This window comes from Camelina sativa, chromosome 17, assembly GCF_030686135.1.
Source record: "Camelina sativa cultivar CO46 ecotype springtype chromosome 17, ASM3068613v1".
Taxonomy (NCBI): Eukaryota; Viridiplantae; Streptophyta; class Magnoliopsida; order Brassicales; family Brassicaceae; genus Camelina; species Camelina sativa.
In genome coordinates, this window is record NC_141896.1 from 27,922,488 (window position 1) to 27,994,576 (window position 72,089).

General features: G+C 39.4%; 4 protein-coding genes and 1 pseudogene across 5 annotated transcripts; 2 read left to right on the forward strand and 3 right to left on the reverse strand.

Moving 5' to 3' along the window:
• Positions 1-19,650: 19,650 nt before the first annotated feature.
• LOC147924390 (uncharacterized) lies at positions 19,651-20,088 on the reverse strand. The gene has a single exon (XM_087496752.1). It carries the CDS (start codon positions 20,086-20,088, stop codon positions 19,651-19,653), a length of 438 nt encoding a protein of 145 aa, XP_087352878.1.
• Positions 20,089-24,368: 4,280 nt separating this feature from the next.
• LOC147924391 (uncharacterized) lies at positions 24,369-28,332 on the forward strand. 2 transcript variants are annotated; one of them, XM_087497282.1, is made up of 8 exons: positions 24,397-24,547; positions 24,676-24,792; positions 24,889-25,811; positions 25,892-26,631; positions 26,702-26,767; positions 26,840-27,423; positions 27,510-27,779; positions 27,869-28,332. In XM_087497282.1, exons 1-3 carry the CDS (start codon positions 24,478-24,480, stop codon positions 25,206-25,208), a joined length of 507 nt encoding a protein of 168 aa, XP_087353408.1. In that variant the 5' UTR covers positions 24,397-24,477; the 3' UTR covers positions 25,209-25,811; positions 25,892-26,631; positions 26,702-26,767; positions 26,840-27,423; positions 27,510-27,779; positions 27,869-28,332. The 2 variants fall into 2 exon arrangements, with proteins under 2 accessions (XP_087353407.1, XP_087353408.1); XM_087497281.1 differs by having other exon boundaries at positions 24,369-24,547; positions 25,892-26,767.
• A 5,703-nt stretch (positions 28,333-34,035) lies between these two features.
• Positions 34,036-36,973, reverse strand: LOC147924392 (uncharacterized; annotated as a pseudogene).
• A 596-nt stretch (positions 36,974-37,569) lies between these two features.
• On the forward strand, positions 37,570-39,975 carry LOC104757874 (uncharacterized). Its single transcript, XM_010480659.3, has 5 exons — positions 37,570-38,036; positions 38,306-38,379; positions 38,894-39,023; positions 39,140-39,424; positions 39,544-39,975. The coding sequence occupies exons 1-5, from the start codon at positions 37,923-37,925 to the stop codon at positions 39,787-39,789; spliced, it is 849 nt and encodes a 282-aa protein (XP_010478961.2). The 5' UTR covers positions 37,570-37,922; the 3' UTR covers positions 39,790-39,975.
• A 1,629-nt stretch (positions 39,976-41,604) lies between these two features.
• Positions 41,605-44,701, reverse strand: LOC147924393 (uncharacterized). Its single transcript, XM_087496753.1, has 4 exons — positions 44,669-44,701; positions 43,583-44,519; positions 41,744-43,473; positions 41,605-41,694 (listed from the first exon to the last, which is right to left on the reverse strand). The coding sequence occupies exons 1-4, from the start codon at positions 44,699-44,701 to the stop codon at positions 41,605-41,607; spliced, it is 2,790 nt and encodes a 929-aa protein (XP_087352879.1).
• Positions 44,702-72,089: the final 27,388 nt, after the last annotated feature.

Genomic DNA, 72,089 nt, shown 5'->3' on the forward strand with positions numbered 1-72,089 from the left:
AGTTTTAAGATTATTTTATTAAATTAATATTATAATAAAAATATATAGTACTAAATATATGTATAACTCTATTTATGTTAAAAGAAAAATATCAAATAAAATATAAAATTATAGTATTGACTTTAAAATGATGGTAAACACATAAAAACATAATAAATTATGGTAAACACATAAGAACATAATTTTAAAATAAAATTTTACGATTTTCATTAAAAGTTTGTACATTAGTGAAACAAACTGACCTATTTTTTGTTTTTGTTTTTAAGACAATATTGAACTAGTGATCCTATACTCACTAACATACTAACCCCAATAAAACATAACAAGGGATTTAAATCATCGTTAAACCAGAATATTTTAATGAAACCAATAACAACTAATCCAATAACAATAAACCAAACTATCCAGCAATTCTAAAAGAATAACATAAACCAAGGAAACATTCTAAAAACTCAACTCTAGCAACCTAACCGAAGCTAGACATCAACCAATCGAGCCACTAGAACATCATCCTCTTCATTGCCTTGATTCCACGATCACACCTTGCCTTTACCTGAATCACAAACAACAATTGAGACGCATGAGTATTATCACAAATACTCATTGAGGCAAGTGAGGCAATCCTCCCATCTACTGGGCTATACACACAAGCAATTGAGATCTCCAATCAACAAACAACAAATAACATAATCAAACCAGGCAACAAACAAAGTTTAGCCGCTACTGAAGGTTGGTGTCGACCAACACCCTCCTGGCATCGATCGACACTGACATCTGACAAAGGTTGGTGTCGACTGACACACTCCTTGTGTCGATCGACGCAAGCCACCTGATATCGACCGACACCCTCTTGGTGGCGTCCGACACCTGCTCGAAATTTCTTAAAAACCCTAATTCGTGTCGACCGACACCTCCACATGGTGTTGATCGACGCTCGTTAGGTTTCTCGCGTCGTCCTCGCATTAGTGTCGACCGGCATTAATGTCGAGCATCGTCTTCCTCAAAGTTCCAAGCCAGATCTTCTTTCCTAAGTGCACTAAGCCTAATCCAAGATCACACATGAGTCTCACAAAGTCTCAAGAACCACGAAAATCACCCAACAAACAAAGGAATTGAAACAACCCGACCGTTTAAAAAAAAAAAAAAATACAAAATATAATTAAGAATCCCATACTACTTAAATAAACCAACCAAACCACAATTCAACTATAAACCAACAACAACCAATATGTACAGCGGAAACATACCAACAATACAGAACCAACATATCATCAATGCACTAACATTCCTAACCATTCTATCCAACAACCTAACATAACTCTATCCAAGGTTCCATCAGCACAAACACTAAAAACCAACATCACAAAACCAAGACCCTAGATCATCCTCCTCCTTATTGCCATGATTCCACGCTACACATTCATTACCTGCACCACAAACAACAATTGAGATGCGTGAGTATTACCAGAAATACCCAGTGAGGCGATCCTCCCATCTACAAGCTATACACACAAGCAAATTGAGAGTACAACCACAAATAAAACATAACAAACCATTCATTGCACAAGTCACCCAATAACACATTCACCACACCTACATATCATCACACAAAACAAGTCATACAACCCAATCGCTCAGATAAGCTCATGGTCACGCACTCACCTTATCAAGCTGATTCTAACAACAAATACAACCAGGAGAAATTCTCCTTGCATCTGAAACAGTACAGAAACGTCCTACAACAAGTAACACAACAAAAAATAACCTTGAAGCAAACTGGACAAAAACATCATAAAAGAACAATCTTAAAGACGAAACCCTAAAATAAAAACCAACCGTTACCTATCAAATCCCTCCGGTGAAAAGCTAGTCCGAGACGTCACAAAGCTTTCCACAAAATATCATGCCGATCAGAAACCAGAAGAGACCACGATCTCAGTTACAATCCCCGATGGTCCCAATTCGCGTCTGAGAAAACGTGTCTCACGAAACTGCCAATAACTCATCGAGTTTAAATCCAAATCCACTTTTGTAAAAAAGAGAATGACGATGAAAGGCTTGGGAATAACTCTACTAAATTTCGTTACCTATGAGAACGATTTGATATATAGAAACTGTTTCTTCCCAAACCCTAACGATTCTGCTCCTTCTCCTTTAATCTCCTTCACACCACAACAGGCTCTCTCCTCTCTCTCTATCTCTTTCTTCCTCTCAACACAGGTATTGAATAACAGCCACGACCAAATAGAGAGAAAAGGCGTCCATATCATTATAAATACATCACTTAGGGTTTCCCAAAACCAGCTCTAAACTGGGTGAACTTAAACCAAATCGGGCAATTTCATGATTTCACATAAATTGATCGGTTCTTCCACTTTTCTTTGGGACACGGGCGTTACAGGAATCAACCACACAACACATAAACACGAAAATCAGAGAACTCAAGCTTAGATAAGCCATGGTCATGCACTCACCTCTTTCGAAGAAGATTATGACCATAAACTCACGAAAACAGCCTCTTGCAAGCTTCTACCATGTTCCCAACCTCAGATCTTGATATGATCATCAGACCATCCAAGAAGATCCTTGAGGCTTGTTCAACACAAACGAAGTCGAAGATCAATTCTTCCAGCCAAACAACTACTTGGGATACATTTTTACCTCATCTAGAGCATATCTCGAAGTGGAATCAGTCCAATCAGAGTTTGGATGAAGGAGTTATTCATTTTACAAATCAGGTGAAATCATGGCTACGCGATTTAGACCTACGAGCATTCAACGAAGGAGTCCGACCAAGTCAGAAGGATTCAAGGTATGAACCAAACTGTTCTGGAATATTGATCCATTCCACAACCACACAGATTTGGAATCACATTAAGATCAATTCATATGTGAAAGATATGGATATTTTCAAGTCAGCGGATCTATCACAGTCCCAGCTTCACGTCTGAGCCAAAGATCGTATTACACAGATCAACTCAGCATCTATTTCGACACAAAACCACTTGGAGGATGTTAATGGATTTCTTATGTCTCCAACAAGCTCAGAAACAGAAGATTTAGCCCACGGAATACAATGATACACTTCATTTGTCAAAGGAGGTCAATCTGGTTCTTCACCTAAAGAGCTCTAGATCCAATTGGTTTAGGTACTTCCAGAATTATTTTTGGCAACTACTAAGCCCAAAGGTGAAGAAATGGTGCAGCCCATGTTGTTTCTCATCAGCAAATTGGACCAAAGAGTCAATGAGAGAGAAAATCAATGAAACACTTAATGGGTCAATTCAAGAGCTTATGGCCCAAGAGAGCATGGGAAATTCAATTGGAGATGATGTTTGTAACAACCCGTCCCGTGACCCCACTAGCCTCCCGCTAGCTTACCCCCGTAGGCTCTAAGCTGGCAGATCAATTGGTGACAGCTTGTCATGTGGGAAGGTTGTTAAAGGGTGGGGACTAGGGTTCGAGGAACGGCTGGCGCACCAATAACCTACTGGTGAATTTGGATGTGAGTTCCTTTCCACGGTGAGGGGTTAGGATCGATGCCCTGCAGGGCCAGCTTAGGGCCTATGGGGGCAAGGTAGCAGGGGGCTAGTGGGGTCCACAGGACGGGTTGTTACAATGTCCAGCAAGTCCAGTCCATTTTGAGCCTAATACAAGCCCAAGAAAGCCAAAAACATTCACTTTATTTTGTGGTCAAAGAGGAGTGATGAAAATAGAAGTTCAACTTACTTTGGGAAGGAAATATGCACCAAGAGTTGGGTCTTCATTCAACTTACTATCTTTATTGTCTTTTTAGTTTCAAGAACAATTAATACTTGGCTTTGTTACCAAGTTTCTTATCTCTATATAAACACATGTAATCTCATTTGAGAAATCAGTCAATCAATCAATCAATCAATCAAATCTTTATCTTTAATTTGAGAGTGGTAAACTCCTTTGTTCCTTTTGGAACTTGTTCTTTCTCCTTGGTGGGTTACATCAAAGAGTTCTCCTTGGTGGGTTACATAAAAGAGTTCTTCTTAGTGGGCTACATCAAAGAGTTTTCGGTATATCAAGTGATTCCGCCGCACTTGACGTTGCCATTTGTTAGCTGAGGATTGAAGAGTCGTTATAAGAGAGTCTAGGGCAAAATAATTTTTGGGATTCGTCTCATGTCTTGTCATCTGTCTCTGCGAAGCTTCTATGTAAAGTTCCACCGCTTTGCTTTGTTTAGTTTGTTTTAAGAGAGTTAGGGGTATAAGGATTTTCGAGTTCATCACACGCCTTATCATCTAGCTTCGTGAGCCATAAGAATTCTAGGATTATCAGTCTACCTACCTTAGATCGTCGATTCCTTTGAAGAATCACATCAGATCTCTACTCCACAGGAATATCTCAAACAATGGCCAAGAAGTCTCAAAAACTCTTACAAAACTTTTCTCTCTTTTCTAAACCCTTTGGAACGATGGAAAGTGGCTAAAACTCCCTAAAATGTCAAGTTTTCCCCTTATATATCTGACCTTAGGATTTTTCTAATCAAACCACATCGAACTGACAGTCTAAAACTGAAATCGGCTAAGCCGCAGATGTTGGTGTCGATCGACACACCATCCCAAGAACACTCTTGGATCGTAGATGTTACAATTAGTTATTGTAAAACATCACAAACTTTTAATTTAAATATCTGTATAACAAAAAAAAAGATTTATATTTAGCTCCAAAAATAATCAGTATACAAAAATTTAAGCTAGAAGTAATTAGATTAGAAAGGTTATAATTAAACTACACAGACATAATTAGATAATCAATATTAAATAGGAATCCTACTATATTAATTGAGAAGTACAAATATGAAACTAACCTTCAAATGTGTAAAAAATTACATTCAATTGCCATTAGAAAAAATTAATTAAGCTTAATTAACTAATTTAATTAAATATAATTAAATTAAAAAAACACTTACATATCAAATATTAAAAAATTTAAAAAAATCTAAAAAATATTTTATCTCTCTAATAAATTATAGACGAAATTACTAATTAATTTTTTTAAAAATATATAAACCAATCAAAATTTTAAAAACTAAGATTTTATATCCAAGTAAACAATACTATTATTTTTAATAACTAAATTCGAAGATTTTGTTAAGATTTCAAATTATGATTCTCCTATCATCTTTATTTTATTTACAAATTGTTTAGAACTTTCATATAATACTTATAATTAATAAAATGTATATCTTTTTTCTGCATATGTTGTGATTTGAATTTTTTTTAAATGAAGATTTATTACTCAATGTATGAAAATGTGTGTTTTAATTTCTACATTGGCGGGTTGGTAAAACTAAATTTATATAGATGATAAATCTATAATTTTTATTTACTCACAATTATAATATTAAAATTATATTTATATTTCAAAAAATATGATGCAAATACAACAAATAAACAATATAAAACTGTACTAATATGTCAAAAATAAAATGCTATAATGTTCTAAAATTATTAGTATTCAAATAGACTAAAAGATTTACATAACAATTAAAAATAAATACTATCTCAAACAATACAATTTAAAAAAAAACAATAATTTTTATTATTATATTATAAAATTTTTAAAAATATTTACCCGTGCTTTAAGTACGGGATATATCCTAATTAGTCATTAATTGAGGTAGATAAAATAGGTACAGCAATTTTACTAGATATAATCGGTTAGGTGGAATTTTTTAAAACAAGAAATATATATAAGTTTATTTTCTAGACGTGCATTCATAATAACCATAAACGTTACGATACATAAACAATCAATATATCTTTTTCCATTATTTTTGTCTTCCTTTATTTTCTTAATATCTTCACTTCACCTTTATTAATATACACCTAGGAGGTTTCGTGTGGTCACTAAATTAACTTTCAACGTTTCAAGTGACTTGTTAACTACTGACCAATTATGGAAATCTACAGTTGAGACTCTATTTGACATTTAAAGGAAATATGATGTCATGAAAGCTTAACTAACTATCACAAGTTCACAACTAAAAAACCTTGATAAAATTTGAAATGGAACATTATGACCTTAATATATATACCTTAAAATATTTAAGAACATATAATCTAATAATCGCTATGACTATGGGGTTCTCTAATATTTAAAATGAATGGAACCAGAATTTTTGTTTTGTAAAAAATATATAGGAATTCCAAGCTAAAATCCAAACTAATTTTGAAGTCTCTACATAGCCAGTTCAAGAAATTTGAAACTCCTACATGACATTTGGAAATTTGTCCATATTCTATGTTTTTAATATTACCGTTGAATTTTATATAGAAAAAAACACAATTTGGTTTGGGTTCATTTCATAAAAGAGAAGGGGGTGAGTAAAACGAATTTACTCAGTGGAGATCAACTCTGCCCACTGGTTAAACTCGTTTTACTCACCCCCTTCTCTTTTCCCTTCTTCAGGTTAGGAGAGAAATGAGATAGCTGTAACATCCGTGAATCGAAATCCCGGTTTGGGAGTTGCATCGGTCGATGCAGATGTTGCATCGGTCGATGCATGTTCAAGTTTCTGCGTTTTGACTTAAGTTAAACGCTGCGTTTTGGGCACAGGGGAAAGGAAAACCCTGAAATCGTTCTTTGGTCTCATTAGTCGTGGGTAGCCGATTTTGAGAGAAAGAAAAGAGAGAAAACTGTTCTTGAGCGTTCTTGAGGATTTTGGGAGATTTGTGGCGTTTTCTGGTGAGATCTGAGGCTTAGAATGTTGTAGGAGCTTGCTAGGAGTGTTCTAGTGTTTGTTTGAGGTTCAGATTCAGGACCATACCTTATCTAAGCTAGAGAACTCTTTAATCTGCTTGTTGTGTGATGTTAGACTTGTTAGATCGTTGCTAATGACGTTAGGAAGCTTTTTTGTGGCTTGGGATCGAGTTTTGTGGTTGTAGGAACGAAGATCCGGCGAGAAGCTTCGGGGAAAACGCGATGCTCGGCATTGCATTGGTCGATGCATATCTTGTGTCGGTCGATGCAAGTGCGAGGACGGCGCGTAAAACTCTAGGATTTTTGTGTTATGTCGAGCATGCGTCGGTCGATGCAGATTGGGTGTCGGTCGATGCAAATGTAACTTGCATCGGTCGATGCAGCTTCTGTGTCGGTCGATGCATCCCCATGTGATGTCGGTCTATGCATGTTGGCATCGGTCGATGCAGAGTCCTGGTTTGTCGTTTGTTGTTTGTTGACTGTTGTTTGATGGTTAGAGATGACTCTATTGCTTGTGTGTATAGCCCAATAGATGGGAGGATTGCCTTACTGAGTGTTTATAAAATACTCATGCATTGCAATATGTGTTTGTGGTGCAGGTAAAGGCAAAATGTGATCGTGGAATCAAAGCAATGAAGAGGAGGATGTTCTAGGGACTCGATTGGATGTTGTCTGGCATTGCTAGGTTGCTAGAGTTGAGTCATTAGAAACATTGCTAGGTTGCTGGTTCCATGTTTTTTGATTATTGGTTATTTGGATATCGGCTATGTCTTGAATATTGGTTATTTATATTTATTGGATATTTATTGGATAATGGTATTGTTTTCTGCTGTTGATTGTGATTATGGTTAGGTGGCTAGTGGGTATCAGACCACTAGTTGTAGTTTAATTATTATATTAATTTATTTATTATTTATTATTTAAAAAAAAAGGTCGGTCCTTTCAGTTTGGTATCAGAGCCCTTACGGTTCTAGGTTTGGGTTCACTAGGTTTCTGTTGTGATGTTTGGGATTGCATGTCTTGATTGATTATGTGAGTTAGTCAATTGTGTGTGGCATGGATTCCTAGAACATCTTCTTCGAGCCTACAGTGTGATTCCACGGTGAGTTTGTGTTTTTGTGTTTTTGGTGTTATGTTAAGATTGCTTGTTAGCCTCTGTTCTTGGATGTGCAGTGGTTAAAGGTGTTTGAGTTGCTGGTCGTGGACATGGGCGTTGTTGTGGCTGTGGTCGGACGAGTTCCCGAGGCCAGCGAGTGTGTGGTCTAGAGTTCCACGAAGAGGTATGTCAGAGGATCGCAAGCGTATCAGGAGGGACCAGAGAGGGTTTCAGCCGGTGAGCGTGCCGGATGTGCTGGGAACCCAGGTGTGGGGTTGCAGCGGATGAAGCCCAGGGTCGAGATGATAGCTTGGCAGATCTGTTGACGTGCTGTTGGAGCGGTGACCGTGAGGGGTACCAGTGCAGGCTCCAGTTGTACCGCATGTGGCGGGGTGTAGCCGAGGGCTGCGGATGTTGAGGACTTTCCTTCTTATGTTAGGAGGATGGAGCGGTTGTAGATGACCGGTATGAGATTATTATCAAGGAGTATCGGGCCTAAAGAGGCGGATAGGTGGACATATGCAGTTGGAGCAGATATTTCTCTGTTTGGTGTTAATCCAGTTGGATATTGGAAGTTGAGTGGGCAGGTGTAACATTCCAATGTTATACTCGGACCATAGGAGGTACTTTGTGTCGAGAGATGTTTATAGTCGTTTAGGATTGTTGCTCCTGAGGGGATGGTGATTCCCTTGAATACCGATAGCTCGAGGGGCTGAGGGCTCTGAGAGTGGCAGAGGGGATGATGTTCTCCTGAGGGGATGAGTAGTTCCCCTGATACCGAGATCTTGAGGATTGTGGTCCAAGAGTGAGACGGTATAACTCGAAGACGCTGATCTGAGAGTGAGATCGGTATGGCTCGAAGGTTGCGACCTAAGGGTAGAGGAGTTGGGAGCAAGCAATGCCTAGGACGTGAGTATAAACATAACGATTGAATGTAGACCTCAAGAGATTGACGGTGGTTTAATCTCGGGTTTTGGATGTGTTGACCATTGGGAGAGGGTTTTATGACAAGAGCGGTTATGAATGTTTGGATGTGCGCCAGGATTGTGAGGCCGGTGGTGCTGGAGTCCCGAGAAGGGAAGTTACAGCAGGTTTGAGCCGGGAAAGACATGTTTGCCAGATACATAAGTTCACGAGAAGCCTTCATGGCAGGATAAACTAATCGTTGCGACGATGCTGGATGAAGTTCATTGGAGATGGACAGGGTTGCTAGATTCAAGGTTTTGGTAAGCTTGTTGGAGGGAATAAGTCAAGTGGTTTGAGTTAGCGGCCTGCAAAGTATTTGACGCGGTGAATCAGAATATGCGAACGTATGGTACTTGTTTGTTTTATTACGCTCGTATTGATGATTTACTGTGGAGAATTGCCAAGTGGAAAAGCTATTTCTGAAATAAGTTATCTTGCGGAAGTTTCCCTAAGTGGTAAGTTACTAGAGTTTCTTGGACGAACAAGAGGGTTGATATTTAGGTGGCGGCGAGTTGATGTCGGCATACTTGAGTATTTGTTTAGTTGAGCTGAGGAAGCAGCTAGAGGATTTATGGAGCAAGGGATTCATACGTTCTAGTGTTGATATGATCATGAGACCATCCATGAAGATCCTTGAGTCTTGTTCAACACCAACGAAGTCGAAGATCAATTCTTCCAGCCAAACGACTATTTGGGATACATTCTTACCTCATTTAGAGCATATCTCGAACTGAAATCAGTTCAATCAGAGTTCAAATGAAGGAGTTATTCATTTTACAAATCAGGTGAACTCATGGCTACGCGATTTGGACCTACGAGCATTCAAAGGGGGATTCCGACCAAGCCAGAAAGATTCAAGTTATGAATCGAACTTTCCTGGAATCTTGATCCATCCTAGAATCACTGAGATTTGGAAGCACATTAAAATCAGTTCATACGTGAAAGATATGGATATTTCAAGTCAGTGGATCTATCCCAGTCTCATTTTCGCGTCTGAGCCAAATATCGAGTTCCACAGATCAACTCAGCCACAATTTCGATACGAAACCACTTGGAGGATGTCAATGGATCTCTTATGTTTCCATCAAGCTCAGAAACAGAAGATTTGGTCCAAGGAATACAAGGATACACTTCATTTGCCAAAGGAGGTCAATCTAATTGTTCACATGAAGAGTTTTAGGTCCAATTGGTTTAGGTGCTTCCAGAATTATGTTTGGCAACCAGGAGGTGTTTCTACTAAGCCCAAGATGAAGAAATGATACAGCCCATGTTGTTTCTCATCAGCAAATTAGATCAAGGAGTCAAAGAGCTAAGATACTAAGGAATGTACTTAATGGGCTTATTCAAGAGCTTATGGCAAAAGAGAGCATGGGAAATTCTATTGGGGATGATGTCTATCAAGTCCAGCCCACTTTGAGCCTAATTCAAGTCCAAGAAAGCCCAAAATAATCTCTTTATTTTGTGGTCAAAGAAGAGTGACGAAAATTGGAGATACATTCATCTAGAGTCACCTTGGGAAGGGAAACACCAAGAGTTGAATCTTCAATCAACTATCTATCTTTATTGTCTTTTAGTTTCAAGAATAATTAATACTTGGCTTTGTTACCAAGTTTTATTTCCTATATAAACTCATGTAAGATCATTGAAATAAAATATCCAACTTTTTATCAAAACCTTTTTCTTTTTGAGAGTGATTCTCTTCTGTTCTTTGTGAACAAAACTGATTGCTTGGTGTGATTCCAACAATCAAAACTGACTACTTGGTGTGATTCCAATAGTCAAAACTCTGATCTCCTTGGTGCGAGGCTGAGAGATCCGATCCTTTTGGTGTGAGGCTGAAAGATCAAACCGGTATATCAAGAGTCTTTCCGCAACTCTTGTGCAACCATTCATTCCACCATCCTTATTCTTGAGGCTTCCTTGTCTTTAGAATCAAGGTGTATCTATCTACCAACTCAAAGGTGCCGATTCTTTGGGAGGATCATATCAAGTGGTATCAGAGCACACCCTTGAGTTTGGTATTCTCTCATTCTATCATTTTCTAACTTTTCATTTTCTTTCTAACCTTTCATCTTCTTTCTATCTTTTCGATCTTCTTTCTTTTCATCTTCTATCTTTTCATCTTCTATCTTTTCTTCTTCATCTTTATTTGTCTAATTTTGTATTCAGTGTAAAAAAAAAAAAAAAAAGAACCCGTTCTGAAAAAAAAAAAAAAAAAAAACCGTTCTGATCAAAAAAAAAAAAAAGAAGAAGAAGAACCTGTTCTAATAAAAAAAAAATGTCTACTGATCAACAAGTTCAAGCACTTATGGGAGAGATGCGACGGTTGATGGGAGTTGAGATGAATGCAATCTACAAGAGGTTGGATGAAGTTCTAGCAGTGGCACAACAGAGACAACCACAAATGTTGCATCATAGAAGAGAAAGAGATCAACCTACAATAGCAAGGGCTGATGATTATTACAATAGTCAATCATCAAGAGGGAGCCACATGAGACCAAGAAGTGATAGAGAAGCAAGAGGACTACTGGATGATAACATGGGTAGTTTGAAGTCAAAGATTCCTACCTTCCAAGGCAGGAACAACCCAGATGCATACCTAGAGTGGGAGAAAAAGATTGAGTCGATCTTTAGTTGTCAAAACTATTGCGAGATGAAGAAGGTACGAGTTGCAACCACTGGATTTTGTGATTATGCTATTACTTGGTGGGATCAATTGGTGATAACAAGGAGAAGAAATGGAGAACACCCCATTGAGACTTGGGCAGAATTGAAGTCTATTTTGAGGAAACGATATGTTCCCAACCATCACCATCGTGGTTCAGATCATATTCTAAGGAGGACTTCTAGACCATATGATGGAGCGTCTACTGTCATGCCAAGTTACCAACGAGAAAAGACGTCTCTTGTTTCTAAGGAAGATAAAGTTGTATTTGATTTGTCACCATCACCAAAGGAGCATAAGGAGTTGCTGGTTCAGAAAAATCTGTTGGAAATAACAAATTCACTGAGTAAGCAAACAGAAGCCGAGGAACCAAAGCACAAAGAGGTCAGCAAAGATCAGATTGAGGAAGCAGCGAATGAAGGCCTGATCATCAACAACCTTGGAAGTGTGGATGATTCTGCTGTTACACCAACAAGGAGAGAAAAGCCAATGATCCATTTATGGTCAAGCAAGGTAGAGCAAGTTTTGGATTTTGAAGGAACCAAGAAAGGTCTCACTAAAAGCATTACAACTTTGCCTCATGGTCAACAATATGGAGTCATATATTCCCTCAAAGAGAAGCCACCAGAATCAGTTCAACACTCTCCAAACCATGGCCTGACAGTTTCGAGGACGAAACTTTTTGAAGAGGAGGGGTATGATATGATCATGAGACCATCCATGAAGATCCTTGAGTCTTGTTCAACACCAACGAAGTCGAAGATCAATTCTTCCAGCCAAACGACTATTTGGGATACATTCTTACCTCATTTAGAGCATATCTCGAAGTGGAATCAGTTCAATCAGAGTTCAAATGAAGGAGTTATTCATTTTACAAATCAGGTGAACTCATGGCTACGCGATTTGGACCTACGAGCATTCAAAGGGGGATTCCGACCAAGCCAAAAAGATTCAAGTTATTAATCGAACTTTACTGGAATCTTGATCCATCCTAGAATCACTGAGATTTGGAAGCACATTAAAATCAGTTCATACGTGAAAGATATGGATATTTCAAGTCAGTGGATCTATCCCAGTCCCAGTTTCGCGTCTGAGCCAAATATCGAGTTCCACAGATCAACTCAGCCACAATTTCGATACGAAACCACTTGGAGGATGTCAATGGATCTCTTATGTTTCCATCAAGCTCAGAAACAGAAGATTTGGTCCAAGGAATACAAGGATACACTTCATTTGCCAAAGGAGGTCAATCTAATTGTTCACATGAAGAGTTTTAGGTCAATTGGTTTAGGTGCTTCCAGAATTATGTTTGGCAACCAGGAGGTGTTTCTACTAATCCCAAGATGAAGAAATGATACAGCCCATGTTGTTTCTCATCAGCAAATTGGATCAAGGAGTCAAAGAGCTAAGAAACTAAGGAATGTACTTAATGGGCTTATTCAAGAGCTTATGGCCAAAGAGAGCATGGGAAATTCTATTGGGGATGATGTCTATCAAGTACAGCCCACTTTGAGCCTAATTCAAGTCCAAGAAAGCCCAAAATAATCTCTTTATTTTGTGGTCAAAGAAGAGTGACGAAAATTGGAGATACATGCATCTAGAGTCACCTTGGGAAGGGAAACACCAAGAGTTGAATCTTCATTCAACTATCTATCTTTATTGTCTTTTAGTTTCAAAAATAATTAATACTTGGCTTTGTTACCAAGTTTTATTTCCTATATTAACTCATGTAAGATCATTGAAATAAAATATCCAACTTTTTATCAAAACCTTTTTCTTTTTGAGAGTGATTCTCTTCTGTTCTTTGTGAACAAAACTGATTGCTTGGTGTGATTCCAACAATCAAAACTGACTACTTGGTGTGATTCCAATAGTCAAAACCCTGATCTCCTTGGTGTGAGGCTGAGAGATCCGATCCTTTTGGTGTGAGGCTGAAAGATCAAACCGGTATATCAAGAGTCTTTCCGCAACTCTTGTGCAACCATTCATTCCACCATCCTTATTCTTGAGGCTTCCTTGTCTTTAGAATCAAGGTGTATCTATCTACCAACTCAAAGGTGTCGATTCTTTGGGAGGATCATATCAAGTGTATCACCGTGGAGAGCACCGGTGTTATTTGTTAAGAAGGAGGATGGGCGTTACCGCTTGTGTATTGACTAACGGGGTGTGAACCAGGTCACTGTCAAGAACAAGCACCCTCTTCCCAGGATTGATGAGTTGTTGGATCAGCTGAAAGGTGCTACTTGGTTCTCCAAGGTAGATCTGGCGTCGGGTAATCGTCAGATACCGATAGATGAAGCAGATGTGAGTAAGACGACTTTCAGGACGAGGTATTGGCATTATGAGTTTGTGGTGATGCCTTTTGGGTTAACTAATGCACCAGCAGCGTTTATGAGGTTGATGAACAGCGTGTTTCAGGAGTTTCTGGACGTGTCTGTCATCATCCTCATCGACGATATTCTAGTATTTTCTAAGAGTCCTGAAGAGCATGCAGTGTATTTGAGGGCAGTTCTAGAGAAGCTGCGGGAGCAGAAGTTGTTTGCTAAGTTGAGCAAGTGCAGTTTTTGGCAGCATGAGATGGGTTTTCTGGGTCACATTGTTTCTGCAGAGGGAGTTTCTATAGATCCGGAGAAGATTCGGGATATCAGGGATTGGTCTAGACTGCAGAATGCCACGGAGATCAGGAGTTTCCTTGGTTTGGCAGGTTACTACAGGAGCAGGAGATGAAGTCTCTGGTAGGAGAGATCAGTGCTTTGAGCTTGTGTGCTGTTTGACAGGAACCGTTGGGTTTGGAAGCAGTTGGTAGAGCATATCTTCTGACTAGGGTGCGGTTGGCACTAGAGAAGAATTTGGGGCTGGTGAATACCTCAAAGGATGTCGATTCAGAGTATCAGGTCTCAGATAATGGTATTATCTTGGTGCATGGTCGAGTTTGTGTGCCCAAGGACGAAAAGTTGAGACAGGAGATCCTGAGAGAGGCTCATGCGAGCAGGTTTTCTATTCATCCAGGAGCGACTAAGATGTACCGTGATCTCAAGAAGTACTATCACTGGGTCGGGATGAAGAAAGATGTAGCTACTTGGGTCTCGAGCATCAGGTTCCTGGCGATGTGTGTCAGCTAGTGAAGGCTGAGCATCAGGTTCCTGGCGGTTTGCTGAAGAGTTTACCCATTTCTGAGTGGAAGTGGGATATGATCACCATGGACTTTGTGGTAGGATTGCCAGTGTCACAGACCTTTGATGCTATTTGGGTCATTGTGGACCGGTTGACTAAGTCAGCACATTTTCTGGCCATTAAGAAGACTGATGGAGCAGCGGTCTTGGCTAAGAAGTATGTGAGAGAGATAGTCAGATTGCATGGGGTGCCAGCGAGCATTTTGTCTTACAGGGATTCTAAGTTCACTTCGGTGTTCTGTAAGGCATTTCATGCAGAGATGGGCACTAAGGTGCATATGAGTACAACTTATCATCCCCAAACAGATGGACAGTCTGAGAGGACGATCCAGACGCTGGAGGATTTGCTGAGGATGTGTGTGTTGGATTGGGGTGGCCATTGGGCAGATCACCTGAACCTGGTAGAGTTTGCTTACAACAACAGTTATCAGACGAGTATTAAGATGGCTCCTTATGAAGCTTTGTATAGGAGGCCATGTCGTACACCATTATGTTGGACTAAGGTGGGGGAGAGGAGCATGTTCGGGGCAGATTTTGTTCAGGAGACCTCAGAGAAGATTGAGATTCTCAAGCTGAACATGAAGGAGACTCAAGATAGACAGAGGAATTATGCTGATAGGTGGAAGAGAGATCTTGAGTTTCAGGTAGGAGACAGAGTGTACCTCAAGATGGCCATGTTGCGGGATCCGAACAGGTCATTGACTAAGACTAAGTTGAGTCCGAGGTATATGGGTCTGTTCAGAGTGATTGAGCGAGTTGGACCAGTGGCATATAGACTGGAGTTACCTGAGGTTATGCGTGCGTTCCATAAGTTTTTCCATGTGTCTATGTTGCGGAAGTGTCTCCGTGAGGGGGAGCAGGTGTTGGCTAAGACTCCTGAAGATCTTCAGCCTAACATGACTTTGGAGGCGAGACCAGTGAGGGTTCTCGGGAGGAGGATCAAGGAACTTCGGAAGAAGAAGTTTTCTTTGATGAGAGTCCTGTGGGACTGTGATGGTGTTGAGGAGCAGACTTGGGAGCCTAAGGCGAAAATGAAGGTAAGGTTTAAGAAGTGGTATGAGAAGCAAGCCGCGACTTGAACTTGTCTAGCTTGGTCCCATTTGTAATCCATGGCTGGAGCGGGAATGGAGTATTCCAGCCCATCTCTCTTGTTACTCGGTCGCTTGGGATGGTTGGTTGTGCGACTCAGTAACAAGATGAGGTGGTGCTCGGGGTACAAAGTTTCCGTGAGGCGGGGTTTTGGAGGAAAGTTTCCTGAAATAGAGGTTTCCAAAAGTGGGAAGTTTTCAAAGATGGAAAGTGCTAAATATGGAAAGTTTTACGGGAGTTAGAATTTGTCCATTTTAACGGGGAGAGCCTTGGAGGGGCTTGTGTGGCCTTAGTGGCGGACTTTCGAGTCAGTGTGCCCGTGTGTGGCGGTCTTTTAGACATTGTGTGGCCTTTGTGGCGGGCTGTTTAGCCGTGTGTGGCCTTTGTGGCGGGCTGTTTAGCCATTGTGTGGCCTTTGTGGCGGGCTGTTTAGCCAACTGCATGGCCTTTGTGGCGGGCTGTTTAGCCAGAGTGCCTGTTTAGGCGGTCTTTCGGGACAAATGGTCTTTGTGATGGTCCTTTGGAACGAGTGGCCTTGGTGGTGGTCCTGTTTAGGACATTTGTTTGGCCTTGGTGGCGGTCCTGTTTAGAACATTTGTTTGGCCTTGGTGGCGGTCCTGTTTAGGAAATTTGTTTGGCCTTGGTGGCGGTCCTCTTTAGGACATTTTGTTTGGCCTTGGTGGCGGTCCTCTTTAGGACATTTTGTTTGGCCTTTGTGGCGTCCCTTATGGCATGTATATGATCCTTGTGTGATCATGAGGTATTCCAGTGAGGGGATATGTGGTTGGTAGGACACTGAGATGTTTTACGCGAGCCACGGGAAGGAAACCTAGATAGGGATAGGACTCAGACGTGTTCAGAATTGTTTGCTCGCGACTCTTGGAGGACTTAGATTCTCCAAGTACTGCCATATTCAGAGACTTTGTGACTTGGGAATATGGTTGGTATATCGACTTCGGATGACGATCCGAGGGCGCGCTGTAGGGTGGCAACCCGAGAGACGAGTTTGGATTTTTCCTTATATATTATGGCATGCGGGCTTTAGGCCTGATGAGGAGCCAACATTTGGCATGCAGACTTAGGTCTGATGAGGAGCCAATAAAAACTCAAGGTTTAGGCCTATGAGTAAAGGAAAGTCCAAAAGTCGAGAGCAAATGACGCCTGGAGCGTGAGTCTATCGCCTAGAGGTGACCTTCTGTAGATCGGTCGGAGGAGTGTGGGCCGTGGAGCCGGTTGCACGTGAGTCCTTGGCTGATGGTTGTTCGAGATTCAAGGACGAATCTAGATTGGTGGGGGGGGGGGGGGGAATTGTAACATCCGTGAACCGAAATCCCGGTTTGGGAGTTGCATTGGTCGATGCAGATATTGCGTCGGTCGATGCAGGTTCAAGTTTCTGCGTTTTGACTTAAGTTAAACGCTGCGTTTTGGGCAAAGGGGAAAGGAAAACCCTGAAATCATTCTTTGGTCTCATTAGTCGTGGGTAGCCGATTTTGAGAGAAAGAAAAGAGAGAAAACTGTTCTTGAGCGTTCTTTAGGATTTTGGGAGATTTGTGGCGTTTCCTGGTGAGATCTGAGGCTTAGAACGTTGTAGGAGCTTGCTAGGAGTGTTCTAGTGTTTATTTGAGGTTCAGATTCATCTTGGCAAAGGTAAGTGCAGGACCATGGCTTATCTAAGCTAGAGAACTCTTTAATCTACTTGTTGTGTGATGTTAGACTTGTTAGATCGTTGCTATGGATGTTAGGAAGCTTTCTTGTGGCTTGGGATTGAGTTTTGTGATTGTAAGAACGAAGATCCGGCGAGAAGCTTCGGGAAAAACGCGATGCTCGGCATTGCATCGGTCGATGCATATCTTGCGTCGGTCGATGCAAGTGCGAGGACGGCGCGTAAAACTCTAGGGTTTTCTTGTTATGTCGAGGATGCGTCGGTCGATGCAGATTGGGTGTCGGTCGATGCAAGTGTAACTTGCATCGGTCGATGCAGCTTCTGTGTCGGTCGATGCATCCCCATGTGGTGTCGGTCGATGCATCTTGGCATCGGTCGATGCAGAGTCCTGGTTTGTCGTTTGTTGTTTGTTGACTGTTGTTTGATGGTTAGAGATGACTCTATTGCTTGTGTGTATAGCCCAGTAGATGGGAGGATTGCCTTTCTGAGTGTTTATAAAATACTCATGCATTGCAATATGTGTTTGTGGTGCAAGTAAAGGCAAAGTGTGATCGTGGAATCAAGGCAATGAAGAGGAGGATGTTCTAGGGACTCGATTGGATGTTGTCTGTCATTGCTAGGTTGCTAGAGTTGAGTCATTAGAAACATTGCTAGGTCGTTGGTTCCATGTTTTCTGATGATTGGTTATTTGGATATCAGCTATGTCTTGAATATTAGTTATTTATATTTATTGGATATTTATTGGATAATGGTATTGTTTTCTGCTGTTGATTGTGATTGTGGTTAGGTGGCTAGTGGGTATGGGACCACTAGTTATAGTTTAATTATTATATTAATTTATTTATTATTTATTATTTAAAAAAAAAGGTCGGTCCTTTCATTAGCTACGCAAGTTGGTACTTTTTTTTGGTGTATTTTGGGAGTGGGGTGTGACAAGTGGTATCAAAGCCGAATCCAGACGAGTGTGGAGTTGAGTGGACTCACACTGTCAGGAGGTGACGGTCTTGGTGCGCAACGAGGACGTTGCGATCTGTTAGTGGAGGTGAATTGTGACACCCCGGTGTCAGAGACTTGCGGTGAGGTTTAAAAGAATTAATTTGGCCACCTATGTCACCAAAGTACACTTATCTTTTCGGTAAAGGGTCCTGAGAGAACTCCACAGTTAAGCGTGCTTTAGTTGGAGGAGTCTCAGGATGGGTGACCTTCCGGGAAGTGACTGTCGGAACTGTGCGAGTGAAGACAAAACACAGGAAAAGATCATGTGGTGATTTATAGGGATGGTAACAAGTCTTTAAAGCTTCCTGGACGTAGCAAACCGGCCGTCGGATATGGATGGACTTACGGGCCTAATGAAAAGACGTGAGGTCCATTAAAGAAAGTGGACCCATAGACTGGGATTGGACATGAAGCCCACTGAAAAGTGGCGGTCAGGGAGTTACAATTCAACCACCAAATCAATTCAATTTATAATTCTACGTTGTTTAAGTTCAACTATATTAAATCAATCGTCAATAAGAAAATGAATTGTTTACCCAATGTTCGTTTCTAGCCTCCACGATGAAACTGTTGCAGCTATGACAATACGTCAGTAACAAAATGAACTGTATTGAAAATAGGGGTTTGGAACAGTTAGCTTTGAACATGATGAATACCCACGTGAGTAGAGTAACCGAGCCTTACATACTTACGTTGGAAAAAAAAAATTACAAACAAAAAAGGTGTAGTACGAACCTTCCGAAACAAGACATGCCAATCATTATTTTAGTTTTAGCAGCTAAAAATGCTTTTTTCTTTCTTAGTGAGTCATGTTATTTTATAATAAAATATTTACTGGATAAAATCAATTTACTTTGAATATACACTATGAACACACAGAAAACATTACAAGATGAGTTACCCATAACAAACAAGTTAAGCTTTTTTTTATATTGAACAGCTTTTAAAAGTACCATTTTAGAAATTCTTTCGATTTTAAATCTAAAAAATGATATGTTTTTTTTTTTTTTTTGTCATCTGATAGAAAATGAAAATTATTGTGTTACAACTAAGAACTGGAAATAGGAAGGTCTAAAAGAGATAAATGAAAGAGAAAAAGAAAACCACCAGGTCTCACTTGTTACTGAGATCAAAAAGACCCTCCAAGTGCACCAGTTGAAACAGGGGACCAACAGCCAGCATGATTAGCCACAGCTAATTATCTCTCTAATGAGTGATTGGATTGAAACACTTAACCATCAGCTTCATTCCGCACCTGGTCAAGTAACTAAGAAGGACCCCCAAGCGATAAGTACGATTGCAATCGTCCATCACGTGTGACACTGTTTGCAATAGCCGTTGCCACTTTATTTGCTGAACCCGCGACTCGATGACATTCCCAGCCATTGAAGGTTGACAATAGATCCTGGATAGCCCGTAATAGAAAACCATAGCGAGGCCACTCCTGTGGGTTGTTGATAGCTTCAACAGCCGCAGTATTATCCAAAACCACTTCATCCCGCTCCACATGTAGATTTTGCAGTGCTTCAATTGCCCATAAAGAACATCTCAAGAAAGATAGCACCTGTGATTCTGAAGCCTGTATTGCCTGTCTAGCATGAAACAACACTTCACCTTGATGATTCCTCGCAATCCATGCGCCACCAGCCAGCGTGGAGTTATTATGCCAAGATACACTAATGTTGCACTTGGTAACTCCTACCATCGGATTACGCCATTCACCTCTATGATTGGTGATCGCCCCTCCCAGTGCAGGGATTAATGACGAGAATCTGATTGAGCTACCATCCATTGAGTTGATTCCTGAAAAGCCTTCGCCACCACTTCCCTTATATCGCCTTGTTTGTCTTGGAAGACAAAACTATTCCTCCGTTTCCAAATGCCCCACATAAGCCATGGGATTGATCTGTATATCTCCTCAAGGAGTCTCTCTTCCTGTATCAATGCCATCAAATGCTCCCAGTTCTTTATCAGCTCATGTTCAGAGAAACCATATTGTGGCAAAGGAACATTTGATAGCGCATAGACCTGTCTTGCTACAGGGCAAGTAAATAACATGTGGCATATTGTCTCCTCCGGATACCCACATATCGCACATCTCAAGTCCACCAGTAGACCTCTCGATGCCAATCTCTCAGAGACCGCTAGAGCCCCAGACAGCATTCTCCATAAGAAAGTTTTGATTTTTGGCACCGTCTTAATGTTACAGACTTTAGCCTGAAGACCTTCAACCTTCACGGCACTCTCTGGACGAACAACATATAGAGATGGTAATGTACGGGCTAACCAATATCCGCTTTTGACTGTGTAAGCTCCAGATGACGTATAAAGCCAGATAAATCTATCCTTCTTTGTCTCCTCAATAGTCATATCGAGAATCTGTTGAGCATCTGAGGGAGGAAATTGTTCCTTGATTTTGTCCACGTCCCACTGCCCAGTGTTTGGGGTCTTCAGCTCTGACACTCGCAGATTCACATTAAAAAACGACTGTAATCTATATGGAGCTCTCGGGTGCTTCTCAAAGAGCCATTTCTCCTTCCAAACAAAGGTATCCACTCCATCCCCAATTATCTTCAACAGGCCCTGTTTTAACAAATTGCGACCATGCAGTAGACTTCTCCATGCATATGATGGCCGCGAGCCCGATCCACAAGTCAGAACTGATGTTTTTCGAAAATATATGCTTTTGTAGAAGCGAGCTAACAGCGAGTTTGGGTCATTGAGGATTCTCCAAGCCTGTTTGGCAAGCAAAGCTTGATTGAAATCCCCCAGGTCCTTAAAGCCCATACCACCCTCAGACTTAGACTTACACATCTTAGACCAAGCAACCCATGCAATCTTCCTTTGCCCTTGACAATTGCTCCACCAAAATTCACACATTGCACTTGTGATCTTCCTACATAGGTTCTTGCTTAACTGGAAATATGACATTGCATACACCGGAAGTGCCATAGCCACTGACTTTAACAATACTTCCTTACCTCCCAGTGATAAAGATTTAGCATACCAGCCATGTAGTCGTTTTTTGAGCTTATCTCCAATAAAAGCAAGAAGGGCTTGTTTAGAACCGCTAAAGCATTCTGGCAATCCTAAATAAGACCCTGCTCCGCCTTCAGCATTAATCCCCAAAGAACTTGTTTAACAACTGTTTTAACTATGTCAGGCGTCTTGCTTCCAAAGGTAATAGCCGACTTTGCAAAGTTGATTTGCTGACCGGATGCCTTCCCATACTGATGTAAACAATGCAGAAGCTCTTCACATTCTTCTTGTTTTGCTCGACATATAAGCAAACTGTCATCCGCAAATAATAAATGTTGGACCACAGGGCAGGATTCATTAAAACTGAAACCAGTGAGCTTCCCTTGTAGTCTCCGTTTCTCCATAATATGAATGAGGGCTTCTGCACATAGGATGAATAGAAACGGCGACAAAGGGTCTCCTTGTCTGATGCCCCTCTCTGGTTTAACAAAACCAAAAGCACTACCATTGATTAACACCAAATACGTCACCGTGGTAACACACATCATAATCCATTTAACCCACTGCTCATGGAAACCCATCTTGGTAAGCAATTGTTCAAGGAACCTCCACTCAACCCTATCATAGGCTTTTGACATATCTGTTTTGACCGCAATATACTCTGAGTTGAACTTGGCATGTGTTCGGAGTGCATGGACAATTTCATGTGCAATGAGTATGTTATCCGAGATGAGACGTCCCGAAACAAAGGCACCCTGAGTTTCTGAAATCGGAGATGGTAAGCACCTTTTCAAACGTGTACAGAAGACCTTGGAGACAATTTGATACAGTACCGAACATAGACTGATTGGCTGCATATCCATCATGTTATTCGCATTTTCTTTCTTTGGTATCAGGCAAATCTGAGTATGATTCCATTCATGAGGCAAACTACCAGAGGCAAAAATCTCCTGGACCTCTGTGATAATGTCAGGCCCAACAACTGACCAATACCTTCGAAAGAAAGCACCTGTCCATCCGTCAGCTCCTGGGGCGCTATCACCCTTGATGTTGAAGGCAGCCTGCTTAATTTCCTGGGCTGTAATTGAGGCCATGAGGCGTTGATTCATCTCCTCTGTAACTCTTGTCTCCATTCCCTCTAGAAGCTCATCAAAACTATCAGGATTTGAGGTTTTAAACAGATCCGTGAAATACTCCGCAGCAATGTTTCCTTTCGAGCCTTCCTCAAAACACTCAAAACCATTCTTGTCAACGAGTGAGTTAAGCCTGTTTTTGAGTCTTCTATACGTCACAGTCCCGTGGAAGAAAGCTGTGTTTTTATCCCCTGCCTGAAGCCAGGTTTCTCGGCTCTTAGATCTCCAATAAATCTCTTCCTCCCTAAACGCAGTTGTAAGCTCCCATTTAATTTGACGTAAACGTTAAAAACTGGGGAACTGCTTTGTAGACTCTTCTTCTAGTTCCTTAAGCAGGAGGTTAATTTGCGACAGTGAGTTAGTAGGATGCTCTCTTTTCCATCTCGCTAGGGCCTTCCTGCACCGCATTAAACCACCCTAGACTGAATTGTACTGACTATCATTATTCAGAGCCCACTGCTCTTTAATGATCTGCCTTTAAACCTTATGTGCTCACCAACTAATCGTGTGATAATTGGACGATGGTCAGATCCCAAAAGGTCTAAATGATATGTTTGTGTTTTAAAAAAAAAAACTCATATTTAAATTGTTCTTATTATAAACATATTTCTTTTTCCTAACAGAACTTCTATATGAATAATATAAGAAGATTTACTCTATAACAAACTAAGTTTCAACGAATTTACCTAACTGGAACTATCTTATCGGAGTTTGGTTTCAAAAGCCGATCAGATTTTTGTTTTTAATTGATTACTGATGAGGTTCTGTTTGATAAGTTGGACCGATCAATTTACCAAAATTTTCTAATTTTCCTAGATACTATATTTTTTTTTGGGAAAATTCAAAATTTAACAAAAATTGAACTGAATCAAACTTATTGAACTGAATCAAACTTGGACTAATTTTTACAGAAATATATCAAAAGCACTACGAAGAAATAAAAATAAACCAAAACTACACTAAAAAAATCAGTTTAAACCTTCAATTCAAAATTATTATATAGCGAAACTGAATAAACCGATACCAAACCAAACAATAATATAATAAAGAGGTATTTGTAATTTTAGTACGTTTTTGGAAAGTTATTAAGAAATAAGTACATTTACTATTTAATATAGCAAACGTAGTCATACTTTATTGTACATTGTCCTGTAGCAAATTACTAAAGTTTGTACTGCCATACGTTACATATTGTATTACGAGATATGCCATTAAACAGTAAAACCTATTACTGCGATTAGGCCTAGGCAAATAAACCGAACCCGAGGAATCGAGCCAAACCCGATCCAAAAATACCCGAACCCGACCCAAACCGATTCTGTATAAATAATCAATCGGTTTTTAAATAACCACAGGTATCGAGTATTACCCAAACCGAACCCGATAACCCATGAGTATCTGTTTATACCCAAACACATGTATACAAGATATCACTGTATTGCATATGTATATATGGTATGCTCAATTTCATTTGGTTTGCGAGATATGGTATGCTCAGTTTCATTTAGTTCATTGTTTCTTATTGAATTTGTTAGATTATACAACTGTTTGTACAATTAAATTTCAGGTTTTTTGGGTTTTGTGGGTACATTTCAGGTTTTTGTGGGTACTTTGGATATGTTCGAGTAGGTACTATCCATAACCGAATATATTTTGGATACATTACAGGTTTCTTAAAGTTAATACCCAAATAACCCGAACCCCATAGGAACCGAACCTGACCCCGACCCGAAATTATATGAACACATGTTCGGATCCTATATTAGTAAACCCAAAAAACCCGAACCCGAATTACCCGGACCTGACCCCGACCCGAACACCCAAATGCCCAGGCCTAACTGCGACTTTCCAAAGTCTCTCCGCCTTCATCAGTCAACTGTTAAATTGAAAAACCTATTCGATCCAAATACCTCTTCGAAATACCTTTCTCCGTCTCGTTGACAACCGAATTCCGAAACAGTTGCAGTCTTGTACGAAACCAGATGAAGAAGAAAGCGGATAAGTCGACAAAAAAGACTACCCATACGAAGAAAGAGAAGATCTCTAAAACTGGTAATAATTCTCGTCGATTGGGGTGGTTTTATTTGTAGATTCGAGTCGTTTGGTTTTAGTAGTAGATTTAGTACGTTTGTGGTTAATATTCTGCATGTGTTAATTCCCAGTATTTTTTGTGTGATCAGAGTCGAAAGAGGATCCAACTAATCCTACCCCAAGTCAAAACCTGATGAAGAAGACCCCTCAGACCGTCTCTTTCAGATCTCCCACTCATACGAAGACAGAAAAGATCTCTAAAACGGGTAATAATTCTCGTCGATTGGTTTGGTTTTATTAGTAGATTCGTTTGTGGTTTATATTCTGCGTGTTTTAATTCCGAGTATTTTTCATCTGAACAGAGTCGAAAGAGGATCCAACTAATCCTATTCCAAGTCTCCCTTCTCGTCTGTTTCCGATAGATGGCTTACCTGAGGGATGTCGCCTGAACATTCATTCAAAACTAGAGCACTTAGGGGTTTTGGTTGAAGTCCTTAAAGGAACTGGACTTAGGATCAGATTAAGGGGTCCCAATTTGGCAAACGTTTTGATCTCCCAGTCGCTAGGTGTCCCCACTCGGCCAACTTATACACGGTATGCTTGCTCTTCAATTGGTTACCAAGAAGAAACACGAATTGTGGTTTGCGTATGGAGGTTTTCCAATCCGCTTCTCACTCTGTGAGTTCCACATAACCACTGGTTTGAATTGTGGGCCATAGCCTCCGGAGATGTAGTCGAGGACCACCAAGATCCATCTTGCTCGTCTATCTGGATCAGCCTTTTTGGATATAAATTGATTGTAACAGTCAAGGATGTGTTGGAGGTGTTGAAAGGGGATATGATGGCTGATCCTAAAAAATGATTCAGTCACTGGAAAAGGATTAGTCTTGCTTTGATTGTCATTGTTGACGGTGTCATTGTGTGTACCAATACTAACTCTGGTCGTGTCTCTGAAGATTATGTAGAGATGTTGGATGACACGGAATTCTACCTATCTTACCCGTGGGGTCGCCTGTCTTTCAAGGAGACTTTGTCCCGGTTTGGTCCTGTGTTTGGGAAGGATGACCCTTTTGGTGAACTCAAGAGAAGGCTCTCCCAACAAACATCTCTCTGCTATGGGTTCCCACTTACTCTCCAAATGCAAGTGCTTAATTATATTCCTACCATATGTTGTAAGTTGAAGGAACCAATGGATTTTAGAAACTTCATGCAAAGGTCTTCAGGCTCAATATTACATTATCCTTCTCGCAAGTCTGATGTAAACGATGCTGAATTATCTCCGATGGTGAGTTTGTAATACTGATATTCTTCAGATTCATAATGTTTTAAATCAATTATTAACCATACGTTTTCAACTTTTGCTAGTTGTCTGTGCAATACACTATATTCCATGCAAGAGACATTAACGAAGCCGATATATCTTGGGATGACGAGGAGAGTGATCCTCAGGTGGACATGATTATGTCTTTGATATCCCAAAACCATAAGTTCATTCCTACTCAGTAGCCTGTTTGGGATCTGCCGAGTAGAGAATATGATGATGTAGACTTTGATGTTGAAGATGTTACACCGCTTGATCCTCCCATGAAGAAGCAAAAAATTAAACATGTACCTGTTGGGCGAAAACCTTTTACGCGGTCTGCTAGCAAAGCAAAGGAAGTTTCTAAACCTCCTTTGGAAAGAAGAAAAACTGGAGCCAAACCCCCTCAAAACCATGCTTCTTCTTTAGGTGATAATTGTAGGCCATTGTCACCGCAACAGTATGTCACCAACTCTGATATCAACCTCTTAAATAATTGGGTTGTTACCCAGCTAGAGAGTCAACGCAAGAATATATACGCTGACATGAAGGAGCTTCTAGGTTTAGTGGGCAAATCTCCAGCCTCTGTCCATGATCCTCTCGGGAATTACTGTAAGGGATTGGAAACAAACCCTGATGGTAGGGGAACACCCAAACAACCTCCCAATGGTAGACAGAAAGCTGGAACATCTTCTCTACTTGGTGAACCTCAGCCTTCCTCTAGACGGTTTGTTGGTGATGAAAGTTGGGAAATGTATGGTCTTGCCAAAGAAATCAGTGTACAGATGGGGGAGCACTCTTCTCAGTTAGTTTTAAATTAATTCTTTTTTCTCGCATTCCAAATTTCATGGAGACCTTAATATTTGATTCCACAGGGCACGGATGGAACTAAACAAAATCCAACCAACGTATTTACTACTGGCGATCATGCGAGAGTAGAGGTAGGTTCTTTGTACTATTTTGTTTCTTTAAGGTGCGCTCATTTTGCTAACATTCTTACTAACTATGTCTAGGAAGCTGAACCAAACCCTCAGTCTCGTGATGAGGCCGATGAGACTAATAAGTTTATGGACCAAGTTGTTGAAGACAGCATATATGACTGCTCTCATCTAATACAGGTTGCGGTCAATTCCAACGACGGAGCACTTCTGAAGATGTGTCCAATAACCATAACCTCTCAGCTATGGTCGCAATTAGTCCGGCTTAATTCGTTCATCAAACAACAAAACCTCGCCAGCCTGTTCCACCAAAGCGAATTCCAAGACGATCTCGATTCCTGGATGATGAGAATTCACGGTAGACCCTAGAATCAGGGCTCTCTTTAGTAGCCTCAAGAAGAAACCAGCCTACACCCCACATGCTGGGGGTGACAAATTTGAGTTTCAGAGATGGAAGGAACTGCTAGAAGAGGCTAAGGATCATTAAGTTCTTGGATACTCACATTTTGAATGAAACCTCCTTGTTGTTGACTCTTTCATAAATATCCATACTAATACGTTTCAAACTTCCTAGGTCCTACACCGTTTGCACTAGTCATAAACTATCCAACAGCCACGTCCTTGACATTGCAACGAAGGACAAATGGATCACCACAGAGGTGACCATTTTATAATATTAGTTTTTATTATTTGCTTCCAATTTTTCGTGGCATTCTCTGTTAACTTTAACTGTTTTGTATTACAGCATATGCAGGTCCTCACGTCTATGATTCTACGACGCAGAGCGCAAGCTTTTGCAGCAAAGCGGTTTGTTTTCCTAGAAACATGGTTTCTGGACTTACTAGTCACCCATCATCAGGACTTTTGCAATTGTGAAGACAAAGACAATTACAACTGGGGGCCAAGCATCAAGGCTTATATCACAGGCAGGTCCAGTGGCAAACTAATGAAGTCCGGATTTCTCACTAATGTTGATGTTATTTACGTCCCCATGAACTGGGGACGTACTCACTAGGTAAGATTGGTCATTAATTTGAAGCATCAAACTATGGAGATCCTTGATCCATTCATTGAACCTTTTGGTGATGACGTGGTCGTTTCCAGATGCGGCCGGTTGTAGAATGTATCCCTTGGCTGTTGAAAAGATGGAACAAACCGGAATTGACTGCAAATCTGACTACTGACCCTTTTACCTGCTCTCGTTCCTGTGGGTTATACGACAACAAAGGAGACGGCGACTGTGGTCCTGTTTCCGTTAAATTCCTGGAAATGCATTTATTCGGGATGGATATGTCATACATGGCAGCCCTCACTGACGATGATGTTGTACATATTAGGCATTCATACGCAATAGACTCCTATATCACATTTGTTGAAGGCGAAGACGATTATGCGGCCTAGCTCATGTATTAGGGTGACCAAAAATAATGTTCTCACTTATGTGCCATAATCATATTTTCAACTTATCTATTTCTAGCTACTTTCTGTAACATCTTTTGGACTGATGTACGGTATTAGCAGTGGTTCTGCTAATTTTGTGTAAAATCTAATGTTAATTTGGTTCAGCTTTCTCTCTGTACAACGTATTATGTCTTCTTAAGCAGGATTTGTACATATATTGGTCAGTACAGGCTTATTTCTGTACAACGAGGCCCTGTACAGATTAGTAGATGACCTTCTAGATATCAATCTGGCGTTTGTTTTAGAACACTCCAGAGAGAAATCTGTACATTTCTCCAGCAAGATATTTGTTAAGTGAAATAGTCTCCTCAAAAAATAGTGAACTTTGGTAACATGTATATAATTTTATTCCACCAGTTGTGGAAGTGTACAGATATACATCTGTACGGATTAATAGATAACCATCCAGAGATGCATTCTATCTGTACAATGTAGTATGTCTTCTTAAGTAGGATCAATATAGATATTGGTCCGTACATGCTTATTTATGTACAACGAGGCCCTGTACAGATTAGTAGCTAACCTTCTAGATATCAATCTGGCGTTTATTTTAGAACACTCTAGAGAGAAATCTGTACATTTCTCCAGCAAGATGTTTGTTTAGTTAAGTATTCTCCTAAAAAAATAGTGAACTTTGGTAACATGTATACAATTTTATTCCACCACTTATGAAAATGTACAGATATACATCTGTACGCATTATTTTAAAACAATCCAGAGAGTAAACTATGAATAAAATGGAATGTATATTAAAATATTTAAAAGGGAATGATAGTTGCTGGGAGAGAGGTGGTGTTAGATGTATAAATTAATAATTTAATGAAAAACTTAATGGGAAGAGTGTTGTCTATAGATATGACCCAAACAGGAGTAGATGTCCATATTAGTAAAACTTTTTTATAAAAAAACATTGGAGGAAAATGTCAATAGAAGATTTACCGGATGATCTTTTCCTTATAATATTGTAGAAGCTTGGGGATGAAGATTGCAATTACCTAGGTCCCTTCATTAGGAGTAACAAACGTGGGAGGGATATTACTTTGTCGAGGGAAGTATTACAAACATCAAACATCTCACCTGTGTGTCTTAACCCGATGACAAACATTTTTGAAGGTAATTGGAGAAATTTTTTCATTCGTTGTGTGCATTTTGAGAATGAAGATGCTATGTATTTTGAGTCACTAAGGCTGATAACACGATCCGAAGATGTATTTGGAGTGTTGTCACTGCTAGATCAACTTGTCCCAACTAATGGAGATGCAACTATAGCATATGCAATGTTTCAAATGTGTGCCGGTAGGGGGGATGTAGCTGGAGCTGTTTTTGAAGAAATTTTAGAGAGATTTTCTGGTATCCGTTATCATGAAATTTACTCTATTGTTTTAGAGGATATGTGTGAAAAACTTATTGATAATTTGATTTGTTTTGATCCATTTCTACAAGAAACATTTGGTCCGTTGTGGCAATTTCCTTCAACAAATGTACTAAGCATTCCAGACTGTTCAGCTTTTCACGATGAAGCTTATTATTGTGAGGAATGTTATATTTTTGATGCTTCTCTACATGTTTGTGAGTTACTTGAAGTGTAAATGAGTGAAAATTTATTTAATAAAACAATATTTGATATGTCTAATTCCCATTTTCATGTCAATTTGGGAATCTTGGAATAAGAGTTACGGCAAGTGGGGGTGGCACTTATTACTTCTGGAGTTCAATAACCCCACATAGAAAGCGCATCAAAACGACCCCTTTAGTAGACTAATGACACGGAATCAAACTGCTGGTTTAATTGTCATTTATTTATGTTATTTAAAAAATATTACAAGGATCTGTTTGTGGAACAGAGCCCAACGTGAGAAACGGTAATAAAAGGGTGAATCAATAAAGTGTTTAAAAGCCTTACATAGCCTATCAAAATATCTAAAGCAATCTCCAACACTCTCAATCAGTCTAATCATGGTTCAGAGATATTTTTAGTAGTTGGACGTCGATAGGTTTAAAAATTGATGTCCCTTTTTTGGTTATACGTAAAGACGTGTTAAAACATGAAACTAAACATATTAAGTTACCTAAAGATATGGGTGAGATTGTGTACATATCTTAAAGGGTTGAAAAATGCAAAAAATAAACACTCACTACAGGAAGAGAGATTAGTTAATAATATTTCTATTAAATGGACGATACCAAATTACAACAAGTCTATCATACATGTGGAAAACAGCTTACAATACAGGGAAAATAAATAAAGACAAATTAAGGGGCCATACATCAATGAAAATAGATAATCGCCTAAAAAGGGAAAATAATTTAAAAATATTAAACAAAAAGATGAGTCACGACCTGAGAAGGTAATACTGAAACAAGCTGCAGACCCTAAAGGATCTCAGCGATTTTTAGGGACAACCACCAAAGGTAACAATGCTTGCAGTCGATGTCATAGTCTCCATAGCGGAGAGAATGGAGACCGAAATACAAACAACACATCACAGCACAAGCGGGGGAAAGGAGAAATGGACTGTTAGGATAGAGATGGGAGGCTGTGTATGAGTTACTCCGCGCCGTGTTATAACAAGATAATTTATAACTGAAATCCTAACCGGTACGCCTGACACCCTGCGACAGCAGAGGATAATGATGTGCATCAAACAGCTGAAGGTAATGGACGGTCATATCCTCATTTCCTTGACAAATGCTTAGGACCCCACATGCAAGGGTGGCATCAACATTGCATGGGACAATACGACTGAGAATATCAATCCCACGCTGGATATCTCTATCCTCGGCCACAACCCTTAGTCCTTCATAGTAAGTGGCAATCGGATTCCCAGCATCAAAGCATCTGACGAAGAAACGCCTATACCGCCCTTCCATTTGGAGGCCACCATCAGGGGCATTGGATGTGTTGATTTGTGATGGATCAGTACATATGAAATATATAGCAGTTGTCTTTAGAACTTCCTTACTGTAGACAACCTTTTTTCCTCTATGACCAGCTCTCAATATAGGACCAAGAGACCACCATCGATCTTGTGCAGCAAGGGAAACGACTTTTATGAAAACATCTTCTGGCAGTTCCGGCATCTTGGGTGGTCAAGCAAACATAGTGTTGCAGAGAATTGTAGAATTCGAGTTTTTCGTTGTGAGGTAATAGTTTACAGAAAACGAACACACATTTATATATAGAGATAGCAATAATAGTTCTATTTTAATTGGTTGGGGGAATTCAAGTGAGATCATAAATAATTAACATTTTAATGTGTTATTTGCACGAGATATAGAGTGTTATGGTAAGTAGTCACAAGCAAAAAACATTAGAGGGGGGACTATTGTACGCTGGACAGAAATAAATCTGTAATATTTGAATATATAGAAACCAATAATATTTTAATTGGTTGGGGAGAATAGAAGTGAGATCATCAATAAGAGGGACTTTAATGTGTTGATACACCACTCCTACAGGATTATGGTTTAATCCGTACAGATATTAAGTTCCAATAACATAACGAGAAAAAACAATATAAGAAAAACATAATATTTCAAAAGTATTGACAGAGTAGCCTAATTGTGCAGGGATTATTCAGTACTGTTGCACCATTGAACAGCACATTAATTGATATCTGCTCACCCACTTGTATTATCGTCACCCGCATATTTTTTAATAATTTCCCTATTGTATATAGTGTGTGTAGAAATTTACCCTGAAAATTATAGGGTTAACCAACTTCCATTACCGTCCCCCATCCCCAAAAACTCTCCAAACTGAAAATAATCTTGAATGACCCACTATATTCCATCTTTGCCATTGCCAGATCTACCCGACGATATTTTCGCCAATATTGTAAAAAGGATTGCCAAAGATGCCATCAAGTTGCTCGCTCCAATATTGAAGTCTGGCCAGAGAGGTAAGAAACTCGTCTATAGAGCCGATATCCTAAAGGAGGCGTCTATATACTCAATATGTAATTTTCCTCCTTTCATCTATACATCCTATCACACATCTGGTCGTCTCGCTGGACCAGGAAGATACCCTCCCTTCTTCGAGAGATGTCTCAAAGCCAGGAACAAGATAGCAAACTACCACGAAGGGTTAAGGGTTACCGCTGTAGAAAGGGAACGAGGATGCCACACTTGCTTAGCCAACACGTTCCTGAAGCCGAAGATGCCACACTTGCTTGTGCTATGCTCTCAATTTGCAACGGGAAAGAAGACATGGCCGTCCATTACCTACATCTGTTTGGATCGAACCACCATCCGCTATTGTGTGATGGTGTACAGACTTGCGGGGAGGGATTGATCCGGGAATTACTAAAATTTGATACACCGTACAGTCACTCATTCGGGAAAACTTTCAAATATCCCGATTGCCGAACGATACCAAACCCTGACTGTGCTCTTCTCTGTTGCTTGGAATTCGGCCACTTTGGAATGCTGTATCATGACTATGATATTATGTGCCTGAATTGCTACATTTGGTGGTTGGCGAATAAGGTTTCAGAGCTGATTTAGTTTGCATGCTGCCCCTTTCCAATAAGTATCTGTCTGAAATATATAACTCCTTCTCATGGGTTGTAATGCTTTGTTATGCTATTTTTTTTTTTTAGTTGCTTCCGGTTATTATGTAATATTACTAGTGGTTGATCCTCCAATCCCCTTATTTTGTGTATCTCGGCATTTAAAAACAGATGAAATTATGTTCAATTATGTATTTTCAGCTTAACAACTTTAATGTTGGTTCATAAAATATAAAAGTTTGCAAGACTCTTTGTTTTTATGATCAGGTGCATCATTTTAATTTATGATCGAGACTTAACATAGAAGTTCACATAGTAAGAGCCATTAGGTAGGTACTATCCTCATCTCTATCAGTGTACACCAAATATTATATTTGGAAAAACTAGTGAACTGAAATAAAAACAAGATACACATTGTTATCATATATTAATCTGGATTGTTCTAAACCAATCGCCAGACTGATATCTGGATGGTTATCTACTAATCTGTCCAGATGTATTATATTTGGATGGCGGATCTATGAATCCATCCAGTATATTAGCTGTTCATAGCACATAGCCTACAATGTGTTCTATGCATTATAAGTTGTACTTATATCTGAGTATCATCCACAGATTTATTTCGACAGTGTGAAAACTAGTGAACTGAAATTAAAACAAGATGCACATTATATCTGGATTGTCCTCATGTCTATCAATGTACACCAAGTATTATATATGGATGGTCTTCATTTATTCATCCAGGCGTTTTCATGCCTTAGATCCATCCATAATATTAGCTGTTCATACCACATAGCCTACTATGCATTGTAAGCTTTACTTCTATCTGAGTATCATCCCGAGTATTATTTCCACAATGTCAAAACTAGTGAACTGATATTAAAACAAGATGCACATTGTTATCAGCTCAACTTAAGCACATCTAAATGCTGGATGGTCTTCTTATCTATACAGACAACATAAGTTATATTTCTTAACACTAACACCCCTGGAAAGTACTCACAAGCATCGCTTTTGATTGAAAAAAAAAACAACAATATTTCACATATTTAGTTTGATTACAAAAGATTCACATATTAGTACAGGATCCGTATATTTCCAACAAAAAAATTACAACACTCATACGGAAGTACACATTACTCTGAAATCTGGAGCTCTCCTGATTTCACAATGATGTCTACGCCAAAATAATTGTACTTTCTACAGCAAACTCCACATACACACGGCTATATACCATTAATACTCCAAAAAGACAATACTTTCCTCAACCATTAATACTCCAAAAAGACAATACTTTCCTCAACCAAGTGGGTTTGAACATGTAACCCGGTTGTGCCCAAACCCGCCACACCATCCACATTTATTTGGTTGCTTTGACTTGTTATTACCCTACAATTACTCAGGTTAGACATGTTCATATCTTTCGAATTAGTTGATACATACAGTAAGCATATGTGGCGTACCTCATACTCCCCTGCAGAATGTATACGCAGCTTAGGTAGCCTACCAGGAGGTCTTTTCGATTTTGGTGGGATCAAACACAAAGCCCTTATTTCGTCAGGGACCATCACTTATGTTGGATCTTGCACAGGTAGTATAGCTGCTTCCACTGTTGGAGACCATATTGATATCTTGTGCATCTCTCCCACAAGAGTCCTGTACTCCAAACCCCTATCATGAGCTGCAGCCATAGCGTGAGTGCAGGGTAGTTTTATTTTTTGAAATTCCAAACAGGTGCAGGTTTTGTCTTGCAATGATACAACGAACTGACCCCCTTCCTTTGTAATCACCTCAAATTCCGACATTCCTACAGCCAACACGGTCATACCTAATCCTCCCTTGAACGCTTTCATAGCTCCCTTTCAACTACTATTGGAATATCACCAACCGCTCTTGCTATTTTTTCCTCCTCGCCTCAAACCACCTAGCTAGCATTTTCCTTATAAACTCTAACAAAGCTAGCACAGGGCTACCCCTTGCAGGAGTTAGAGCGTTGTTCAATTACTCTGCAGTATTTGACGACATCAAATTAAATCTCTCTCCTTTAAAATGCGCCCTGCTCCAGTTCTCAACCCCTATTTCTTCCAAGAAATTCCAGCACCCTATGTTCCTTCGTTTTATTCTATCATACTCAGCCTCGAAATCCTTCACTCTATACATGTTGCCTGCTCTCCATACATGTTGCCTGCTCTCCATACAAGTGAAGGTAATCCACTTTTTTAAAAGTATTTTGCTTTCACATTCCTTCTGATGTGTACTAAGCACGCCCCGTGATGTGCCTCTGGGAACACATCCAAAATAGCTTTCAATATGGACTGACAGCGATCAGAAACAAATGTCAAATCCGCCCCATCCTTCACTATTCCACCCAACTGTGTCATAAACCATGTCCATGAATCATCGTTCTCACTGTCCACTACACCGAAAGCAACAGGGAAGATCTGGAAATTTGCGTCTTGACAACTTGCTGTTAGCAGACACCCCCAATACTTTCCAAAGAGGTGTGTTCCGTCAACCACCACAACCCACCTTACATATGATAGACCCTTCACACTAGCTCCCAAAGCTAAAAAACCTACTTGAACCTATCTTCACCAACCTTATCTTCCTTTGTTTCCAACTTGTAAACTGTTCCTGGATTGACAAGTTGAACGAGATGCAGATACACATGCAACAATAGATATCTGTTCTCCTCAGTGTCGTGTGCAGTCACAACTGCCAATTCTTTCGCTCTCCAAGCCTTTGAGTAGTTTATTCGGACGTTGTGCTCATCCAAAACACAATCTGGCAAGTCCCTCGCTCGTGGAACACAATATGCCTTTGCATACTTTGCTCTAAGTAATGCTGCTATTACTCATGACGTGGCGTGCTTAGAAAACTTGCTCCGCGTCTGGACATCACATGAATGTTCCAGCTTTGCCTTTCTCACCTCATACTCCTCTGTATCACCTACTTGGTGAGCGTACACTCCCCAGTCACAACTTTTTTTATTATAACATTCAGTAACCAAGCATTCCTTCTCGTACCTTGTAAATTTGAACCGGAAAACACGATTGATGGCATATATAGACAAGGCAACTCTGTATTCCTCCATGTTAGCAAATGTCCTCCCGACATACATATCGTCGTCCTCTTTAGTCAAGTCCACATGTTGTGCCTTCGTGTCCAACTCATCATCCCCAAACATAGGATCAAGGTCCTCATATCCATAAATATATGTCATAGTTATCCCCTTCTCAAAACTCTCCCTAAGCTCCCTCATCTCATCTCTTTTTTCTCCATTTCCTCTCCCCACCCCTAATGTTCTCTTCCTTTTCCGCTTTCTCGGTTGGTCAACAAGATCATCATCGTTGTTGTCTTCATAATCCTCATTTATACATGTTTATGTCCCAACTACCATTGTCAAGTCTTCCCCACCATCTGTATGGTAAACAACTTCATCCTCCGCCTGTTCACTCCCTCCATAAGTGCTATAATCAGATTATGTCGCTTCCCTACTGTCCTCTCCACTATCCCTGTTTTCATGAACTAATCCAACACCTGATTCGACAATCAACAGGCTATCATCAACTACTTCCACATATTTCAGCAACATATCATCACTCAGTGGGGAACAACGAACTTCATCACATCCTCTTATGACATTCTCAATTTCCTCTACATGTCTAAGTAGGACGTCATCACTTAAATCTCCTACTCCTGAAACGTTCCCTATATCCTGATTTCGAACTCTCAAATCAGTCCTTACACTCTCTTCTGCTACTCCATGATTTTGCTCACTCACGGCTGATATAAGCCCTGCAAAGTATCCTACTTCAGCTAAACCTTTTGAAGATTGCCCATGTTCAACTACCGTCTGTACAGCAGCACTTGAATTTGAAGGTTGAAGTAGCCCTGAAACCTCACCACCCACAACATTCTCAACTACCAAACCACTAATCTGTCCACCCATTTCTCTGAAACAAACAAATAGATTTATGCTTTTATCTGCCAGACTAAGCGATTTGAAACACCTGAACTCTCTATCGCCCCTAATTACTGTTGGTGCAGTAGCAAAACCGTTCAACTGAGCTAGTCTGTCCTCAAACATATAGCTTAAGCCTACAGCACATGTTGAGCTAACACCTCTGTACATCTCACGAATCCTTTCAACGAGATCCTTCAAACATCTTAATGACGAAAATCTTGCACACCGTCCCCATAGGTTGAGGTTGACTTGAACCTTCCGGCAATACATCACTTCACATTCTCGCTACGGGCTTCTATAATTTCATGGGCCTTCGTTATTTCAAGCCCAAAATAACGCTCACTTCTACTATTTTGAGTCTTCGAGACATTTCCCTCATACACTCTAATAGAAACCCCTAAAAGTAATTTCTACCTACTCTTTTCTCCACTACAAACATACTCACACCCTCTGTGTCTATCTCTTACGGTCTCACCAAACTCATACACACCCTTCTCTCTCACCCTCTTTCTCTCTCACCATCCATTTTTTTTATTTTAAATAGTAAACGTACTTATTTCTTAATAACTTCCCAAAAATGTACTAAAACTGCAACATCCCCTATAATAAATATTAAAATAACATTTTTAGAAGTTTCTTTACGCATGGAATTGAGGTTGTACATAATCCAAGTAAATTAATTAAAGAAAGATAACCGTCAACGAATCTTTATCTCTAAGGGTAATTTGGTGATACCCGAAAACAAACAAAACAATCCAAAAATATTTAAAAGAAGCAAAACCGGCTACAGTAGGTGAATTCTCCAACTAAAAGCGACACATGTTTAAAACACAAAAGAGGTCCATCACAGGCCAATAGAATAATTTAAAGTATTTTTTAAAAATTATTTTTAATTTATAAAAAAGTAATCCAATAAGATCAAAGGCGATACTTGATTCAAATATTCCACCAGTAAGGTTACAAAGACAAGAGTTAATAATCCTCTGTGTCACAGTGTATATTAAACAGAGTAATTTAAAAAAACCATTTTTTTTAAAAAAAGGCTTTTGAAATAGAAGAAGAGTAGCTACCACTCCACTCTTTTCTCCTCTCTCTCTCTCTCTCTCTCTATACATACGCTTCCTTGTGTTTTTTTTTACTCGATCACCATTGTTGTTGCAATCGAAGCTTTCTCTTTCTTTTTTCTTGGGAGTTTTTGTCTTGGTGGAGAAGAAGAAAGATGGAGAAAAACACACCGGTCAGGAAACCACACATGTCGACGGCGGATCTACTAACTTGGCCGGAGAATCAACCGTTTGAGTCTCCCGCTTGCTCCGCCGCTAGATCGCATCAGGTACCTTAAACCTAATTCAGTTAGTTTCGAATGGTCTCAGCCATCGGATTGATTTCTTTTTACAATTTACTACTAATTTTGCCATCTACAAGTTTGAATGTTTTTGATTCGTTTCTGATATATATTTTTTTATTTTTTCAAATATTGAAATTGGGAGAAAACAATCTCAGCCGTTGGATTAAACTATTTATTACTAATTTCACTCAATTTTGTTAATTTCGTTATCTACGGATTTGATTTTGATTTGAAATTGTGGGAATTAATCACAGCCGTCGGATGGAATCAGCAAAGTGGTGTTTGGAGGACAAGTCACAGATGAAGAAGTTGAGAGCTTGAACAAGAGGTGAGAGAGATCTGATCATTTTTGTTTTTGTTTTACCGAATTGGAAAATATTAATCGACGAACAAAAAAACAAAAACGGTACTGTTTTTGATTTGATAATGTATAATAAATGCGGAACAATAAGTACGAAGAATCTGTTAACCGATGAGTGATTCTGTTCTGTCGTTATTTGGACCCTCCTATCGAATGTTTTTTTTTTCTTAATGGTAGGAGAGAGTTTTTTTTATTTCCATAATTAATGTCCTTAATTAGTAAGCATTTTTGGTTACTTTTCAATTCTAATTTCCCTTTTTGATCTACTTCGTATCCTTCACGCTTCTCTAATTTTGTCATTTGATAGAATTGATACTTGTACGATAAATCTCTGGTTATTTCTGGTTTAGACTGGTTATTGTACTTGGTTTAGTATGGATCTGAAATTTACTATGACATGTATATAGATAGATTAATATTGGGAGTGTTTTTTGTTGTTAATGTTTTGTTTGTGTTATACTCAAAAATCTTTGTTTTGTAGGAAGCCTTGTTCAAACTATAAGATGAAGGAGATCACAGGGAGTGGGATTTTCTCTGTGTATGAAGAAAATGATGATTCCGAGACAGGAAGTGCTAATCCGGCCACAAACGGCAAAACAAGAAGACTCCAGGTTTGTGTGTGTTTTTTTTTTTTTTTTTTTTTTTTGTGCCTGTCTTCTTGAGAATTTGGATACATTTTGTAGTTTATTTTAATCACTTTTACTTGTGTGTGTTTGGATTGTTTCAGCAACCACCAGCAGCAATTGTGACTCACATTTCGTTTGGGGAAGAAGAGATTGTTACTCCAAAGAAGCCAGCGACGGTGGCAGAAGTGGCGAAGCAGCGTGAGCTCAGTGGTACATTGGAGTCTCAGTCTGATGCTAAGCTTAATAAGCAATTCTCAGATGCTAAGTGTAAGGAACTAAGTGGTCATAACATCTTTGCTCCACCACCTGAGATCAAAGCACGTCCTACTGTTCGTGCTTTGGCTTATAAAGACAACTTCGACTTGGGAGAATCAGATACCAAACCCGTAAACACTCTCTCTAAACTTAATAGTTCTTTTAACTAAGTTTCATCATCAGTATTATATAAAAGGTCTCGGCTCTCTCTACTCATTGTTAATAACTTGAGTTACACTAATTCTTGCAGGATGGGGAATTGAAGACGGCCAAGAAGATTCCGGACAGGAAGTTTAGTGATTTGTCGGGAAACAATGTATTCAAAGGGGATGTTACATCTCCATCTTCAGCCACGGCTGAGAGGCTTCTAAGCACCGCCAAGTTGAAGGAGATAAGTGGCAATGACATATTTGCGGATGCAAAGGCTCAGTCTCGTGACTACTTTGGCGGTGTTCGCAAACCACCGGGTGGAGAAAGCAGCATTGCCTTGGTCTAAAACCAACCCTACCAATAATAATTATATAGCCCAAGATGAAAATTTCTCTACAAACTTAGAAGGTTCTAACTATTTATCATCATTAATAGATAATGTACTTTTGGATGTTTTTTTTTTCAATGTTTCCGGATTTGTGTGCTTGGATGGTTATGAAATGATCAAGATAGGCAAAATTCGATCGGACTATTGCTGAGTTTGTTACCGGAAAGCTAAATCTGGTCTCTTAGGACTTTGTGGAGTTGATTTGTTTGGTTATGAGTTCACACTTTTTTACTATATGACTCATTGTTTGGGTCTGTCTCTGTATTTGTTGCCAACTAATTGTTGGGTACTTGATTGATTTTATTGATTGTTTTGGGGGCTAATCTGTTTCATAAGAAAAAGACTGTGGACCATTTCTGCAAAAGCAGTCTTACACCGTTACACGTTTGGTGCAGTGGGTGTCTGAGACTGAGACTCTGGGTATGGGTAATACATAAGATTTGCTTTTGTTCAAAAGGGTAATACATAAAGATTAAGAAGATGTTTCTCTCTCGAATAAGAAATACAATTCTCTTTAATAGTTAGCGTCAAATTCAATGATCGGCTCGTGCTCAGATAAGATTTTGTTTCATGAAGATGAACAATTGATATCGGTTTGGTTTAAATTCGATTCGGTTTAAGTTGGAAATTATATAAGGTTTTTTTTTTTCAGCTGGAAATTGATAAGGTTTTGAGGAAGAAGGCGAAAAAGAAAGCAATGCGAGTTTGTTGCGAGTGGGAATGGAATGGGGCCTTCTGATTGGCCAAAAAACTGAAAATGGTTTGGTTATATATATTACAAAAAAAAGAGTATGTTCATCTGTTGTAAAGTACTCCCTCTGTTTCATAAAGAGTGTCATTTTGACATAATGCACACAAATTAAGAAAATTGTTTAGATTTCTGTTTTACCCTTTATAAATACACTAAAGTTTTTTCTCTTTCTAATTAATAAGTTCAAATAATAGGGATAAAAAAGAGATTTAAGCTTAAAATTTGCATTAGAAACAGAAAATGACATTCTTTTTGTAACAAGAAAAAAGTATCAAAATGACACTTATTGTGAAACAGAGGGAGTATATCACAAAACTAAGTGATGTAATTTTAAATTACTTATTGATAAGTGAAGTAAATATAACAACTTAGCATCAATTAATTTAAATGATACTATAATTATCTAATTTGACATCTATTAGTTAAAATTGATTTAGTTTCTATTATACTGTATCACTTTAGAAAAATCGATTTAAAATAAAAATGTACATCATTTAGATAATTGATGTATTTATTTATGTTTGGTATAAATCATTTTTTAAAACGATACAAAATTTTCATCATTTAAAACTGATGTTTAAATAAATTATATTAATATCATTTAAAAATTACATATATATATATATATTTTTTAAAAAGAATAGACGTAATTAGAAGATAAATACTGATAAAGTTGATCGATCAACAATTATAGCAGATCATCAGCTACAAAGCAAACCTAGTTTTATCTTTATTTTGTTTTGCCCAAAAAAAAATAAAGCTGTATCTTTATTTTCGTTGGATTATTAAGAATCTTTATTCATCATCATCAAGTAAGTTATATGATTTATTTTGATTGGAATAATCCATTTACTAATCAAAGAGAGAAGTAATAAAATAAAGAGTAGTTACTTATTTTTATATGTTGCTGATAATTGTTTATATTTTTTTTTTGTCATCTGATAATAAATAAAGTCACAACACGAGTTCAAAAAACAAGAAACAAAGACAAAAACCAATGAAAGTAACACTTGATATAGAAGTCAATCGACTCTCCAAGTGAAGAAAAACCCTGAGACAAGGCAGCACCACATAGAGCCATAATCTTGGCCCGACTCTCCGCAAACCCTTCTCTGCCATTACCAATTCATAGACCACCTAAAAACCCATATCAATCCGTACTTGATCCTGCAACCACGAAGGGCCTCCAAGAGAAAGATATGACTGGAGCCTACCTTCTTTTGTAACACTTTTAGCAATCGCCACCGCCACCTGGTTCGCTGATACAGCCACTTGGTGACATTCCCAGTATTCAAAATTTGCTAGGGACAGTTGAATGTCTCTCAAAATGAAAGCGTATCTTGGCCACGCACTTGGATTATTAATTGCGTCAACCACTTCAGCTTTATCCAACACCACTTCCACCCGAGTTATATGTAAGATCTGCAACGCCTCCAATGCCCATAGTGAGCATCGCAAACTTGCTAACATCCCCGAGTCAGAAGCCTGAAAAGCAATCCTTGCATGATGTAATACCTGCCCTTGACAATCTCTAGTAATCCACGCTCCACCAACCATTGATAACTTATTCCTCCATGAAGCAGCAATGTTACATTTTACAACCCCTACCATTGGTCTTCTCCACTTCATTTCAATCATCGGTTGCTTAACACCCAAAGACTTATCCAAAGATTTAAACACAGCTTGAGCCGCAATCCACTGTGAGGATTCCTGAAAAGCTTTGTTCACCACTTCTTGAATATCCATTTGCTTGCCTTGGAAGATAAAGTTATTTCGCCATTTCCATATTCCCCATAACAACCAGGGGATTGTTTGGCTAGTCTCCTCTGGCAGTCTCCCTTCCTGCATCAAACCCATCAAAAACTCCCAATTCTTTACCACATCATGATCCGAGAAACCAGTAGGAGGCAAGGGGATATTCGACACCGCATAAACTTGTCTAGCGACAGGACACTTAAACAACATGTGACAGATAGTCTCCTCCATATGACCACACACCATGCATCTTGTATCTAACACTAATCCCCGCGAAGCAAGCCTCCCAGAAACAGCCAGAGCCCCAGATAACATTCGCCAGAGAAATGTTTTAATTTTTGGAACTGTCCTTACAGACCAAACCTTTGCCTTCAGCGCCGTCGAGTTGATGACATCCTCTGAACGTGGATTATACAAAGTAGGCAGTGTTCTGAGTAACCAATAACCACTCTTAACCGAGTAAGCTCCCGATGCTGTGTAAGGCCATATGTAACGATCCTCCTTGGCATCCGCAACGTCCATAGCTAGGATCTGTTTAGCGTCATCCGGAGGGAATAAACTCTTAACCTTTTCCACATCCCACTGGCCATCAACTGAGGCACGTAAGTCAGCAACCTGCAAGTTCACCTCAAAGAAAGTGTGTAACCGATAGGGTGCACGAGGATGCTTGTCAAAAAGCCATTTTTCTTTCCAAACATAAGTGGATCTGCCATTCCCTATTGTCTTCATTAATCCCTGCTTCATCAAATTTCGGCCATGTAAAATGCTACGCCATGCATAAGAGGGTCTTGACCCTGAACCACAATCCAGAATAGACGATCTCCGAAAGTATCGACTCTTAAAGAACCGAGATACCAGCGACTCCGGGGAATTGAGTATCCCCCACGCCTGTTTAGCGAGCAAAGCCTGATTGAAGTCTCCCAAGTCTCTAAAACCCATTCCACCCTCACCCTTGGATTTACACATGTTAGACCAAGCCACCCAAGCAATTTTCCTCTTTCCCTGGCAGTTACTCCACCAAAATTCGCACATAGCACTTGTGAGCTTCCGACAAAGATTCTTACTTAGTCTAAAGCATGACATCGCATAAACAGGTAATGCCATGGCGATAGACTTAAGTAAAACCTCTTTACCACCTAAAGACAGTGATTTAGCATACCATCCATGCAATCTCTTTTTCAGTTTTTCCCCAATAAAGGCTAAGAGAGCTTGCTTTGAAGCACTCTGGCAAACCCAGATAAGAACCTGTACCACCCTCAGCTGATATCCCTAAAGTCAGTTTAACCAAAACTTTCACTGGGTCTTGCGTTTTACTACCAAAAGTGACGGCAGATTTCTCAAAATTAATCTTTTGGCCAGAGGCTTTGCCATACAGATGAAGACAATTTAGGATCTCCTCACACTCTGCCCTTTTTGCTCTACAAAACAGCAGACTGTCATCTGCAAATAAGAGATGCTGGACACTTGGACAATCTTCATTAAAACTGAAACCAGATAACCTCCCTTGTGCCTTGCTTCGGTTCATAACATGAATAAGTGCTTCTGCACAGAGTATAAACAAGAATGGCGATAGGGGGTCCCCTTGTCTGATTCCCCTCTCCGGTTTAACGAAACCAAAGGCACACCCGTTGATCAGCACCGAGTAGCTAACCGACCTCACACACAACATTATCCATTGCACCCACTGACTATGAAAACCCATACGTAGGAGAAGTTGCTCGAGAAAGTCCCATTCAACTCTGTCATAAGCTTTGGACATATCAGTCTTAATAGCAACATAGTCAGAATTGAACTTGACATGAGTCCGTAGAGCATGCACCATCTCGTGTGCGATGAGTATGTTATCCGAAATGAGCCTGCCAGACACGAACGCCCCTTGAGTCTCTGAGATCAGAGACGGTAGAAAGCGTTTCAATCTTGTGCAGAGAACCTTTGATATGATTTTATAGAGCACCAAACAGAGGCTGATCGGTCTCATATCCACCATCTGATTAGCATTCTCCTTTTTTGGAATTAGGCAAATCTGCGTGTGATTCCAATCTTGTAGGAGAATACCAGTCTCAAAGAATCCTTGGATCTCCTGTATAACATCTTGACCAACCACAAACCAATAGCGACGGAAGAAAGCCCCAGTCCAGCCATCAGCTCCAGGAGCACTATCACCCTTGATATTGAAAGCAGCCTATTTTATTTCCTGAGCAGTAACTGGAGAAATGAGCTGCTGATTCATCATATCATTCACTCGTGGTTCCATCCCTGATAGAAGGTCTTCAAAATCACACGGCTTCGTGGACTTGAAGAGATCAGTGAAATACTCAGCCGCTATGTTACCTTTAGAACCCTCTTCAAAGCACTCAAACCCATTTTTGTCAATCAGAGAGTTGAGTCTGTTCTTTAATCTCTTATAAGTCACACACCCATGGAAAAACTGTGTGTTCTTATCTCCTGCTTGAAGCCAGGACTCACGACTTTTAGATTTCCAATATATCTCCTCCTCCTATATGCAACCGTCAACGCCCATTTAATCTGTCTCAACTTTTGAAAATTAGGATCCAGTTTTGTAGCTTCCTCCTCCAAGTCTCGACGCAAAAGTTGAATCTGTGTGAGAGAGTTAGTGGGGTGAGTTTTCTTCCATCTTGACAAAGCTTTTCGACATCTGACCAACCCATTTAGGAAGAATTTATTTTGTCTCGCATCCTCAATTGTCCATTGTTCTTTAATAATCTCCAATGTTTCAGGCTTATGAATCCACCGCTTATCAAAGATAAATCTCCCACGAAACTTGATCTCCTCACCAATAAACCTAGTGATAATAGGCCTATGATCTGAGCCCATGAGCTCTAAGTACTCTGTTTTGGACCGCGGAAACAGATTAAACCAACCACTGTTTCCAAAACTTCTATCCAATCGGCATTGGACCCACACACCATCTCTTCTACCACCCCAGGACAACTGATTACCACTGCTGGGAACCTCTTTAATTCGACTGCATCTTGCCATATTCCTGAAGGGATAGAATGTGCTCTCCGGCCTTCTTGGACCTCCCATCTTCTCTGAATTATCCATAATTTCGTTAAAATCACCGGTAAGTAACAATGGATCATCCCGTTGAATACCAATGCGAATGATGCGTTCCCATACTTCATCTCTTAGATGTCTTGCAGGATCACCATAGACAAACGTGATATAAAACTCCAGGGCACCTTGGCATACTTTTGTATCAATTATTCGCGAATCCGAATGTAAAATCTCCACCTTATACTGATCTTTCCAAAAGAGAGCCAGCCCCCCCACTCAAACCAACCGGATCAACAATGTGGATATTATCATACCCCATCCAATCCTTCACTCCCAACACATGATCACTGGAGTTTTTAGTCTCCAGGAGGAACAAAAAGTCCGGATAATGCTCACTACACATTTCCTTCAGACATCGAACTGTCGAGGTGCTCCTCATACCTTGACAGTTCCAACTGAGTACACTCATTGAGAACTGGGTGGTTTCTGGAAAACCACCAAACCCGTTTTTACAGCAACAGAATTTTCCCCACCAGAAGAAATCTCTCCACCCTTAGTAGGCTCTAAATGTCCCTCTTGATCTACCTGACCTATCTCAGAAACCCTTTTTAAAAGTTTGGAGGAGACCTCACCATCCTCCAGAGCCTTTCTCTTACTCAGATTACCAGACTGATCATGTCTCGCACCTTCCTGAGATGTACTAATAGCATCACTACCCGAAGTAGCACTTCCCTCTTTCGACCTCCTTTTCCAGGAAGCTTTCCTGCTTGGATTCCTCTTATTGGTGTCCCACGAGTTCCTTGTACCCGCATCAGCTTGACCCATGTGGAAAGTGAGACGATCAACATGACCCCTCTCCATAGTAGTATGCACAACAGATCCGTGCGGAGATGTCCTAGCCGAAATAGTCATATCCTCCTCCCGTTTTTGTGTCAACTCATACGTATTCCCCAGAGAGATATTATCTTCACCCAGTGCAGCGTGTTGATACCCAAAAACCAAACCTTTCCCCTTACCAAGATCCTGTGTAAGGGAAGGAGGAGCCTCTAAACGAAGTAGTGCATTCTGCGCACGTGGATCCGAGGCAATGGAATCTAGAGTTGAACGAAGCATTTGTTCCCTCTGAGCCAGCATTGAAGGATCTCCAGACAACAAATACTTCTTCATTTCAGCTAGCACTTCAGGGGCCACAATGTTAGACTGCTGTGTACTACATGGTACATATGGTTGCTTGACCAGAGGTAAAACGGCATTAGCCAGGTCTTTGGGAAAGAGGTTCTCTCTGTTGACACCCCGGTGTGTTCCTTCTACATCCAGCTTTGAACCGCGAGCATCTTTTACAAGGAAAGGACATTTTTGTTTTTCGTGTGTCAGCCGAAAACAGTGAAAGCAGGTCTTTCGAACTCTTTCATACTCAATATTCACTACTGCAAACCCACCCTTCGGAAGTTGGACTGATTTAGCTTTGATCAACGGGTTAGCGGCACTGAAAATAATTTTGACACGAACAAAAGCATTAAACTGGGATTTCGCCGGATCAAAGGCAATCTCCTTCACATAACCAATCCGCCCCGCGACAGCTTCGATCGTCTTGATCGTCAGAAAGTTAACAGGGATATTGCTTAACCTAATCCAAACCGGAAAGGTCTTGAGGAAATTTTCCGGTGGCGACTCCACCCATCTGTCTACGATCATACCCCACTCATCAAAAGTCCAGAAACCATACTTAAGGACCCTTTCCAAATCACTTTCCAGTTGAAATATGAACTGAAAAGTATCCTGAGACAAAGCTATCCCTCTAACTCTTTCGTATACTCCCCACACTCGTGGCATCTTCATTATCATCTTAGCCATCTTTTGTACCGCCGGATTTAAAAGTCGTCCCAGAAGACTCAGTTTACACTCTACAGCTACACCAAAATCTCCTTCTTCAGTAAGAATCACCGGATTTTCATCAACAAGCGACATCGACCCCATTGCCAGATTCAAAGATGCGTCCATTAGCAGTAGGAAGAGCCCAAGAACCTTTCTCGATTCGAATCTATAGCTCCGAAACCCTAAAAATCTCAAAGGCGGAGATGCTAGACCTAAATCTTTCAAAGGATAGATGGAAATATTTCGCGAATATTCGCCCAAAATCCATTGTTTGAAAAAGATTTTGCAGATCTTTCGATATCCCCAAGAATTCGCAACCCCTAGTTGCCCTTTTCCGGCAAAGGAAGGTTCTTTCCGGCTGTATATCCCACCCTCATGGGATAAAAGAAAGACTCTAAATGGAAAAGAGAGTCCTAAGCTAAAACACATGTTTTCCAAATCCAATAATTGTTTATATTTAATATCTTTTTTCGTTTGTAAACAAGAAAAAAAAAAAAAAAAAAAAAAAAAAAAAAGTTCTAGTATCCCACATCGGATATTTCTTGAAGTGTGATGAGACAATATCTTCTATAAATACCAAATTAGTTTGCTTATTTCTAATTTAACTAGTTCCATAAATTAAGCCTTAAAATTAGGTAACTAATTGAGTTTGTTTTTTTATCAAGTTAATTTATTTTAAAGATTCTAGTTACCATTTAGCTAAACTTATCCATAAATATTAACTGTAAAAAATATATATATTAAAATTAAAAAACAATTGAAAGTTATAAATAATTAAATATTACTCAGACAAAATTATTTTTCATATTATTTATTATAATATTGAATTTAACATCAATTTTTAAATGAGATAAATATTTTCCATTATTTTTGAAAAATGATTCAAATATTTTATATCAATTTAGTAAAATGATGTAAGTCATATATCACTTTTTGTAACTGATGTAAACAAACATCAATTTTATTAATTGAAGTAAATATTTATCTCATACAAATTATTTGCATCAACAAAATGTAAATCATTTATTTGAATGATATAAATTTTTTTTGCATCATTTAACAATGATACAAATATATAAAATAAATGATGTAAATCAATCATCTTTTTTTGTAGTGATATATAAAATAAATGATGTAAATCATTAATATAGCTCCGTTGCTCCTCCTTTCTTTTTTCATGTTTTCTTTTGTTTGTTTGTTTGTTTTTTTTTTTTGTTTTTTGTGTAAATGTTAAATACTCTCTTTTTTTTTTCCTCGTTAGCTAAGTGAAGAGACTACTTGAGAATCGAATTTGGATTCCTTGACCAATCTATTCACATTTATGAATCTCGACTGTCTTTTAAACTATTGGGTTTTTTTTTTTTGGAACAAACATCTTTCAAACTATTGGTATATATGAATTGTTCTTAAAAAAGATTGGGACTGTTCTACTATGACTTCAAAGTTCTAACTATGACTCAGTATTTGGGTCTGTCTCTTAACTCTATGTGTTGCCAACTAGATGTTGGGTACTTGATTGATTTTATTGATTGTTTTGGGGGCTAATCTGTTATCTAAGAAAAAGACTGGACTACTAACTCTTCAAAAGCATTCTAAAGCAGTGGATGTGATACATAATTACATATCATAATATTACAAACTAGTATTAAAAGCCTGTGCGTTGCACATAATTTTTTTGTTTTATTTGTTTAACAATTACAACTGTTAAAATTATGAAAATATATGGGAAATAAAAATGTGATAGAATTATTAAAGAAATAAAAGCTTTTACATCAATAGTAGATCAAAACAATTGCTTAAAATTATAAAGCATATGTAATATACCGCTGGAAACAAGAAATCACATCTTCTTGCAGTGTTCTTACTCACGCCAGATTTGGAGCAAGCTAACAAATGGATTTCTTGCCAACCTCTCAACAGCGGAATGGGATACACTCACGGCACTCATCTCCGACACCACCCTTGATAAGACCTCTCTGCTGTTTTTCAGATACACCCTCCAAGCAACGGTACACTCCATCTGGCATGAGCGTAACAACCGCAGACACGGCGAACAACCCATCTCAGCTCAACGACTAGGCAAACGGATAGATAGGACCATTCGCAACAAGCTCCTTCTGCTTCTGAATTCAGGTCACCAGGACTACAAAGATATCCTAATCTGTTGGTTCTCTACCAAAACTTAAATTTGTCTTCCATGTATTAACATTCAAAAACTCGGAAAAGTTACATTTGATGTAAAAAATAGGGTTTTTTTGATGAATAAAATTTTACATTCATTCAAAAAAAAAATTATAATGCATATGATAGCTGTGTTAAATAGTAATAGTGGTCGGAAAGCCTTTTAACAAATTTCATTAGTTTACCATGAAGAAGACTTCAAGAACATAAAGACTTCAAACTTTGAACTATTGATCGGGTCGTGCAGAAATATGACTTTATCTGCCACATTGGAATTCACAATCAAATGTAACAGAGGCTTATTCAAATATTTATAAAGTTTAAAGGTTTTACAAGGTTTGAAGGGGCTTTTAAAATGTTTTTAAAATGTTTTAAAAACGTATTTATAAAGTACATATAAAATTTAATACACATATAAAAATAGTTTGTGTATATTTTATAAAATATCATATTTTTAGTGGCATTTTAAATACATTTTTAGAAATAGGAGAATTTTGTAAAGTGGTATTAGAAAAGGGATATTCTTAAAATTCTCCCTTATTGTAAACAATAATATGGTGAGTAAGAACATCATAACATTTTTGATATCTTTAATAATAATTTAGCATATGGGTTTTTTTTGAAATTTGTTAAAAAAATATCTTAAAACTTATTAAAATAATCCAAATTTGAGGTGTAACTTTTTATATATAAAATATTTTCCCTCGAAGAAACCTAAGTAACACTGACATTACTTGATATCTAGCGGTTATCATCACTACAAAAAGGTTATTTTGTAACATTTATTATTGTTAATAACAATAATAATTAATCCAGCCGAGTTGCCAGCCTTCTCAACCTACCTAGAAGAGATCATAAGAGAAGTTTTCTTGATTGTCCATTAATTTTAGTTTCTCTTCAAGCTATAATACTAAAGCGGATAATTTGGCTCGTAATGTACAGGTCACACCGTTTTTGAGTTTATTTGTAAACGATGTTCTTTCGCATTGGCTATTTTAAACTAATCAATTAAAGTTGTTGACAGAAAAAACAATAATAATAAATGATGATATTTTATTTTGCATATCATTCAGAACTGTAATAAAAGGAAATATGTTGTTCATAATTGTATCATCGGAAATCTTGGAAATCACAACTTGTTAATGATGATATTTTATTACAATTCTGAATAAAAAGAAATATGTTGTTAATATTTGTATCATCATTGTATCATAGGTTATTCTGTAAAACTTTAATTGGGGTAAGTACAAGTACCATATACTGTAAAACCTCTATAAATTAATAATGTTGGGACCATAACATTTTATTAATTTATAGTGATATTAATTTAATAATAATTATTTTATAGTATAAATTAATAATTATTAGTTTGTAAATATATATTTTAATTGTCTAAATTTTTTAAAATTATGAATTGAGATAATTTTTATCAATATAAGATTAGACTTTCAGATGTTATCAATTTTATGGATACTGGACAAAAAGAGTATCCCGTTTTCGAAAAACAGGTACATCTAAATTATATACGTGAAATAAATGAAACTGAAACCGAATCCAAATTTGATTTAATACTCCTATTAGAAATATTTGGATTAGTTTAGAATAATATACACGTAACATAGCTAAATCATATATTTCTTATAGATATCATGTTTTTCTTCAACCTTCAATCCAATTTATGCATTGTTTTTACTTTAATTCTCTTTTCAAAGAAAAATCAGATCCCCTATATATTAATAGAGAAGCACACTCTTGAAAAAGCTGATGTGTCGCTGCCAGAGAGATCTGTGTACCTTTTAGCAAAATACCCTTAAATTTTATACTTAATTACATTGACATGCCATTATATATTTTTTTTTTTAATTAACTGAATAATAATTAGATATATCCTTATTTCTCACACAAATATAAAAATCACATATTAAAACTAATTAAATAATTACATACAATTTTAAGAATAAATTTCACTAAAATTTACTTACAAATATACAAGTCAAAGTTATATTGATTTCTTAAAATCAATATAAGTTAAATATTCGAAAAAGACTATAAAAACATATCAATTAATATAAATTTAATAAAAATAAAGAACATATCCCCTATATATTAATAGAGAAGTATACTCTTGAAAAAGCTGATGTGTCGCCGCCAGAGAGATCTGTGTACCCTTAAATTTTCAACCTAATTACATTGACATGCCATTATATTTTTTTAAAATAATAATAATAACTGAATAATAATTAAATATATCATCATTTCTCACACAAATATAAAAACCACATATTAATAGAAAAGCACACTCTTGAAAAAACTGATGTGTCGCCGCCAGAGAGATCTGTGTACCTTTTAGCAAAATAACCTTAAATTTTCTACCTAATTACATTGACATTCCATTATATATTTTTTTTTAAATTAACTGAATAATAATTAGATATATCATCATCTCTCACACAAATATAAAAATCACATATTAATAGAGAAGCACACTCTTGAAAAAGTTGATGTGTCGCCGCCAGAGAGATTTGTGTACCTTTTAGCAAAATACCTTTAAATTTTCTACCTAATTATATTGACATGCCTTTATATTTTTCTACCTGCAGCTTAATTGGTGGCAACTTGTCCTGTGAGAAGGTTGTTAAAAGGTCAGGACCAGGGTTCGAGGAACGCCTGGCGCACCAATAACCTACTGGTAGATTAGGATATCCACAGTGATGGGTTAGAATCGATGCCCTGCAGGACCAGCTTAGGATCCGTTGGGACGGCTAGCAGTGGGCTAGCAGGGTCCACGGATGGTCCGTTGGGGCGGCTAGCAGTGAGGCTAGTGGGGTCCACGGGACGGGTTGTTACAATAAAAATCGATTTTTATGTGACAACCTAGGTCAATTGGTGACAGCTTGTCCTGTGGGAAAGTTGTTAAAGGATGGGGACCAGGGTTCAAGGAACGTCTGGTGCACCAATAACCTACTGGTGGATTTGGATATCCACAGTGATGGGTTAGGATCGATGCCGTGCAGGGCCAGCTTCGGGTCCGTTGGGACGGCTAGCGGGAGGCTAGCAGGGTCCACGGACGGTCCGTTGGGGCAGCTAGCGGGGGCTAGTGGGATCTGCAAGACAGGTTGTCACAACAAGTCAAAGTTATATTGATTTTTTAAAATCAATATAAGTTAAATATTCGAAAAAGGTTATAAAAACATATCAATTAATAGAAAGTTAATAAAAATAAAGAACATATCCCCTATATATTAATAGAGAAGCACACTTTTGAAAAAGCTGATGTGTCACCGCCAGAGAGATCCGTGTACCTTTTAGCAAAATACATGTGACAACCCGTCCCGGGACCCCACTAGCCCACCGCTAGCTGCCCCAACGGACCGTCTGTGGACCCTGCTAGCCCACCGCTAGCCGTCCAACAGACTCCAAGCTGGCCCTGCAGGGCATCGATCCTAACCCCTCACTGGGCAAATGGAACTATTCATCCAAATCCACAGTAGGTTATTGGTGCGCCAGGCGTTCCTCGAACCCTGGTCCTCACCCTTTAACAACTTTCCCACAGGACAAGTTGCCACCAATTGATCTGCAGGTCCTGTGGGAAGGTTGTTAAAGGGTGGGGACCAGGGTTCGAGTAACGCCTGGCGCACCAATAACCTACTGTGGATTTGGATGAATAGTTCCATTTGCCCAGTGAGGGGTTAGGATCGATGCCCTGCAGGGCCAGCTTGGGGTCCGTTTGGGCGGCTAGCAGTGAGGCTAGCGGGCTAGCAGTGAGGCTAGCGGGCTAGCAGTGAGGCTAGTGGGATCCACGGGACGGGTTGTCACAATACCCTTAAATTTTCTACCTAATTACATTGACATGCCAATATATTAAAAAAAAAATTAACTGAATAATAATTAGACATATCATCATTTCTCACACAAATATACAAATCACATATTAAAACTAATTAAATAATTACATACTATTTTAAGGAAAAATTTCACTAAAATTTACTTACAAATATACAAGTCAAAGTTATATTGATTTCTTAAAATCAATATAATTTAAATATTCGAAAAAGGCTATAAAAATATATCAATTAATATAAAGTTAATAAAAATAAAGAACATATAACTTATTAAACATATAACTTATTAACATAATCATATAAAACGAAATGTTCTTTTTTTATGTTAGTATTATTACCATAATAATTTAAATAACAAGCTTTCAATAGTTATTATAATTGATTATAAAAAAGTATATTACCCCTGAATTATCTCCAAATCATTAACAGAAACTTAATTCCCAATAAATATCGATTTATGTATACATAAATAAATATAAAAATGACAACAAATTAGGGGATATCATGATGTATGATTATATATATATATATATATATATATATATATATATATATCTAAGTATGTAAACTAATTAATCTCAACATTTAGTGTGATTATTAATTAAAAATGGAAATATTAATAACCAAATAGGAATATATGTTCTAACTGTATATTCATCTATGTGCTATTAAAAAGGAATGAGACAATAAACCTTATCATTATAAATAAACTTAGTACCCAAAAAAATCATAATATATTTAAATTGCGTGATTATTAGATTATGCAAAATTGTTATAGTTACTCGATAAAACATAAATATAAATCTGATTTTTAAAACACACAAAATATATATTACCATAAATTGTAACATTTTATAAATATTTTCTTTTCCACGTTCACATATTAACGGGTGAAATGTGTTCTTACACGAATACGTTTATTTTGGAATTTCATTAATTTTTTCATAATGGTTTTTTGGTAATAATCCGTCATTTATAGAAAATAATAATAAACCAACTAACTCAAAAGATTTAAATAGCCTAATCTCAACTTTAGTGTGATTATTCATTAAAAATGGAAATATTAATAACCGAATAGGAATATATGTTCTAATTGTATATTCATCTAAGCTATTAAAAAGGAATGAGACAATAAACCTTATCATTATAAATAAACTTAGTACCCAAAAAATCATAATATATTTAAATTGCGTTATTATTAGATTATGCAAATTTGTTATAGTTACTCGATAAACCATAAATATAAATCTTATTTTTAAAACACACAAAATATATATTACCATAAATAGTAACATTTTATAAATATTTTCTTTTCCACGTTCACATATTAACGGGTGAAATGTGTTCTTACACGAATACGTTTATTTTGGAATTTCATTAATTTTTTCATAATGGTTTTTTGGTAATAATCCGTCATTTATAGAAAATAATAATAAACCAACTAACTCAAAAGATTTAAATAGCCTAATCAAAAAATATTAAATCAATAAATTAGATTATCTTCAAAAAAATTAGTTTAGAATCTGATTGTTACTAACATATAATAAAATTAAATAATTCAAGTACCGAGTAATTTAATATATGTTGTTATGGTTATATAAGAAACATGCAAAATTGTTATGATTACAAAATAAAACATCATAAGATATGAATTTGATTTTTAAACCACACAAAATACATATTGCAATAAATAGTAATATTTTATCAATATTTTCTCTACCATAAAACCTCTTACACATTCAAAGATTTCACGGGTGAAACATATCTTTTACACGAAAAACGCAGCTTTGAATAAATAAATAAAAAATTTTAGTTTCATATTATGTTTGACACAAAAATATATTAGTTTTATGATAATAATTTGGGTTATTAGCACCCACACCCACTTTATATCAAACTTCTTTCACTTACACCAACTCACCATCCCTCTCTATACTTTCCTAAGTTTTTTGCTTATGTGTCTTTTTTTAATGACCAAACTGCCCTCTCTCCCAAAGTTGGGTGAAAGTTTTTTTTTTTTTTTTTGGACAAAGACTCTCTTCCTTTTCTTTTATTGTACTAGTTATTATCAAAAATTATATATTTATTTTTATACAATAAGTTATGATTTAATTTTTTCTACATTTTAAGATCTATATTAATATATTTTAGATGAACGATTATACATTATGGTACAATGACAACATCAAATCCATATATCTATTGACATGTGGATACCAATCAATTCAGGTGTCCATGACAACGTGTCCATATGGAAACATATTATCGAAGTAATACCTATGAATTTAGAATAGAAGTAATATCCATCAATTCAGGTGTCCATGATAACATGTCCATATGGAAACATATTATCGATTGGGGTTATAGTGCAATTTGTGGATACAATATGTGTTCACATGGATAACTATTTGTAGATATAATATTTGTCAAACTTATTCTAATGGATAACTATTTATGGATACAATATAAGTAATGGATAACACTCACACAACAAAGCTCAAACTTTTTCCCAAATCAAACTAAAACCAATTCACTATTAAAAAGCTCACAAGACCACAATTAATCCGTAAAATCACAATAAACCAAGAAAACCCATATCAAATTTCATATAATCTAAAGTGATAAAAAAGAGATATAAAGATTTCACCTTTTCCGAATTTCAACCATTGTTGGAATGGTTTTTGAAAACTTTAGAAAATGAATGGGAGAGAAAAGAGAGAGAAACATAAACAAGCTTTTCTTTTCCAATGGATGAGCAAAAGCAAAACAAGGAAGAAAAAAATGTATTGTTTGGTTGAATAATTGGGAGGGATGGTGAGTTGGATTTTTTTGTTGGTTGATAAATTGTAGGAATCATTGTTGAGGAAGAAAAAGATGTATTGTTTTCTCTCTCTATAATTAGAATCCACATAGGTAAGTTAATTGGAATATAGTTGGTTTGTTTAGTTTGAGGGGTGAGTGGTAATTTTACAAAAGAAAACTATAGTGATAGTAGAAGGTGGGTGTGTATGTTAATAGTTTAGAGGAAAGTGGGTGTAAGTGCAAAATTTCCTAATAATTTTAATTATAATAATTTTCTTTAAATCGATTTATCCCGCACTATGTATGGACTGTTACCTAGTTTATATTATTTTTATACCTTACACTAGGAGATATTCCGTGCTGTACAACACAGGTCAATATATTTTGTAACGATAATAATATAATAATAATAAACTTATTGTTATATTTCTTTTAAAATTATTTTGTTTGAGATAGTATTTATTTTTAATATTGTAATTGTTCGGTAAATTTATATATATATCTTTTTGAATACTAATTATTTTAAAATATTATTGTTTTTAATTTGTTTGATGTATAATACAGTTTTATATTGCTTGTTTATATTATTTGCATCATTATTTTGTGAAATATTTTGAAATAGTAATAATAATATTGTAATTGTGAGTAAATAAAATTTATGAATTTATCAGCCACATAAATTTAGTTTTACCAATCCGCCAATGTTAAAAATTAAAATACACATTTTTCTTCATAGATTGAGTAATACATCTTTGATTTTAAAAATTCAAATCACAACATATGCAGAAATGTTTTTACATATTTATTAATCATAAGTATTATATGATAATTCAAAAAAATTTGTAAATAAAATAAAAGAAAAATGATAGGAGAACCATAATTTAAAATCTTAACAAAATCTTCTAAATCTAATTATTAAAAGAAATCATATTATCTACTTGGATATAAAATATTTTTTTTTTAAACTTCTGATTGGCCATATATTTTTTAAAAATAAATAATAATTTTCGTCCATAATTAATTATTTAATATATTTTATTAAAATTTTTTGATATATTATTTATATTTAGTCAAAGTATTTATTATCTTTATGAAATTAAATAATTAATCTTTATTAAATATTTCTAATGGCATTTGAATGTAAATTTTTATACTTTTTGAGGTTAGTTTCATATTTGTACTTCTTAATTATATTAAATAAAAGTAGGAGCTATAAGCTTCTAAGGCTGTCCACCTAAGCTTTAAAACAACCAATAGAGATTCAACATGTTACTAATTAACATTTTTAAAAATTTGCAGAATTTTATATATTAAGAATGATTTAAAACAACCTATCAGGATTTGACATGTCATTCATTAACATTTTCTAAATTTCCAGTATTTTTTAGAAAAAGGAAAATTTTAAATTTATGGAAATAAAAAAAAAACTATGTACAATATCCCACATTGGCTATAAAATTTTTAGACAATGGTTCAAACAAGTATAAATAACATTAATATGCTTCCAACAACGAATGAACAGGAAAGCTTGATTTATCAGGCGTCCAAGTTTAAAAGTTTTATTCGGTTTGATCCGGTTTTTTATTTGATCAAACTAAAACTTTAAAAAGTTTCAAAAAAATATTATAAGATTTAAATTTTTTAAAATTTTAAATATTATAAATATTGAAAAATTTAAAAGCTCTTAGCTTTTAATAAGTTTTTAAATATTATAATTTTAAAAATTTAATAGATTAAAATATCATAAATATTGAAACTTTTTAAAAGGTTCAAATATTATATTCAAACCTTTTAAAAGTTTAAAATATCATAAATATTGAAACTTCTAAAAGTTTTAGCTTTAAAAAGGTTTCAAAATATTTTAATTTTAAAATTTTAAAATTTTCTTAACATTTAAAAGGTTTTTAAAACCCAACAACGAATGAGCAGGAAAGCTTGATTTATCAGGCGTCCAAGTTTAAAAGTTTTATTCGGTTTGATCCAGATTTTTATTTGATCAAATTAAAACTTTAAAAAGTGTCAAAAAATATTATAATATTTAAAAAATTTAAAATATTAATTAGATATTGAAACTTTTAAAAGTTCTTAACTTTTAAAAAGATTTTAAATATTATAATTTTTTAAATTTTAATAGTTTAAAATATTATAAATATTTAAACTTTTTAAAAGGTTCAAATATTATATTTCAAAACCTTTTACAAGTTTAAAATATTATAAATATTGAAATTTATAAAAGTTTTAGCTTTAGAAAGGTTTCAAAATATTATAATTTATAAATTTTTAAAATTTCTTAGCTTTTAGAAGGTTTTAAGAGAATTATAATTTATAAAATTTAAAGGTTTCAAATATTATAAATATTGAATCTTTTTGTAACACCCGTGTCCCGAAATAAATGGAAAAATTTGTGTGTATGTCGGGAATTGGAGTGAAACCGGTTTAATTTTAGTTGGTTTATTAAATTGGTTGAGTTATTAATTAAATTAGAACTGGTTTAGCTAAATTTTGGTTTAATCGAATTAAACCAAGGAAACACTATCGTTCCCTTTAAAAAACGGTCTACGCCTATTTTTCTTCTCCTCACGTGGGGTCGATGGTCGTCGCCACCATAAAGATGGAAGGAGAGAGAGAAGCTCGATGGTGGTAAGAGGAAGAGAAGGGATGAGTTCGGTTTTGGGGTTAGAGAAAGAGTTAAACTATGGGTCGTGAGAGGAGAGAGGGGCGAGGTGGTGTTGGCGTGTGATGAAGAGGGGATCGAGACTGACCCTCGTTGCGTACAGCTTGTGCCATCGTGTGTAACGTTTTCACCGGAGAGTAAATCGGTGATGCCGAGAAAGGTAACTGGCTTAGCTCGATTGTGTTGTCGTTGTGGTTTGTTGTGTTGAATATTGAATCAGGAGCATAAATCACATGAACTAGGAATTGAGGGTCGTAGACTTGTGTGACTGATGTTCATGTGTCGTGTAGTGGAGGTGGTTCGTGAGTTTTGTTGGTTGGTTTAGAGTTGTTATTAAACCAAACCCGATTAGGTTATCGTGAGTGTTTGTGGTTGTTGTGGTACAGTTTTCAGTGAGATGTGATCGTTATAGAAAAGTGAGGGAAAGGGGAAGAGAAGAGAGAGAGAGCCATGATGAGAGGAGAGAGAAGTTACGTTCCGGAGATGGTGCAAACCATTGATGGATCTGGTTAGTCCTACCATGGCTGTGGGAAGCTTCTTTGGTGGTGGAAGAACAAGGCCGGAGTAAATAGTACTGAAGAAGAGTAAGAGAGTGGAAGAAGGTTGGAGATAAAGGCAGTGTGGAGGAGCCGACTTTGGAGGCTCGTCGGCGCCGGATCCGACATTGGTTTGGAAAGATGATGTTATTGGCGTGATCTCCAACAAGCCAAGAGTGCATAGAAATTGGCGGATTGTTATTCAGAGCTAAATTGAAGGAGTTATGCTCGTGACTTCCTGGACAAGTAATTGTTGGAAAGGTAAATGGTGCAATTTATGCTAAGTATGGAACATGTGCGTTTCCGAGTTCCGGTTTTGCGAGGATGATTCCCGTCTAACCAGATGGAATAAGCTCACGATTTAAGAGTCTATGGAAAGGTCTCTCATTCTAGAAACTATAGCTGCTGACGGAGCTTGATTTGGGGTTATAATCAGGAGGTTATGGACGTTTCTTTCTGGTCCAGTAATTGCAGATCTAGAAACCTAGAAACAGTTAGTGTAGGCCCCGAATGGGAAATCAAAACTTGTTCGATCTCCATGAAATTTGGTACAGAGCTGCATTAAACTACTGGCTCGGTATTGAACGGTGGGATTGCGTTTCTAACGGTTAGTTTGTGTTTTATTTGAGTAATTACATAATCTTTTGTATGGATTGAATTATGTTGAGTTGTGTTGTTGGTTGAACCAACAAGCTCGGTTTGAGCTAGAACCTCCGTAAGCTTATGGAGCAAGGTCATTGTGGTTGTAGAACCAATTTAGAGCTCAAGAGTGTCGGGTTAAAGCTAAGACGGTGAATTGATGGATTCATCGGAGAAGTGTTTTCCGTGGCTGGACAGAATAAAGTATTCCAGCCCACCTCTCTTGTTACTCGGTCGCTAGGGGTGGTTGGTTGTGCGACTCAGTAATTAGATGAGATGGTGTTTGGAATACATGCTTAAGTGGTTTGTTCGGGTGGATCACGAAGTTGCCAGTTGGAAGAGTAATCAGAGTCTATAAATGTAAAATGCTTGTGGAGCTGAAGTACGTTTGTATGATTACTATTAGTAGCTGCAGAGTATGAAATAGTTTGCTTTAGCTAGTATTTGTGGAACTTTTTGTAAGAAGCGGTTAACGCCGGTTGTCTTGTCGGAATTATGGGGTTCCAGTGAGATTGTTTCCCGTGTGTCTGGTATGAGGATTAGGAATCCGGGTGCGGTTGTTTCATTTTGGTATCAGAGCGTATACGGTTCTAGGACAGGTTCTTGAATGGAAATAGAATTGTCTAGATCGTTTAAGACGCGGTAAGTGCTAAAGAAAACACAAAGTGTTGGTGAAATAGTTGATCCGTGAGTGGTCAAAAATAAGTTGATTTTAAATGTTTGTGGCAAGAGAATGCTTGGATAAGAATTATTTTGTGGAGAATGTTGTGAATGTCTTGATAGAGGTCTAACATTCAGACGATTATGTTTTGAAGTTCAAGGAACTTGCATTATCAAAAAAAATATTGTAAGAAAGGTTAGTCGAAATACTAACATTTTATAGTCAAAATGGACAGGTGAGTCCAGGTATGGAAACCGTAAACTCAAAGGAGGATTTGATAGAAGATCTAGACGGTGGTCTAGTGATTCTAGAATTTACTACGGACAAGTTTTTCTGGAATCTAAGACTGAGAGTTTTACAAAAGGAAGTAAAATTTCTTAAATGAATTGGTAAAGACAAATGAGACCTCACGGGAGATTTGTGGACCGAGATGTAAAGTTGTGGATCTTACATCGTCGGATTGTCTAAGCCGGTGTAGCCAGGCTGAGAAATTCATATTTGGCTAAGGGATTAGTTGGAGAATGTGAACAGGTTAACTAGATTAATTAGTGTAAGTACAGTTTCTGGGTTGAGATCTAAGAGGGCAAGAGATTGGATGTGAGGTTTTCTCACCAAAGACTTGTGGTGGATCAAGAGACTTTCTCGAAGTACTTGCAACTATGAGAACTAGTTGACACTTTTTGAGTATGCTTGGGGAAAGAAAGGGACTATAAGTAAGTCAAGCGTTGAAGTTCGTTTAACATTCTTATGAACGGTGTGTGTTTGCTAAGGTGGGCTTTGTGAGTACTCTTGGTTACTAGTGGAGCTTACCAAGACACTAGTGTTAAGTTGTTGGGGGACTTCAGAGTCTCCGGGGCAGAACCGCTAGGCCAATAATAACTTGCCTAGGTTACAACCGCAATGCGCCAAAAGCTTGATATGGGATGTTATTGTTATCTTTGGGAACTAGTTTGTTTGCCAAAGTAAATATATATATGCGTCCTTGGAAGCTAAGTGTGAGGTTTAACAAGACGCGGGTAATGTTAAGACCTTGTAAGTTGTCAAGGCACGAGTGTGGTAGATTTTTCTCGATGATTGACCCATTTTATTCGAGAGTTCAGACAAGGCAACAAGATTGGGGGTTGGGTACCCGCCAAAGTTGTTTGGTAGTTGGGAGAACTGCTTGGAAGCTTTGGATAATCGTGCTTGACGGGATCATGTTGGCGGGAACTAAGTGAGTTCGTTGAGATGTTTCAATTGTGTTAGTTGCGGGAACTAGGGGGTTCTCCATGGAGTTTTAGTTCTGTCATCTATGGGAACTTAGAGAGTTCTCCGAGATGTTGTTTTTGTCTATGGTAGCTTGGAGAGTTCACCGAGATGTGGTTGTTATCTGCGGGGACTTGAGAAGTTTGTCGAGGCTGCTCTGTTGTAGATGGTGGTTATGCTATGAGCAAGAGTATGACATGGTGATGTTATACATGAGACTCATGAGGGTGATCGTGTTACTCTTAGTTTTGGTTATGCGGTACCAGAAATGGAAAGTTTTATGAGTAGTTAGAACTTGTCTACTTTTGGAAAGTACACATGTAAACAATTTGAGAGAGGGATGTTTACAGTATGTATGGCCTGGTGTTGGTCATGTTGATATTCCGAGAAAAGAATATGGTGGTTGGTATGACATTGCGATGTTGTACGCAAACCATGAGAGGTAGATCTGGTCAGGAGATATGCTTGAGGCATTCAGACTTGTTTGCTTTAGGGACGTGTGGTCCTGACTCATGTGATACCAATAGCTCGATAGACTTTGTGTCCGTAGAGTGGGAGTGGTATGGTGGCTTCGGATGATGATCCGAGAGCACGCTTTAGGGTGACGACCCGAGAGCGAGTTTTGAGACTCCCTGGATACCGTAGATGTAGGCTGTGGCCTGGCAGTGAGCTGGTATGACTCGAAGGTTGGAACCTGAGAGCGGGGGGAGCGTGTGAGACTCCCTGGATACCGTAGCTGTAGGCTGTGGCCTGGCAGTGAGCCGGTATGACTCGAAGGTTGCAACCTGAGAGCGGGGGGGGAGTGTGTGTGACTTCCTGGATACCGTAGCTGAAGGTAGTGAGCCTGACAGTGAGCCGGCATGTCTCGTGGGTAGCGACCCGCGAGCGGGGGAAGTGATGAGTTAAGAGAAAATAATGTCTTGGGCGCGAGTATATTGACTAGAGGGAGACCTCAGATGATCAGTTGGAGGATGTGTGAACCGTGGTGACGGTTGCACAGGTGTCCTTTGCTGATGGTGGTCGGTTCGGTCAGACAATGTGTGGGCCGTAGTGACGGTTTCACGGAGGTCCTTGGTCGAAGTATGGTGGTGCGAGATTTGAGGAGTTGGTAGATTTGCCCACGAGAGATGAGTCAAGTGGTTTGAGATGACGGTTCGCAAAGCATTCGACATGGTGAATCAGAATATGCGGATGTATGGTACTTGTTTGTTTAATTACGCTTGTATGGACGATTCGCTGTGAAGAATTGTTGAGCGGAAGGCTACCTTAGGTTAAGCTATCTTGATGAAATCTTCGTTATCTGGGTTGTGTCGTGGATCTGTGTTCCATTAGGGAAGAGTGTGTAGTCGGAGAACCATAGTCGAGTTGGTCAAAAATTTGTATACGAACCAGGAGAGGTCTGAGGGTGAGGCCGATGTGGTATTGGTGTAGCTGGAGGCCTAGTAAACATTGTATGTGCGGCAGCAAGTTTTAGCCCAGACCTGAGATGATCGTATTGTAAATCTGTTGACCAGACTATTAGAGTAGTTGTCAGAGAGCACACTAGTTTTCAAAGTGCAGCCGAGGGTTGCGAGTGCAGAGGTTTATGAGAAACTTTCGTGTTGAATCGATTGTTATATCGATGGTGGTTGAAGTTCACTGGGAATGTGTAACACCCGCAAACCAATTTTTGGTATTTTGGTAAGGGTGTCGATCGACACCTTCTAGTGAGGCATCGATCGACACCAGTTGTGGCCGGTTTGGTCGGTTCAATTTTAATTGACCGGTTTGGGGAGTTGGTTTAGGGAAAACCCTAACTCGGGTTTTTAAGAGGGGAGCTCGAGTTTTTCTCCTCTCTTGGCCGCTTTTGTCAAAAACAGAGAGAAAAGAAGTGTTCTTGAGATTGTGAGTGAGATTGTGAGATTTCTTGGCTGTTCTTGAGAGATTGGAGGCTGGGAAGGTGCTAGAAGCTTGCTAGGAGTGAGGGATTCGTCCTTATTGGTCAGAAACTTCCTGCAAAGAGGTGAGTGCATGACCATGGCTTATCTAAGCTAAGATCTCTAGATTTTATGTGATTTGGTGCTTATGTGGTTGTTTCTTTGAGTTCTCTATGTTATTTCGTTGCTGTCTGGGCTGGGTTTGGCTTCTGGGAGTGCAAGGAGCGGATTGGAGAAGCTTGGAGGCGAGATTCGGAGTTTCTGATCGAGGGGAAAATCGCTGCTCGGCATCGGTGTCGGTCGACGCCAGTTGGGGTGTCGGTCGACACCAACGCGAGGACGGCTCGGGACTTTCGCGAGTGTCGAACGATGCCATGTGGGGGTGTCGGTCGATGCAAACTAGGGTTTCCGGGAGTGTCGGGCAGGGTGTCGGTCGACACCAGTTTGGTGTCGGTCGACACCATATGTTCAGTATCGATCGACACCATCTGGTGTCGGTCGACACCCCTTGTTCAGTTACGATGGACGTCGCATGCTTTGTATATCACCTGGTTTGTTTTATTGGTTGTTGTTTGTGGCATGTAGAGATCTTATTGCTTGTGTGTATAGCCCAGTAGATGGGAGGATTGCCTCACTGAGTGTTTATCAAATACTCATGCATCTCAATTTGTGTTTGTGGTGCAGGTAAAGGCAAAGTGTGATCGTGGAATCAAGGCAATGAAGAGGAGGATGTTCTAGGGACTCGATTGGATGTTGTCTGGCATTGCTAGGTTGCTAGAGTTGGGTCATTAGAAACATTGCTAGGTTGCTGGTTCCTTGTTTCTTGTTGTTTGGATTGATTATTGTTGATGATTATGGTTATTGGTTTTTATTGGAGTATTATTGGATATTATGTTGGTGTTGTTATTTCCGCTGATGTTTGTGATTGTGGTTAGGTGACTAGTGGGTATGGGACCACTAGTTGTAGTTCTATTTATTATATTATTATTTAAAAAAAAAAAAAAGGTCGGTCGTTTCATTTTGGTATCAGAGCCCTTACGGTTCTAGGTTTGGGTTCACTAGGTTTCTGTTGTAGATGTTTGGGATTGCATGTCTTGATTGATTATGTGAGTTAGTCAATTGTGTGTGGCATGGAGTCCTAGAACATCCTCTTCGAGCCGAGTGTGTGATTCCACGGTGAGTTTATGTTTCTGTGTTATATTAGAAATTGTTTGCTTAGCCTTCTGTTCATGGTAGTGCAGATGGTTAGAGAGGATGCTGTGACTGGTCGAGGTCGTGGACGCGGACGTGGTCGCGGACGTGGTCGTGGTAGGGGCAGAGCCCCAGTGGTTAGTGAGACCGAAGACCAGAGCGTGACAGCTGAGGGTGTTGGCGAGTCACATGATGTTCCAGGGGATTCCGTGAGTGTGGCAGGAGGGGGCGGTGTTGATGCTCCAGTGGCCGGTGATGCTAGGGTCCCGGGTGTGGGAGTCCCAGCGGGTGGAGTCCTTGGTACTGATGTTGTGGCTATGCTAGCACAGTTGTTGGAGCGGTTACCACCTGTGGTGCCGGCTCAGGCTCAGGTAGTGCCACCAGTGGTGGCGGAGGAGCGGCAGCCAGTGGCTGCGGATGTGGGAGTTCATGCTCGTTATCTCAGCATGTTGTCAGAGATGGGTAAGTTACGTACCGAGCAGTTTCCGGGAGGTGTGGATCCTACTGCTGCGGATGCGTGGAGGACGAGGGTGGAACGCAACTTCCATACCTTGAGATGTCCTGAGGAGTTCTGGGTGGACATAGGGGTCTACTTTTTGACTGGAGATGCTGAGTTGTGGTGGAGATCTGTGGCTGCTAGGAGAGTGCAGCGGGAGATGACTTGGGCTGACTTCGTTTTGGAGTTCGACCGCAAGTATTTTCCGAGAGAGGGATTGGATCGGTTGGAGGTGCAGTTCCTTCAGTTGTCTCAGGGGACACGGTCAGTGCGGGAGCTGGACTTGGAGTTCAGTCGACTTCTGTGTTATGGGGGTCGAGCTATGGAGCCTGAGGAGGCTCAGGTTAGGAGATTTATGAGAGCTCTACGTGATGAGTTGAGAGTTCACTGTAGAGGGAGGTATTATGCTACGCGTGCAGAGTTGGTGGAGACTGCAGCAGAGATTGAGGAGGATATCCGGGCACAGTCAGTGCCGGTTGCTCCAGCAGTTCAGCCTAGTAAGGCTCAGCAGCAGGGTGGTTCTGGCAGGGGCGGTAGGCATGCTCAGGGAACCAAGAGGAAGTGGGAGGCTACGCAGAAGCCGAGTGGTGCGGGTTGCTTCGGGTGTGGGAGCAAGGATCACAGGGTTGCTAGTTGTCCCAAGAGGAGTGTTCCGACTGCGGGGCCTCGGGTATGTTATCACTGTAGGGAGACAGGGCACATTAGGCCTTTTTGTCCCAAGCTACAGCCGACAGCAGTGGCAGCTTTGCAGCAGGTGCAGCCTGGAGGTCAGCAGGTGGCACGGATTGAGCAGGCGCCACGTGTTTACTCGACAGTAGAGACTGGTGGAACCAGTGCCGGGGCGATCACAGGTATAATTTCTGGTACTTAATCTTTGTGAATTTTTGTAGGGTCAGATTTTATGTTCCTGTGATAAATTGTTAGGTTCTCAACACATGAGGTTTGTGTAGGGACCTTGTTGGTGGGCGGGTTTAAGTCCCACGTTATGTTTGATTCTGGAGCTTCGCATAGCTTCATTACTCCAGAGTGTGCAGAGTGTGCGGGGATCAGCGGGGATCCTGGTGAGCGTGCAAGAGTTGTCAGAGTTGCGGGAGGCGAGTTCCTGAGAGTGATTGGTCGAGCTAGAGGAATTGATATTCAGATCGCAGGAGAGTCGTGGCCAGCAGATTTGCTTATCAGTCCAGTGGAGCTGTATGATGTTATTCTCGGGATGGATTGGTTGCATCGGCATATGGTGCATTTGGATTGCTATCGGGGTAGAGTGGAGTTTGAGCGTCCAGGAGGGAAGTTGGTTTTTCAGGGTATTAGACCGACTTCGGGGAGTCTCGTGATCTCAGCCATTCAGGCTGGGAAGATGATCGAGAAGGGCCGTGAGGCTTATCTGGTTACTATATCTATGCCAGAGTCAGTGGGGAAGTCTACGGTTAGCGGTATTCCAGTAGTGGAAGAGTTTGAGGATGTGTTTCAGTCTTTGCAGGGATTACCACCATCTCGGTCGGATCCTTTTACCATTGAACTGGAACCGGGGACAACACCGTTATCCAAGGCCCCTTACAGAATGGCTCCAGCAGAGATGGCAGAGCTGAAGAAGCAGCTAGAAGATTTGTTGAGTAAGGGATTCATCCGTCCTAGTGTATCACCGTGGGGAGCGCCGGTGTTGTTTGTGAAGAAGAAGGATGGGAGTTTCAGGTTGTGTATTGATTATCGGGGTTTGAACCGGGTCACTGTGAAGAACAAGTATCCTCTTCCTAGGATCGATGAGTTGTTGGATCAGTTGAGGGGTGCTACTTGGTTCTCCAAGGTAGATCTGGCGTCGGGTTATCATCAGATACCGATAGATGAGGCAGATGTGAGGAAGACTGCTTTCAGGACGAGATATGGGCACTATGAGTTTGTGGTGATGCCTTTTGGATTGACTAACGCGCCAGCAGCGTTTATGAGATTGATGAACAGTGTGTTTCAGGAGTTTCTGGATGTATCTGTCATCATTTTCATCGACGATATCCTGGTTTATTCCAAGAGTCCTGAAGAGCATGCAGTGCATTTGAGGGCGGTTATGGAGAAGCTGCGGGAGCAGAAGTTGTTTGCCAAGTTGAGCAAGTGTAGTTTCTGGCAGCGTGAGATGGGCTTTCTGGGTCACATTGTTTCTGCAGAGGGGGTTTCTGTAGATCCAGAGAAGATTCAGGCTATCAGAGATTGGCCTAGACCGCAAAATGCCACAGAGATCAGAAGTTTTCTTGGGTTGGCAGGTTATTACAGGAGATTTGTGCAGGGGTTTGCAAGCAGAGCACGTCCTATGACTAAGTTGACAGGGAAGGATGTTCCTTTTGTCTGGTCAGAAGAGTGTGAGGAAGGCTTTGCAAGCCTGAAGGAGATGTTGACTACTGCGCCAGTGTTGGCTTTGCCTGAGCAGGGAGAACCCTATGTGGTTTATACAGATGCATCTAGAGTTGGTTTGGGCTGTGTTCTGATGCAGCATGGGAAGGTGATTGCCTATGCTTCGCGACAGTTGCGGGTGCATGAAGGCAACTATCCTACTCATGATTTGGAGATGGGTGCTGTAGTTTTTGCCCTGAAGATTTGGAGATCTTATCTTTATGGTGCAAAGGTGCAGGTGTACACAGATCATAAGAGCCTGAAGTATATATTCACTCAGCCTGAGTTGAATTTGAGGCAGAGGCGGTGGATGGAGCTTGTGGCGGATTATGATTTGGAGATAGCCTATCATCCTGGTAAGGCTAACACGGTTGCAGATGCTCTGAGTCGGAAGAGGGTAGCTTCAGCTCAGGAGCAGGAGATGGAGTCACTGGTAGGGGAGATCAGTGCTTTGAGCTTGTGTGCTGTTTCACAGGAACCGTTGGGTTTGGAAGCAGTAGATAGAGCAGATCTTCTGAGTAGAGTGCGGTTGGCTCAGGAGAAGGATTTGGGGCTGGTGAATGCCTCTAAGGATGTGGATTCAGAGTATCAGGTCTCAGATAATGGTACTATCTTGGTGCACGGTCGTGTGTGTGTGCCCAAGGATGAGGAGTTGAGACAGGAGATTCTGAGAGAGGCTCATGCGAGCAAGTTATCCATTCATCCAGGAGCGACTAAGATGTACCGTGACCTCAAGAGGTACTATCATTGGGTCGGGATGAAGAAGGATGTGGCTAGTTGGGTTTCGAGGTGTGATGTGTGTCAGCTAGTGAAGGCTGAGCATCAGGTTCCTGGCGGGTTACTGAAGAGTTTACCCATTCCTGAGTGGAAGTGGGATATGATCACCATGGATTTTGTGGTGGGTTTGCCAGTGTCACGGACCTTTGATGCTATTTGGGTCATTGTGGACCGGTTGACTAAGTCAGCACATTTTCTGGCCATTAAGAAGACTGATGGAGCAGCGGTATTGGCTAAAAAGTATGTGAGGGAGATTGTCAGGTTGCATGGGGTGCCAGCGAGCATTGTGTCTGATAGGGATTCTAAGTTCACTTCGGTGTTCTGGAAGGCATTTCAGGCAGAGATGGGCACTAAGGTGCATATGAGTACAGCTTATCATCCCCAGACAGATGGACAGTCTGAGAGGACGATCCAGACGCTGGAGGATTTGCTGAGGATGTGTGTGTTGGATTGGGGTGGCCATTGGGCAGATCACCTGAACCTGGTAGAGTTTGCTTACAACAACAGTTACCAGGGGAGTATCAAGATGGCTCCTTATGAGGCTTTGTATGGGAGACCATGTCGTACACCATTATGCTGGACTCAGGTGGGGGAGAGGAGCATGTTTGGTGCTAGTTTTGTTCAGGAGACCTCAGAGAAGATTCGGGTTCTCAAGCTGAACATGAAGGAGGCTCAGGATAGGCAGAGGAGTTATGCTGATAAGAGGAGGAGAGATCTTGAGTTTCAGGTAGGAGACAGAGTGTACCTCAAGATGGCCATGTTGCGGGGTCCGAACAGGTCATTGTCAGAGACTAAGTTGAGTCCGAGGTATATGGGTCCATTCAGAGTGATTGAGCGGGTTGGACCAGTGGCATATAGATTGGAGTTACCTGAGGTGATGCGTGCATTCCATAAGGTTTTCCATGTGTCTATGTTGCGGAAGTGTCTCCGTGAGGGAGAGGAGGTGTTGGCTAAGATTCCTGAGGATCTTCAGCCTAACATGACTTTGGAGGCGAGACCAGTGAGGGTTCTCGAGAGGAGGATCAAGGAACTTCGGAAGAAGAAGATTCCTTTGATGAGAGTCCTGTGGGACTGTGATGGTGTTGAGGAGCAGACTTGGGAGCCTGAGGCAAGGATGAAGGCAAGGTTCAAGAAGTGGTATGAGAAGCAAGCCGCGACTTGAGCTTGTTTAGCCTGGTCCCATCTGTAATCCGTGGCTGGAGCGGGAATGGAGTATTCCAGCCCATCTCTCTTGTTACTCGGTCGCTTGGGGTGGTTGGTTGTGCGACTCAGTAACAAGATGAGGTGGTGTTTGGGGTACAAAGTTTCCGTGAGGCGGGGTTGTGAAGAGAAGTTTCCAAAAGTGGAAAGTTTCCAAAACTGGAAAGTGCTAAATATGGAAAGTTTTACGGAAGTTAGAATTTGTCCATTTTAGCGGTGGGAAGCCTCGGAGGGGCTTTGTGGCCTTTGTGGCGGACTTTCGAGTCAGGGTGCATGTGAGTGGCGGTCTTTTTAGACAGTGTGTGTAGCCTTTGTGGCGGGCTTTTAGCCAATTGTTGGCCTTTGTGGCGGGCTGTTTAGCCAGAGTGTCTTTGTGACGGTCCTTCGGGACAGATGGTCTTTGTGACGGTCCTTCGGGACAGATGGTCTTTGTGACGGTCCTTCGGGACAGATGGTCTTTGTGACGGTCCTTCGGGACAGATGGTCTTTGTGACGGTCCTTCGGGACAGACGGTCTTTGTGACGGTCCTTCGGGACAGATGGTCTTTGTGACGGTCCTTCGGGACGAGTGGCCTTGGTGGCGGTCCTCTTTAGGACATTTGTTTTGGCCTTGGTGGCGGTCCTTGTTAGGACATTTTGATGGCCTTTGTGGCGGCCCTTGTGGCGTGTGTATGATCCTTGTGTGGTCATGAGGTATCCCGGTGAGGGGATATGTGGTTGGTAGGACATTGAGATGTCTCTACGCGAGCCACGGGAAGGAAACCTGGGTAGGGATAGGACTCAGACGTGTTCAGAATCGTTTGCTCGCGACTCTTGGGGGACTTAGTTTCTCCTAGTACTGCTATATTCAGAGACTTTGTGGCTCGGGAGTATGGTTGGTATATCGACTTCGGATGACGATCCGGGGGCGCGCTGTAGGGTGGCAACCCGAGAGACGAGTTTGGGCTTTTCCTTATATATTATGGCATGCGGGCTTAGGCCTGATGAGGAGCCAACATTGGCATGCAGACTTAGGTCTGATGATGAGCCGATGAAACTCAAGGTCTAGGCCTATGAGTAAAGGAAAGTCCAAAAAGTCAAGAGCAAATGACGCCTGGAGCGTGAGTCTATCGCCTAGAGGTGACCTTCTGTAGATCAGTCGGAGGAGTGCGGGCCGTGGAGACGGTTGCACGGGAGTCCTTGACTGATGGTTGTTTGAGATTCGAGGACGAATCTAGTTTGGTGGGGGAGAATTGTAACACCCGCAAACCAATTTTTGGTATTTTGGTAAGGGTGTCAATCGACACCTTCTAGTGAGGCATCGATCGACACCAGTTGTGGCCGGTTTGGTCGGTTCAATTTTAATTGACCGGTTTGGGGAGTTGGTTTAGGGAAAACCCTAACTCGGGTTTTTAAGAGGGCAGCTCGAGTTTTTCTCCTCTCTTGGCCGCTTTTGTCAAAAACAGAGAGAAAAGAAGTGTTCTTGAGATTGTGAGTGAGATTGTGAGATTTCTTGGCTGTTCTTGAGAGATTGGAGGCTGGGAAGGTGCTAGAAGCTTGCTAGGAGTGAGGGATTCGTCCTTATTGGTCAGAAACTTCCTGCAAAGAGGTGAGTGCATGACCATGGCTTATCTAAGCTAAGATCTCTAGATTTTATGTGATTTGGTGCTTATGTGGTTGTTTCTTTGAGTTCTCTATGTTATTTCGTTGCTGTCTGGGCTGGGTTTGGCTTCTGGGAGTGCAAGGAGCGGATTGGAGAAGCTTGGAGGCGAGATTCGGAGTTTCTGATCGAGGGGAAAATCGCTGCTCGGCATCGGTGTCGGTCGACGCCAGTTGGGGTGTCGGTCGACACCAACGCGAGGACGGCTCGGGACTTTCGCGAGTGTCGAACGATGCCATGTGGGGGTGTCGGTCGATGCAAACTAGGGTTTCCGGGAGTGTCGGGCAGGGTGTCGGTCGACACCAGTTTGGTGTCGGTCGACACCAGTTTGGTGTCGGTCGACACCAGATGTTCAGTATCGATCGACACCATCTGGTGTCGGTCGACACCCCTTGTTCAGTTACGATGGACGTCGCATGCTTTGTATATCGCCTGGTTTGTTTTATTGGTTGTTGTTTGTGGCATGTAGAGATCTTATTGCTTGTGTGTATAGCCCAGTAGATGGGAGGATTGCCTCACTGAGTGTTTATCAAATACTCATGCATCTCAATTTGTGTTTGTGGTGCAGGTAAAGGCAAAGTGTGATCGTGGAATCAAGGCAATGAAGAGGAGGATGTTCTAGGGACTCGATTGGATGTTGTCTGGCATTGCTAGGTTGCTAGAGTTGGGTCATTAGAAACATTGC

What these genes read in the sequence shown, in the direction of transcription:
- LOC147924390 (XM_087496752.1), bottom strand. Translation starts at nt 20,088, where the DNA reads ATGGTAGGAGTTACCAAGTGCAACATTAGTGTATCTTGGCATAATAAC.
- LOC147924391 (XM_087497281.1), top strand. Translation starts at nt 24,478, where the DNA reads ATGAAGAAGAAAGCGGATAAGTCGACAAAAAAGACTACCCATACGAAG. An exon ending in AGAGAAGATCTCTAAAACTG is followed by an intron (nt 24,548 to 24,675) that starts GTAATAATTCTC and finishes TTGTGTGATCAG; the next exon opens with AGTCGAAAGAGGATCCAACT. An exon ending in AGAAAAGATCTCTAAAACGG is followed by an intron (nt 24,793 to 24,888) that starts GTAATAATTCTC and finishes TCATCTGAACAG; the next exon opens with AGTCGAAAGAGGATCCAACT.
- LOC104757874 (XM_010480659.3), top strand. Translation starts at nt 37,923, where the DNA reads ATGGAGAAAAACACACCGGTCAGGAAACCACACATGTCGACGGCGGAT. An exon ending in CCGCCGCTAGATCGCATCAG is followed by an intron (nt 38,037 to 38,305) that starts GTACCTTAAACC and finishes AATTAATCACAG; the next exon opens with CCGTCGGATGGAATCAGCAA. An exon ending in GTTGAGAGCTTGAACAAGAG is followed by an intron (nt 38,380 to 38,893) that starts GTGAGAGAGATC and finishes TTTGTTTTGTAG; the next exon opens with GAAGCCTTGTTCAAACTATA.
- LOC147924393 (XM_087496753.1), bottom strand. Translation starts at nt 44,701, where the DNA reads ATGGGTTTGAGTGCTTTGAAGAGGGTTCTAAAG. An exon ending in CTTTGAAGAGGGTTCTAAAG is followed by an intron (nt 44,520 to 44,668) that starts GTAACATAGCGG and finishes GAAATAAAATAG; the next exon opens with GCTGCTTTCAATATCAAGGG. An exon ending in CTTCGTGGTTGCAGGATCAA is followed by an intron (nt 41,695 to 41,743) that starts GTACGGATTGAT and finishes TGGTAATGGCAG; the next exon opens with AGAAGGGTTTGCGGAGAGTC.